The sequence below is a fragment of the Lactuca sativa genome, chromosome 5 (genome assembly GCF_002870075.4).
Source record: "Lactuca sativa cultivar Salinas chromosome 5, Lsat_Salinas_v11, whole genome shotgun sequence".
NCBI classification, from domain to species: domain Eukaryota; kingdom Viridiplantae; phylum Streptophyta; class Magnoliopsida; order Asterales; family Asteraceae; genus Lactuca; species Lactuca sativa.
This window is the reverse complement of record NC_056627.2, coordinates 295,148,908-295,220,996: the sequence shown is the minus strand read 5'-3', so window position 1 is coordinate 295,220,996 and position 72,089 is coordinate 295,148,908. Positions and strand designations below refer to the sequence as shown.

General features: G+C 37.4%; 3 protein-coding genes and 1 long non-coding RNA gene across 6 annotated transcripts; 2 read left to right on the top strand and 2 right to left on the bottom strand.

Moving 5' to 3' along the window:
- Positions 1–18,354: 18,354 nt before the first annotated feature.
- On the bottom strand, positions 18,355–23,100 carry LOC128134254 (uncharacterized). Of its 2 annotated transcripts, none has more exons than XR_008232574.1 (4): positions 22,921–23,100; positions 22,500–22,568; positions 21,682–21,747; positions 18,355–19,972 (listed from the first exon to the last, which is right to left on the bottom strand). It is a non-coding gene; the product is annotated as an uncharacterized LOC128134254 (long non-coding RNA). The 2 variants fall into 2 exon arrangements; XR_008232573.1 differs by having other exon boundaries at positions 22,925–23,100.
- Positions 23,101–24,189: 1,089 nt separating this feature from the next.
- Positions 24,190–28,208, bottom strand: LOC128126305 (uncharacterized). 2 transcript variants are annotated; one of them, XM_052764053.1, is made up of 3 exons: positions 28,029–28,208; positions 27,608–27,676; positions 24,190–26,855 (listed from the first exon to the last, which is right to left on the bottom strand). In XM_052764053.1, exon 3 carries the CDS (start codon positions 26,229–26,231, stop codon positions 25,005–25,007), a length of 1,227 nt encoding a protein of 408 aa, XP_052620013.1. In that variant the 5' UTR covers positions 26,232–26,855; positions 27,608–27,676; positions 28,029–28,208; the 3' UTR covers positions 24,190–25,004. The 2 variants fall into 2 exon arrangements, with proteins under 2 accessions (XP_052620013.1, XP_052620012.1); XM_052764052.1 differs by having other exon boundaries at positions 28,033–28,208.
- A 4,762-nt stretch (positions 28,209–32,970) lies between these two features.
- Positions 32,971–45,001, top strand: LOC111899125 (uncharacterized). The gene is made up of 2 exons (XM_023895004.1): positions 32,971–33,033; positions 44,678–45,001. Exons 1-2 carry the CDS (start codon positions 32,971–32,973, stop codon positions 44,999–45,001), a joined length of 387 nt encoding a protein of 128 aa, XP_023750772.1.
- Positions 45,002–54,070: 9,069 nt separating this feature from the next.
- LOC111899126 (clathrin heavy chain 1) lies at positions 54,071–55,305 on the top strand. Its single transcript, XM_052763752.1, has 6 exons — positions 54,071–54,092; positions 54,168–54,229; positions 54,477–54,527; positions 54,666–54,749; positions 54,837–54,971; positions 55,069–55,305. Exons 1-6 carry the CDS (start codon positions 54,071–54,073, stop codon positions 55,222–55,224), a joined length of 510 nt encoding a protein of 169 aa, XP_052619712.1. The 3' UTR covers positions 55,225–55,305.
- The last annotated feature ends 16,784 nt before the right edge of the window (positions 55,306–72,089 follow it).

The following is a 72,089-nucleotide window of genomic DNA, read 5'->3' as shown; positions in this document are numbered from 1 at the left end:
TGACCCCTGGCTATAGTATGGAAGACCATGATCTGGCCACCGAAACATGTACAAGTAAAGACCATGATTGGCCCATGGCATGGTGTAAGACTATGATTTGGCCCATAGCATCCTCTTTGGGTTAAAATAGACCCGCCATGTTATGTATGACGTGTAGTATTTTAGAGAACTCATTAAGAATTGTGCTTACAATTTTGTGGTTTAAATATTTCAGGTACTTTTGGTTTTAAGTGGAAGAGTCTGACAGGATTGCATAGCATCCATGGGAAACTTCATAATTATGATTTTGTTGTCACTGTGAAGTTATTAGAAGTACTTTTGATACTATCACTATTTTGAAAGCAATTAATGAATGTTTTGGTTGAATTAAAAACAAAAATTTTATCTAGTATTTTTGGACGTTTCACTAACTATCTTACAAATACAATTATATGCAACAAAAATTAACAGGCTTTCGACTAAAAGACCTTTCACTACAACAGTTGGACTCAAACAAGAGCTGTGTAATAGTCTAAATCAAGCATTCTAAAACTACTTAATCTTCATGGCACGCAACCTAACATATCCACCTAATAGTTATCTAATATCAATATAGGTTTCACATAGCACAAAGCAATAAACATGCGAGCAGCAAATCCAACAGGAAACAAGGCATCATAAAGATCAAGAAATTCTAATATGTATGTAACATCCCAATTTTCAAGACCAAAAATTTTGTTTTTAATTATGCTACTTATAAAAACCGTTTACTGAAAAAGAAAACATCATCAATATCATATAAAACCATAATCACATGTATCCAAATCATAATATCATAGTACAATCCCATGGATCTCAAAATGCAGAAATCATGTGTGTGCGATGCGATGCTACTATGCCAACTCCTTCCCCTTCGACGAAGAGGTACCTGAAACTAAAATTGTAAATTGTAAGCACAAAGCTTAGTGAGTTCCCCCCATCATACCACATATCATACAACAAACATACTGCCGGGAAATTCTTTGGTGCTCGACCTACCCTGTCAGGAAATTCTGGGGTGCCCGACCTACCCATGTCAAGCAGTTTTGGGGTGCTTGACCTACCCTGCCAGGCAATTCTGGGGTGCTTGACCTACCCTGCCAGGCAACTCGGGGACTACCTCCTACCACCTACTATCACATAACATCATGTTGGGTCGTGTTTTGTATTTAGTGTTGCGTCTATTGGGATCGTTAGCTAGTCCATTTTTTTTATCTCCGGTATGGGCCTGTCCATCTGTGAGTTTAGTAGGGTTGAATATAAATTAAGATGCTTGCATGCATATTATAAATAGAAAAAGAGAGAAACGATAGAATAGAACGATCAGTGCATTATTCAGAAGTTTATTTATTATCGTTCTTGTAACCCTAAATCCTCTACAGCGGAAGTTCTTAGTCGAGCTCTGCTGAGGATTGTTTGATCTAATCATTCGACATATTTTGATCCATACTTGTCTTATTTATTGTTTTATGTTCATCGTAATACCTGTTACAAAGATCTAATCGATCTTCAAGTTTGTTATATAACTTATCAATTAGTATCAGAGCAGGAGGCTGTGTAATTCATACACATATTTTCTGTGAAAAAGGTTGCGATTAGGGTTATTCCGCATTAACTAATATTTATTGAGCCGTCATCCCATAATTGACATAACTCAGCATTTATTCGTGTTGCCCTAATATAATATATTACAAGTCTGATCTTTTAAACATGTTATTTGATCAAGCATGGACGAGTCTCAGTCAAATCCAATTAACATCTCAAACAACATCGGATCAACGATGAAGATTCCCATCCTTTACACCCATGATTACGAAGTCTGGGCAAATCACTTTGAAGATTATGTCGTTGGATCTGAGGACAACGGATATCTTATTTGGAAAGCAATCATGTCTGGACCATTCGCTCATTTAGCAACATCAAGAATCATTAAAACTCAGAAAGAGTATAATGATCTGTTGAAAGACGTAAAAGATATTGCTCAAGACGAAAAAGATAAATTTCAGTGCAATATTAAAGCATTGAGACTTATCAGATTTGCTCTTCAATCTGACACTTTCAGGCTAGTGAGTTCGTGCAGCACTGCTAAAGAAATATGGGTTAGGCTGTGAGAGTTATATTCCATAGATGAAGATCTCGAGCATTCCATTCAAACCTTACTTTTGTCCGAGTTTGATGAATTCAGGAAGAGTCCTGAAGAAACTGTAACTCAAACGTTCGATCGATTCAATCATCTTCTTAGTAAGATGATTAAACATGATATTGAAAGGAAGTTGATTGAACAAAAGGTTACGTTTTTAAACGGTCTGAGATCCGAGTGGAGAGCGGTTGTGTCAACTGTTAAAGCACATGAGCAATTCAAATCATACTCTTTGGCAAAGTTGGTAGGGATTTTGAAATCCCAAGAAAAGATTGTATTGCAGGAGAAAAATGTGGTTTCAAGCTTGGGACCATTGGCCCTTCTGTCCAAAAGCAAAGCTATGATGGAAGATGAAGACCTTAACTTAGAGGATTATGACCTTACCTCTGAAGACTATGCAATGATGGTGTCAAACCCAAAGAGGTTCATCAAGAAAAGGTTCCCTACCAATAAGAACCGAAATTGGCAGGGAAGTTATAGTTCTGAAAAGGTCAGGGTAGAACCGAAAGTAGAAGAACCAAAAAAGGAACCGAAAGCTGAAGGAGATTCGGGTGTGAACTGCTACTATTGTGGAGGAAAGAACCACTATGCCAAAGATTGTGTCCTCAAGAAAATAGCAGAAAAGGATGAGGAGAAAGATGAAGAAGCTGTGTTAATGAAAAAGCTGGAAGAGATCAAGAAAAAGAAAGTTGTCACTAACCCTTCAATGAATGCTTTAATTGTGCAGGGTTTGGTAGCAGATGATGAGTTCGGTGGCGTGGAAGTCTTGTCAACCGACTCTGAGGATGATGAAGTGAGGAAGCCATCTCATGGAAAGGCTTATGTTGCGAAGGATGAAGGAAGTGGTGGAAAGTTCTTGATAGTGTCGGATGTATCTCAAATGAGGGGATACAACACAGACGGTGGGAATGAAGACACAAAGGAGCGAGAGGACTTGTGCTTCACAGCAAAACCTCTCAGCATGCAGTTTAACGAGCTTGATGAGTTAATAAAGAAGGTACAATCTATTTTTGTTTCATTCAAAGTCCCACAAAGCTCATATGAAAAAGAATTAAAAAATGTAAATTCAAGAATCTCGCACCTAGACAACAGTTTAACTCAAACACGGGTCACCAATTCTAACCTAACTGACCAATTAAGAAGGGCATCTTCAAAAAGTGAGGAACGGAGGATGTGGATCGAGCTGAAGGAGTCGGAGTTGATCAAATCCAAGGACGAAAACATTTATTTACAAAGAGACAATTTGAAACTTTTAAAACAGAGAAATGTTTTTTGTTTAATTGCTAAGCGTCTTTACACTAATATCACACAACTTCATTTAAACTGTGAAATAGGGTAGAAAATTCATCGCATGATTTTGCCCTTCCTTGAGTTTAAGGAGGATGAAATCGACGCTGAAGCATATAACTACGAGAGTGTAGTTTTGTCTGAGGATGTAAATCCGACTTATATGTATGGTCTAGACAAAATCGAATCTTTCATAAAGTCCAAGGACCATAAGGACATGCTGAAAAACCTTTTGGATGAAAATGATAAATTGAAACTAAGGACCGAAACCATACAAAAGTTTGACTCATTGAATGCCAACTTAAGCTCAGAAAATAAAATTGATGTTGAAAATGCATCTGAGCTTAATGAGGATGATGATATAAGTGAAATATCTGTAGAGGATGTAGTTGACTGTTCTGAGTTTGTCAAGAGCGAATCCGAAAACCACAAAAATTTTATTTCAGAAAATTTTGTGGAGTTTGCTCGTTTGTCCCAACAAAAGTTCCCGATCCTTGAAGAAAAGGTTGTTGTATACCAAAAGGTAAGGAGGAATCTAAATCAAGTGTATAAGGTCACAGGTGTAACCGAACATCAGACAGCTGAACTCACAGCCATTGTGAACGAAGACAATGCTGACGGTTGTGATGAGTTCTTCTGGTCTGCTCCTATCGACAATGCTGACGAAACTGTTGGACTGTCTGAACGGACGTCCTGGAAAACCAAAGGCAGATATGTACCAGAGCCTCTGAACAAGACTGATAACTTTGACATGCCAAGTACTAGTGGTACAAAAGATGCTCCTGAAGAAAAAGGAGATCGTGCAAAAGACGTCATTCCTTCAAGCGAAACTTCATCAGTTCAGAGTGAACCGGCTGACAAAAAGCAAAAGCAAAAAGAAAATATCCATCGACAGCCGAAGCAAGTGAAGAATCAGAAGCAACAAAGGAATCTGAGATACAAGAAGAATCTCTCAAAACGAAAACAGTTTTGGCAATCTCAAACGCCCATTTCTCTTATCATAACATAAATTCAAAGTCAGAGAAAAGTACTATTAGATCACAAGAAAGTAATTACAGCCGAAGGGAGAGGTTCGGTTCTGAGGGTCATAACAACCGAAAGGACACGTTCGGTTCTGAAAATTATGATAACCGAAGGCAAAGGTTCGATTCAGAAAACACAAGCTACCGAAAGCATAAGTTCGGATCTGAGAGCAAAAGCAACCAAAGTTCTAAGTTCGGTACCACTAATGATCAAAAACAAAAGGGTCACTTAGAACCTCAAGTCAAGAAAACATCTCAGTCTAAATACTCTCGTTCTACCTCTTCTAATCCTTCTAATTCCTCTCAACCTCATTTTAAATCCAATTCTGTTAATACTCAAAATCCAAAATCTTCAACAGATTTGAAAGGAAAATCGAAGGTCTCCTCAGTCAAAACCGATCGAAAGCATTCCAATGTCCGAATGCCCAAACCTGAATCCAAACCGACTGTAACAAATCCCAATAAAATTAAGGTTTTCACCATTAAAAAGAAAGATGAAACAACTTTAATAAAAAGAACATACCTTGTTGACATCTCTCTTACTATTCCTGTTCCTGTGAAAAGCTCACGTGGACCCAAGAAACTTTGGGTTCCTAAATCTGCCTAATTTTTGCAGGTTATCAGTGACGAGCAGTTTGACGAAGAATGGTACATTGACAGTGGCTGCTCGCGTCACATGACAGGAAGGAAGGAAGAGCTGAGGGAATTTCGGTCTCTTTCAAACGGTGGAAATGTCAAGTTCGGGAACAAGTCATTCGGCACAATAAAAGGCTATGGAATGATAACAAATGGTGATTTTACGATTAGGAAGGTCGCATACGTTGAAGGACTACAGCACAACCTTATCAGTGTATCTCAGCTTGTTAGAGGTACCGGTCTCAAGGTCTCATTCGATGATGAGGGTTCAGAAATAATTGAAAAGAAAACGAAAAGAGTAATTCTCAAATCGGAGCACAAAGGCGAAATGTTTCCCCTGAACCTCAAACCCATCAAAGGGAATCCAGCTATCTGCCTGTTATCCAAAGCACAATCTAACGAAAGCTGGCTGTGGCACCGAAGGCTCTCTCATCTCAACTTCAAGGATATAAACAAACTTGTCACAGGTGGTCATGTTCGAGGTCTTCCAATGCTCAAATTCGATCGAGAACATTTATGTGCTGCGTGTGAAATGGGGAAGAAGAGTCGTCAAAGTCACCCATCGATTGTAAACACTAAAGTTGTTGAACCATTAGAGTTAATTCATATTGACTTGTGTGGTCCATCATCTATCGAAAGCATCGGCGGTAGCAAGTATATTCTTGTCATCAGTGATGACTTCTCGCGTTTTACATGGGTGTTCTTTCTGAAGCACAAATCTGAAGCGACTCTCAAGCTGAAGATGTTTATCAAGCAGATTGAAGTACAGCTGAAGAAAGTCGTTCGAAACATCAGAAGCGATAATGGTCTGGAGTTCAAAAATAAAGAATTCGAAGAATTCTTAGCCGACAAAGGAACCAGTCACAACTTCTCAGCTCCCTACACCCCTCAACAAAACGGGATTGTTGAAAGACGAAACCGATCTTTGTGTGAGGCGGCCCGAAGCATGCTAAGTTTTGCTTCTTTACCTTTATATTTTTGGGCTGATGCTATTGCTGCAACTTGTTTTACGTAGAACAGGTCTTATCTCAATAAGCGATTCACTCTCACTCCTTATGAGATCATCAACAACAGGAAACCAAATGTCAAATTTTTCCATGTATTCGGCTCACGGTGCTTCATCTTCAATTCTAAAGAACATCGTAACAAGTTCGATGTCAAAGCCGATGAAGGGATATTTCTGGGCTATTCTCTCACTTCTAAAGCCTACAGGGTTTTAAACAAGCGCTCGAGGAAAATAGAAGAAACTTATTATGTGACTTTTGATGATAGCTATGTCAAAAAGCTGAAGGCCAACGAAGACACAGTTGGAGAAATCTTTTCTCACACAGGCCAAGTCACAGCCTCGATCGCAAACCTATTTGAGAAGTTCGTCGAGTTATTCGATGAACCAGAGAAGGCAACTCTCTCGAAAGCTAGTGCAGCAGACAACAAAGTAGATCATCTGAAGCAAGTCATCGAAGATACTGCAAAGAGAATGAATGAAGAAGGATCAAGTTCTAACGAACCTCCACAACACGATACTTCAATTAAGGGGGAGGACACAACTTCGTCATCACAGCCGAGCTCACATGTTGAGGGGGAGAACAGCTCTCAAGCTGCTCTCGAACACACAGCAGTAACCGAAAGTGCGACAACACCCGAAGGTATGTCAACACCTGAAAGCTCAACACCACCCGAAACCCATGTAGCTCCGGAAACTCAAGACACACCTGAAACCTTATTTGTTGAGGGGCAGAATGCCGATATGCTTTATGACGATGACAGTCAATCTGAACTAGAAGAGTTGGTAAACGCTGAATTGGATCCATCTTATGATCCAAATTACCATACTCTTGTCAAATGGACCAGAGATCATCCTGTTTCTCGGGTTGTCGGTAATGTCTCTGAAAAGGTCCTGACCCGATCACAACTAAAGGCAAAGCAAACTTCCTTATTTTCAAAAGTAGAATTCTGTATGTTTAACTCCTTCGTCTCAAAAGTTGAACCAAAGACAGTTAATACTGCTCTTGATCACTCCGATTGGGTTCAAGCTATGCAAGACGAACTGAATGAATTCGAAAGGAATAAAGTTTGGCGTCTCATTCCAACTCCTCAAGATGCCTCAGTTGTTGGTCTCAAATGGGTCTTCAGAAATAAGATGGACAAGGAAGGCAACGTGATACGAAACAAAGCCCGTCTGGTGGTGAAAGGATACTGTCAGGAGGAAGGAATCGACTATGAAGAAACTTTCGATCCTGTAGCTAGGCTAGAATCCGTTAGAATATTTCTTGCCTATGCTGCACACAAAAACTTTGAGGTCTACCAAATGGATGTCAAATGCGCATTTCTAAATGGAGAACTTGAAGAAACGGTGTATGTGGAGCAACCTCCTGGATTCGTCAATGAAAGGTGCCCCAATCACTGTTACATTTTGGACAAAGCCGTATATGGACTGAAACAAGCTCCGAGAGCCTGGTATGAAACGCTAACCAAATTTTTAAAGATGTCAAAATTCAAACAAGGTTCGGTTGACCCAACCTTCTTTCGTAAGAAGGAAGGTAACCACCTTATGATTGTTCAAATTTATGTCGATGATATCATCTTTGGCTCAACGAATCCTGGCTTAACAGCTGAATTCAGAAAGCTGATGGAGACTAAATTTGAAATGAGCTCAATGGGTCCAATTAACTTTTTCCTTGGTTTAAATATTAGACAGGGACACGAAGGCATCTTTATTAATCAGGAAGCCTACACAAAGACTCTTCTCACAAAATTTGGCATGATGGGAGATTCAAAGGTTAAAGTTCCAATGGCGTTCGGCACCAAGCTTACTCCATCATTGGATAAGCCAGCAGTTGATATTACGCTATATCGCTAGATGATCGGTTCTCTGATGTATTTTACTGCTAGTAGACCTGATATCATGTTCTCTGTTTGTTACTGTGCTAGATTTCAGGCGAATCCACGTGAACCTCATATGCTTGTAGTGAAGAACATACTCCGTTATCTCAAGCGAACTACCTCTTTAGGCCTATGGTATCCATCCAACTCAGGATTCTTCGTTCAAGCCTACTCAGATGCAGACCTTGGAGGTTGTGGACTAGACAGGAAAAGCACCACGGGAGGCTGCCAATTCCTAGACGGGAAGTTGGTTAGTTGGGAATCAAAGAAACAGACCTGTGTATCTCTGTCTACTGCTGAAGCAGAATACATCACAGCCGCCTGTTGTACTTCTCAAGTGATTTGGATCCAAAGTCAAATCCGGGATTATGGACTCAATATGAAAAAGATCCCACTATATTGCGACTCAGAAAGTGCAATTAGGATCTGTCATAACCCAGTGCAACACTCGAAGACTAAGCACATAGCACTGATGTATCACTTCATCAAGGATCATGTGGAAGATGGGAACGTCGAAATTCATTTTGTTCGAACTACTGATCAACTGGCTGACATCTTCACCAAAGCTCTTCCTGAAGCATCGTTCAACAAAATTCTACAAGGGCTAGGTATGATGGAATCGGAGTCAGTACCAAACATTACCTCTCAAACTCCAAAGTAAGAAGCGAAATAGACCGAACGTTCGGGTTCGGGTCTTGTACTAATGTACCGAAATGAACCGAACGCTCGGGTTCGGTTGATTAATCTGCTTTTCGCTCATCAATCAACGGTAGTTTCTTGGTTGTACATCTTGTGTATAATAGTTCCAAATGCATTTATCTTATTGTCAAAGTTATTCTCTTTTTAAAACCTATTTTCTTTGGCAACCGAAATATACCGAACGTTCGGGTTCGGTTCCAAAATATTTCTCACCCGAAATAAACCGAACGCTCGGGTTCGGTTCCAAAGTTTTTCACAACCAAAATAAACCGAACGCTCGGGTTCGGTTCCAACATTTTTTTGTATTATTTTTTTTATGTCTTATTCTCCTTTTTATCAAAAATTCCAAAAATATTTTTTTATTATTATTATTTTTATTTTTTTAATTCAAAAACTCCAAAAATATTTCGTTCTTCAATTTTTTTGTTTTTGGCTTTAGTTATTTTTTTTTGTTGAGTGTTCGTTTATGGGGAAATTGTTGAATTAGCTAAGTGTCCCTAGAAGCATGCTGCTGTATGTGTCCAAAGCCTCACCTGATTCTGAATAATAGGCCTTACTGACTTGGTATACACAAACCTTGTCTCCCCAATTAGGCTTTCTTATTTATTCTAATCATGAGCTACCTAACTCTCTTCTCACATGAGATATGAGTTTTCTGCTTGGTCCTAATCTTTATTGCAGAGGTACTTTCGTTTCTTTACACCATCTATGTTGCATTTCTCCATCACATTCGCTTCACAAACGTAACCCTTGAGACTCTCAGAAATTACCACTGAGGTTTATGGTTGCACAATTTCTATGTTCATGATCTTAGTTTCATGCCACTACGATCTAAGTGAAACCCAAAATTCAATACCCAATACGAATTGATGGTGAACAATTTATTTGCTCTAGTTTTCACTAATGCATTGACGGACGTACCTCCTTGAAATCTCAAAATTTTCTTTTTTGTGTGATTCCTATGAAATTGTTAACACCCATAACATTTCTTCCCTTGGGATCCAATTTTAAATTTTTGTTGAGATTTTATATCTATATTTCCTAGCCAAATTAAATTATCTCCAACCTACATGTTCAATAGACTTCATTGGTCTCACAAGTACTTCGTTCGCTTTCTATCTTATATCAAGATTAGGAAGTTTGAATCAAAGCGAAAGCCACCCTAATAAGCCTAGTTAAAAGAAGCCTTTCAACACTTCTTAATAAGTGTTTGATCGTTATTCAATGGGAAACCACACAAACACTTTAAGGTCTCTCTTGACTTTGAAGGAAGAGATTCGTGCCCGGGATCATTTGTTTCGTGTCTTTATGGACATCACATATTTTCCCAAAAATATTGCTTTATTTCTTTTCTTTTACACCCTAAGCATGAAAATCTTTGATTTTCCTAAATTCAGGTTCTATTAATTACAAGGCATTTTACTTGGATTGGCAGTTGATTAAAGGCTGTGGTTGATTTTAATCCACGTGGGGGCATTTTTCAAAAAGATGTCGTTTCAATTTAAAGGGATAAGATGAAGACATGCTGACTCAGGCGGGAGTCTAATCGATTTGATTTCAAACGGCGAAGCGTGCGAATCGGAACCGTTTAATCTCCAAGGCTCAGCAAGATTCCTTTGCTTCTGCAACCTCCGCCATCGATGCCTCAACAAAATCCTGTCAGGCTACGACCGAAAAAGTCGATAAACTATTTTCTGATGCCTCTTCCCTGTTAAAGTCTTTACAGGAGAGTGCAAATGCTGCCAAGACTACGTTGGAACCAATTGTTCAACAGCTAGCAACGTCAGTCTCCACTGAGTTGAAGTCCTTCGCTTCTTTTCGTCAAATGCTTTCAGACGATAACTCAGCCTTCCGCACAACCATTGACGAGCGTCTCTCGAAGCTACAAGAAGATTTGGCTGCCGAGAACTCTCTTATGGATGTTATTGCCAAGAAGACCACTGCTCTGAAGATCAAGAGTGTTCAACTCTCCCACTCTCAACAGGAGATTGACTCTCTTCGGTCCAAAAAGGAGGTGATAAAGACGTGTGTTTCGGATGTCCACTATGCCATCTCCAACATCCTCAAAGCACATGATCCTATCCTTAACTATTCTGTGAGGCGTACCCTTGCAGAGAAGCTCGCTCCCGCCCTTCCCCTGCTCAGCAAAATCGAAGGGCTCCTTGATTTCGTGTCCATTCCGAAACAAGGGGGAAAGAAGGAAACAATGTCTCAACCACCTCCTACTTCCAAAGCAACTCACACTACTAAACCTCCTCCAGTAGGCCAAGCCTCCGGTTCTGGTGTGAAAGATAAAGGCAAAAATATTACTGAGGAAGAAGAGGAAGAAGACAAAGAAACAATTGCCGACTTGTTGAAGCGTAGAAGTCGACGCAATGAGGCTGATGTCAGTGCTCGTGTGGCAAGAGAGGCTGAAGAAGCCGAGCGTAAACAGAAGGAAGCCCACGACCTTCTTGAGAGTAGGAAAACTCTTTTTCCTGCCTGGACTCTCGAGAGGATGATAAAAGAAGCCATTGACACACCGAGTATCTTGTGGCTGGAACCTGTATCTTGAGGATGATAAAGGAAGCCATTGACTCTCAGTTTGACATGCCACTGACCCGAAAGGCGTTCATTTTTCATGCCTTCTCCAACGTTGCAGAGTTCCCTCATCCTCATCCACAGGTTGATCGGGACTTAATCAATTTCTATCTGAAGGCTGCTCAACCTCAGTATCAGACTTGGAGCGCTCAGAAGATGATCAACGTTCGGGTCTTGAAGCCGTATAGTGAAGGGAACTTCATTAACGTTCGGTTCAAGGTACTTCGGGGATCTGCCAAAACCGAACATGCTATTTCCCTTGCAGATCTTCCAAACCTTAATCCCCATGATTGGATTATCTTGCACAACATCCTTCTCACCAACAAAGCTGAATATGGTCCGATCATCGACCATCTCAAGAGGATGCTAGTGTGCTACATCATGGAAGTTGCACTGATGGATCAGGAGATTGCAAGCATATTTAAGAAGAAACCAAAAATATCTCCTGTTGGCTCTGCCAGTGATCTAAACCAAATGCAGATGGGTAGAATTGACTCAAGAAGGAATTCAGTCATGTTCACCAGGAACGAAGGACAGAAATGTCTTTTCGCTTTGGCTGACAAACACCTCTACACCACTGCCTGCTTAGAGGATGTTTTGGGGATCATCCACAGATGCAAGCAAAACTCAGTGGATGATGTCAAGTACTTCGATGACATGATACAATGTGTGACATCCCCAAAATCTCGGCCAGAAAAGACCGATTTTCATTTATGCTTTTAAAATAATTTCATAGTAAATCCTTTTGATTTGAAAGAGTTGCGGAATTTGTTCCTAAAAACAAAACATGATAAAACAATGTTTACCAAAGCATTTCATAAAAGAAATGTATTTTCATTATATTATCAAAACTCGAGGTGTCATGTTCCGATACAGACCAATAAGCATAAACGATAACATTACAAGTCATTCAACAAATATATACATATACAGACTTGTAAACAAAACAACTTGATGGTTCATCCATCTTATGCCCTCGCGCCACTTCCTGTAATACAAATTAAAACTGAGTGGGTCAGGCTTGGGAGCCTGGTGAGCATATAGGGTTTTCAACCCACAATAAATAATCATATTTAATTTTTCACCAACCAACAATAACCCAATTACCCATTCCCGTTATTCTCACTTTATGTCCCTAAAACAATTAACATAAGGGACCTAGTCTAAGAATATTTCATCGGGGCGACAACACATGCTTCGGGGGTTCCTCAGCAGTATAAGTCAAATAAGGCAACCATGAAGGGGATGGAGTACAGCGAATGAACACCCAAGTTCATTAACACCTACAGGTGGCGAACCTGCTAATGTTTCCACAAGACTGTCTAGAATAGCCCGTGGTCATCATCTAAACTCCGCTAGATGACTAAATCAAACAACAACGAGGCCTCTCATCTGTTTATTACACACCAGCTATCTACCCATGTTCTACCCAACATATTAGTAGATAAAAATATACATTTTTATACATAGTTTAAAAAACCTGTATAGCATGCTTTAATTAATACATATTCCACATAACAGATGAGGCATACACACACATAACACATATTTCCTAGAGAAATAATCAGATCTATAAGATAGAAGAAAGTGAATATACATTCACACATATAAACCACAATATACTTAATACACTCAAACCATACTTGTATTATTATCATGTTTATGAAAGGTGGTATACACTCACTTGATCAGAAGATGATCGAACAGCACTACGACTTGCAGAAGTAGTAATCCTCAGCAGATCTGGAAGATCTTCACAAAAATCGAACTTCTCGCGGGCAGAGCTTCGGCTCGGGAACCGCACTTCTCGGGATCTTCGGGATCTCGGGACTTGCCTCGGGGCTCGAGTATGATATCGGGGCTTCGGGGTATTTCTGGCACGCAAAACGATGCAAAACGGGAGAGAGAAGAGAGTAAATGAACAAAAGAACCGGCTGCCCTCGCATCCTATTTATAGGAGGCTGGAGCCTCGGAGTACACGGGGCGTACGCCAGTACGCGGGGCGTACTGATCCGAAATCGTCATGGCGTTCGTCATCCGAAGCCACTTGCTGCGAGTGTCGACACTTCGGAGTACGCGGGGCGTACCTCGGATCAGACCGGTGACTCGTCCTCGGATAATGCTTCCGAATTAAAGATTTAATTTAAATACAAAATATTTAATAAACTTCGGAAATTTATATCTTCTTCATACGAACTCCGTTTTCGACGTTCTTTATATCTACGTGAAGGTGAGACTACGCTCTACAACTTTCGTTTAGACTCCGTCGGCTAATTTCGACTTTATTTTTATTATTTATTTTTAATAGGCCGCGACAGAAAAACTTCGTTATAAATTCATAACTTCTTCGTTTGACGTCCGTTCTCGCCTAACTTTTTATCACTTTGATACCAACAATGAGACCTTCGATCCTCGTTTAGATTTCTTCGGCTAAAAACCGCTCGATCTCAAATCGAGTATTTCAGGCTGCATACCGCTAAGCCGAAACTTCGATAAATCATAACTTCCTCATACGAAGTCAGATTTGGGCGTTCTATATATATTCGGAAACCTCGTTTCAACTACTACAACATTATTCAAAGATATTAAGTTTATTTTACACTTAAATTTTGACGCTTATTTTTATTCTTAATTAATCAAACCACATAATTAAGCAATTAAGCACATAACACATAATACTCAAATAATACAATCTTTATTATTTCAAAACGGGTTACAGAGGTTAACCTAGACTATTACATTGCTAAAAATGGCAAGCCCGGAAACACAGGCGTTACACAATGGTACATTCGATTCAGACAGACTATTCTCGCTCTTATCACACGTCTGTTTGATACTGTAAAGAAGACTCCCGCTGCTGGCCCGAAGAAGAAGTAGTCTCGCACCAATTTGACGCAAAGGGGGAGATTGTTGGGTCGTGTTTTGTATTTAGTGTTGCGTCTATTGGGCTCGTTAGCTAGTCCATTTTTGTATCTCCGGTATGGGCCTGTCCATCCGTGAGTTTAGTAGGGTTGAATATAAATTAAGATGCTTGCATGCATCTTATAAATAGAAAAAGAGAGAAACGATAGAATAGAACGATCAGTGCATTATTCAGAAGTTTATTTATTATCGTTCTTGTAACCCTAAATCCTCTACAGCGGAAGTTCTTAGTCGAGCTCTGCTGAGGATTGTTTGATCTAATCATTCGACATATTTTGATCCATACTTGTCTTATTTATTGTTTTATGTTCATCGTAATACCTGTTACAAAGATCTAATCGATCTTCAAGTTTGTTATATAACTTATCACATCATTTCCTGCTAACACATAAACATATCAGGTAGCAGCAACCTAGATGATTATCACAAAGACAAACATCTACCAAACAATTCTACTAGTGGACCGACATTGTGGCCTTAGACTCACTTCTACTGGAAGGTAACTCACCTCAATGCTGTGAAGTATCTGAACTGTCCTCACTCTCGGGATTAACTCCTCTTAATTCCTACATGTAACAACCTTCCTTAATTTTCCATTACATACTCTTAACCCTTACAAGGGTTACTCAAGTCAAAGCCAAAGTCAAGGTCAACACCTTGGTCAAAGTCAACTCTGGGTCAATGTCAACTTCTGGTTGACTCGACTCACCGAGTTGACCCAACAACTTGCCGAGTCCCCAAATCCTTAAAACACTAAGACCTCGATCCTACTCACCGAGTCTTGCACATACTCGTCGAGTTCTAGATTGGGACCTTCTTCAACCGACTCGCCGAGTTCATCCTTGAACTCGTCGAGTCCTTCTTCATGCAAGAAGGCACATTTAGCCCTAGACTCGCCAAGTTCCTCCTGAACTCGTCGAGTACATCCTCATGCAGTTGGGACGTGCCTTGAACTCGCCGAGTTCCATGATTTCCAGGTCCATATTCACATCTATCTTGTTAAGTCCTCTTCTAGACTCAACCAGTTCGATCGAAGCAGAAAAGGGTTGGGGAACCATACCTCGACTCGTTGAGTCCCATGAACTACTCGCCGATTTCCCCAAGGTCCATATCCATACAGTTGATTTCAGTCGGGTTTAACACATCCAAAACATAGATCTAGCCTCTTAGGGTCCATAATGCACATAAAGTTACAAACTTGACGTTCATGCATGGGGGTATTTGGTTGAAATGTGTGACAACCCGAAATTTCTATTCTATACAACCCTTCACTTCAATAGAAGTCAGAACAGTTTCTGCTAACTTTCAAGCTTTTTGGAATAAGTTTGAGTATTTTAGGATTAGCACTCTAGGAGAAATCAGGAGAGAGGATGCCCTAGGGCTTATTGTGCAACAATAAAGTTCCAAAAAACTCCAAGAGTTTGGAGTTTACGGCCCAAATGGCTTTTGGACCGTAAACCCCAAGAGTATATATATGGCACTTAGCCATTTAAATCACTTTTTCACTTTTCAAGATCCAAACTCAATTCTCTCTCAAGTAGCTTCGAATTTTCCTTCTAGATCTTCAACTTAGTAAGTGTTTCTAACCCTTTTAAGTTGGTATATCACTTAATCTAGTGTTTTAACACACTTCTATCCAAAAAATTTGTCCAAAAGGCTTAATCTTCAAGTTTCACCAAGAACACCAAGAACACACACTAGTGTTCTTGGACTTTTGGCTCATTTCAAGCTTCTATATTGTAAGTACTTCTATCCTAGATTATCATAGAGCTTATTATACTTCCATACATCAATAAAACAAAAAGCAACACCAAGATCAAAGGTGTTTACGGTCCAAGAACTCCTTGAACCGTAAACCCTTCTTAAGGGGCCAAAGTGGCCCTAGTCCCTTCCTTCCCTTTGGAAACTAGTCTAGACTCACTCCTTAATGCGTATAGGACTTGAAAACATCAAAATACCATGATCCATGAGGGTTTATGACCGTAAACCCAAATGGAAATGGTCTTAGGGCCATAAACTCCTCAAAGGAGGGAAATGGTGCCCTAACTTCTTCCTTAGGCTTATACATCAAGTAGAAATGCTTCTAGGGACTTATAAACCTTCATATCAACAAATAGTCAAAGGAGTATGAGTTTACGGCTGTAAACTCATGGGTTTACGACCGTAAACTCAATGAGTTGAGGTCACAAAACCGTAAACTCAAGAAAGGGGTCCTTTTGAACCCTAAACCCAATAGCTTTGTCCTACGACACATAGATGCAATCTTTGGGACTTATAACACTTATATAAGGTGTTTATCATGCCCTAGGATGTCTTAACTTTGTTATTTAGTTTCTTAAAGACTAATTGGTTGCATATATGTGATATTATATGTTAACTAGGATCATAGAGTGTGTACAAGTCTTCACTTGACACTTAGCATCCTATACAGTCCGTTCATCCCAACCACTTGCTATAGATGAGTTCATACCCCTTAATCAATGGTTTAAATGTTTTTAAATTCTTTTATGAGGGGGGGGGGGGAGATACAAGTTGAATCATGCTAGTTATTATATCAATCATGTGTGATTAATAAGTAGCATACAAATGGATTTACTACTCTTTTAGCTGTTTTACTAGACAGAATACTTCAAATGGCTTTCCAAAACGTTTTTACTTGTTTAAAACTCTTTATCAAATTGTCTTACATATTGAATGTTTCTTTTTAAACTCTGTTACAATTGTGTTTCAAAACAAAGGTTTCCTTATACTTTAAACTGTTCTCATCAAACAAACTGTTTTCAAATCGTTTTACAAACTGACTTCAAGTCATCTTTTTCCTAGTTATAAAACTTTTCAAAGGTTTTAAAAAACTTCTTTTATCTTTTATATTGTCAATTGCATGCCTATATATTTATAGTTATATAAGTAATGTTTAAAGGACTTAGGAAGGCTAGCTCGCTTTACCCCCTTTTCCTCGTTGGGATGTGGATTTAGGGCATCGGTTATCCGTCCGAAGGTCGTCTAAATATTAGTTGTATATTATGTATACATATATAGACATAAAATTTCTACCAGTTAATTCAATACCCTTGGGTAGCAGGGGTATACTTTCATGTTCATACGTACCAGTTATATTACTAGTAAACTACAATAGACGTAGTTTAGGAAGTTACTAATACTATTACTAGAGCGCAGAATCATACCATGAGTCAGTTCATTCATGAGTCTATACATGCTAGATAGAGAGAGAACACACATTACCGCTAGTACACACAGTACATTACTATACATGCTAGATAGAGAGAGAGAGAGAGAGAGAGAGAGCACATATTACAGCTAGTACACACAGTACATTACAATACTCTACAAAGAGAACATACAGGCTAGACATAGGGAGAGCATACAATACAGCTAGCATACATTACATATACATTACTACAGTTATGTGAGCCATTAAACGGGGCATGGCACTACCTGCCATGACCGTTTTTGTATCCATAATCTCCTTAATTGGGGAGCGTATGAGTTTGTGTATAGATCTATACTGGATTGACTATCCTACACCTTGCTACTCGCTACAGTGGGACTTACAAGTCTACGGGTGCCAAATGTCATTTTTCTCCGACATCTTACATTGTTGCGTACTATAGTCGGTAGCAGGATACATGCCGATCACATGGTACTTTAAATTCCAATAGATTTAAGGTAGTTAGTACGGTTGTAGTTATTTGATACTACACTATAGTTCTATTTCATTTTCCCATTACATTCACTTCGTGAACATTCACACGATGCACGGTAATGTAGAAACCATATTTTTGGTTAATGATAGTCAGATTTGGGAAAATACACACTCTTACAAGAGACACAGTCAGATACTAGATGCCTTGGTAGAAGGCTACTTTCAGTAGGAAGCATAGGGTTTTCTAGGATATTCAAAACTTTTATATACATTCTTACAAATACAGACACTAAAATACTTATGATCTCACCAGCTTTCAAGCTGATACTCTCTTTCAAAATAACTTGTATCCTTAGGTAGTCAGTAGACCGGTACCGATGCAAGGTTTAGAGAAGATAGAGCTCGTTCAAGACTCATCTTTCATTTTGATTTATACTTTAGTGTGTATTATAATTTGACAGAACACACTTGTATTAAAATTATATTATTAATGCAATGGATGATGTTGTTGCTTGTTTACTACTATTCATTGTTGTGATACTGTACATGACGTCCTCCGCCCCAGAACATTTCCACCGTTCATGGTTTTGGGGTGTGACAAAATGGCCCTAAAATGGAGTCTACAAGATGCATGGGGCTCTTGTGGCAATAAAGTTGACACCTTTATGCCATAGGAACCCTCAATGGTTCCAAATCTGAAGTCATACCCCTTGATAACCCCAAAATCCCGAATATGGCACTTTTAAAGTTAGAAAAGGTAGAAATGAACCCTAACTAGAGATCTAAAAGATAGATGGTCAAGGTTTCAACTTTATACATCAAATGAGTTGGAAATGCGCCAAAACTTATGGATCTTCTTGCTTCCTCTTGATCTCTCAAGCTTCCTTCTTCTTTTCTAACTTCATGAACACACAAAAGGCACCAAAAAGCTCAAGAACAATCAATAATTGATTAGGGTTTCAAATTAGGGCTTCTATGGACGAGGAGGGACGATGGAGGCTGGGTTGGGACAAGATAAGGTTTTTAAATAGGGTGCAAACCCTAAATATTAGGGTTTCATCCAGACAGTCCTACTCGCCGATTCGGCTCTCCGACTCGTCGAGTAGGTTACTTAAAAGCTGCGTCCAACAGTCTAGTCCACTCGACGAGTTGGGTCTCTAACTCGCCGAGTCCCGGTGTAAAAACATACAATTAATTAAGTTTAAATACGTACCAGGAATCGGGTGTTACAATGTAATTCTTGAAGATCCTTAGCGTACACACTATCATGCATCTCTAACAATTCACATATTAGACACAAAAATGCATCTCTCCTAAGTAGGCATTCTAGCATGTAACCCTGAGCAGATCCTTATTCTAACTTCTATCATGCATATCATACTATAACACATATAACATATCAACATGTATGGGTTATTCTGGAAATCACTTACTTGAGATTCGGGTTATTGAACGCATCACGTCCTTTTATTTTGTAAAAACTTTACAAAAAAATGTTTTTGTAAAAATAAATCCTTCGGTCCTCAGTTTGATTTCAAACACACTATAGAGTGCGTCTGAATCTCTAAAACTACGACTCTGATATCAACTTATAAGTCCCAAATTTTAAACCAAAATTTTCATATCTAAATCCAAGGAGACCATATAATTCATTCATAAAAGTCAATATTCAATTGTTTCGAAAACATAAACTAGAGTATTAATATTATAATGCGAAACATCTTCAAAATATAACAGCAGATGCGATGTAATCATGTTGTGCTCTTCTTGAACTGCCAAAAAGACCTATACCATTTAAACTTAAAATTGTAAGCATAAAACTTAGTGAGTTCCCTAAAATACCTGATACCATGCATAACAGTGGGCCCCACCCTAGGGGTATATTTCAACCCATATGAATGTTACGATCCACCCATAGTCTTACAATCACTTTCGTTGCTACGATCCCCCTACAATTTGTAACGCCCATGATTTCATAGAAGCACACCCCAAAAATTTCCTTACTCATTTAAAATTTTACAACATTCTTGGTGTACATTAGCACTATGAAATACAAGTAGTTATCACAAGGATCGTATTAGCCTCAAGTACGGGATGGAGCCGGGTGTCACAATAATATACCTACAAAATAAATCATCATAACTACATAAGTCACATGGCTTAGTGAATAACAACTACCAAAACATAATTAGATAAATCATATAAATTGCATAATAGCTCATTTTCTCACATATGTAGCAATTTATTTATATCAATTAGTGGTATTCTCATAACCAACCTCTCAGTAATAATTTATCACTCATTTATAACCTATCTCTCAATCAATTAATCTATCTCTGAATCAATAATATGATTGTCAATCGTGATCAATCTATCGATCCATCATGTGTGTGTGTGTGTATATATATATATATATATATATATATATATATATATATATATATATATATATATATATATATTATGATCCATCTCTTCTCCACAACCAATCTATCAATTAGACTCTATATCTCACTCAATAATCTATTAAAATATATCTCAAGAACGATCTATCTCATTAAGGATCTATCTTATTAATAATTAAATTCTCAATCTAGTCAAGTTCTCAATTATCAGATCTCTCTCTCTCTCAGTCATGATCTATTTCTTAGTAGTAATCGATTTCTTGGTTATAACCTATCTTAATAGGAATCTATTTCATTAGCAGTCTAACCTATTAATAATTTATCTATCAACTGTACTCTATCACTTAATTATAATCGATCTGTTAATCAAGCATCAACCTTCAATTATAATCAGTCCCTCTATAATTTGTTTCTCAATACTCATCAATATTTCAACAATAATCATTTATTTAGATCTGTATACAATTTACATATCCAATATCAAAAATATCAGAAATATCACATATATCACAAATCAAGTACAAGCAATTACTCAGAAACGATTTATCTTTAATGTGATCTATCTCTCGATTATAATCTATATCATCATGGATCTATCTCTCATTTATAAGTTATCTTTTAATTAATAATCCATTTCTCAATCATGATCAATCTTTCAATTAGATGTTAATCTCTCAAAATAATCAATCATTTAAATAATGTAATGTCTAGCATAGATAACACATCAATGGATGCTAGAGTAGAGTTACTCACATGCTTAGTTAGCAAACTAATTCCAGTTTTGGTTTCAATCCTTTGCTTCCTATCAGCTCGTTATATGGTAGCACCTAATCATTAAATAACAAGTTTCCTCAAAAAAAAATTCATTACTCATTACTGGCTACCCTCTAGGAACTCTTGTCACCAAACCAATCAAATCTTATAAAAAAATCATAATATGCTTAACCCGTAAGCATTAGCTAAATATCTCATAACGGGTACTTCTCAAATATTATGGTTTACAACCCTCACAGTGTCGACTAAATCTTTAATCGTAATATTTACTCAATAATCTTATCAACAGGTTCGTAACAACACCATATCACAAACACGCGTAATACACTCGAGTCTATTAAGTCTTAATAATAATCAAATATTCTAGTTACAATTTAATGGGTAAAAGATACCTCACTATATCCCTTAATTCGACCTCGTATCGTCCGTACAATGTGTGACATCCCCATTTTCACGGCCAGAAAAGACCGATGTTGTTTATGCTTTATAAAAATCAGAGTACTTCATTTTATAAAAATGTTGCGGAATTTGTTCCCAGAAAAACATGGTAAATACGTTATTAAAACATTTTCGAAGAAACGTATTTATTTCATTTTAAAACGTTTGGGATGTCATCGTTAATACAGAAACATAAGCATAAACAGAACTTACAATTATTTACACTAGTGATCTACATCTCTTTAAATCTCTCAGTGTAGTGTCACTTCATATCAACACCTGTGATATAAATAAACTGAGTGGGTCAGGTTGGGAAACCTGGTGAGTACATAGGGTTTTCAACCCACAATAATATAATTATTATGTTTAAACAATCAAATAATCAACCCAATTACCCATCCCCATTATCTTCTTTATTCTTAAGGATCTACCCTAAGAATCAGCTATTTCTCATTCATTCATTCCTAAGGATCATCCTAAGGAAACAACATGAAGTTTATTGTTGCCAATGACACTTTGGTCAAGCGCAGCTGCTAATCTTGTCACTTAGGCACAGCTGCCAGAATTGGGACATTTCCTATGAGGCGCTTCTGCCGGTATTGACCTTTTAACGCCACTGTCATGGTCATAAGGCTCCCTATTAGGCACAGCTGTTGATACTGTCCTTAGAGCGCAGCTGCTAGGACGTTTACCGTAGATCTAAAACATCTACGGGTTGAGGCGCAGCTGCCAGTGCTCATCTATAGGGTACTTGGTCCACTGCTGCCAATGTATTACCTATAGGGCACTAGGTCCGTACTACTAATGTTCCTCTATTTCAGCTTTTATCCCTCATCATTCATCTACCCATGTTTTACGCAACATATTTTGTAGATATAAAATACTTTATACAGTTTAAATCATTTAAAACATGTATAAAAATCTTTCACCAGCATAGACAGCAAGTATTAAGACAATATGCACACATAACACGTAATTTATATTAAAATACTTCATATCTATGTGTAAGATGAAAGGGACCATGCACTCACTTGAGAAGGTGGTGACTCGGTACTCGGACAGCGCTTCGTTTACTTTAAAATAATTTCCTTCGACGAAACCTAGTATTATTACCACCAGATTTTAGTCTAAGATTTACCGTGACTAATTATTAGTCTTATTATTATTATTATTATATAAGCGTTTAAACAATACTTTCCAACCACTATGTACAGACAGGGGCCAGACATAAAACACCGGAGGGCAGGACCATTTTGGCATATAGCACTTCTGAAATCCAACAACCCTATGCGGCCCTTTAAACCAGATTCCCCGTACCGCGAGTAGTTAAAAAGATATTATAACGACACTTATATAATTCATAATAATAGCTCAAATATTTATTATAAATTTATAATAACAATACTAATTTTAAATATAAACTATATTTAAAATAGGATAAGCATAACTTACTTACAAGGGGATTTTAGCTAGGAGTCGGGCTCTGTAGGGGCAGAACTTCGTCGCTAAATCTTTCTAAGAAAGATTCGTGCAGCGCTTCAGCGCTCACCTTACTATACTAAAACTACAGAAAGAGAAGTCGAATCACGAGGGACCGAAATGCTCGGGGGATAAGGAGAGAAAGACTCTTGAATCAAGAGAATGGTGCAAGAAATATGAGAGCCCAAGCCTCTTATTTATAGTAATTGAATTTACAAAAACTACCCTCCATAATTACTTAATGACCTTATAGTTATATAAACAACTAAACACCCCTTTATAATACTATTTTAAATAGATTTAATGATATTTGCACTAAACTAATGTCGAAAGAACTCAACATTAGTCTTATAATGACCGCATCGTCGATACCTTTCTAATGATATATACATATGTATATATATGTGTACGTATATATGATTTATACTTTATTTTAATACGTAAATATGCTATTATAATTTGTAACTCGTTCATACGAACTCCGTTTTTGACGTTATTTATATCCACGCGTAGGTGGAGACGTACTCTAGAACTTTCGTTTAGACTCCGTCGGCTAATTTTGACTTTATTTTTAAAGTTATATTTTTAACAGGTCGGGACAGGATTGGTCCGTTAAAATCTCATAACTTCTTCATCCGATGTCCATTTTCGTCTGTCTTTTTATTGTTACACTACTAATAATGAGATCTTCAATTCTCGTTTAGGTTGTGTCGGCTAAAAATCGCTCGATCTAATATTCGAATTTCGGACTGTACACTGCTAATCCGAAACTTCGAAAAATCGTAACTTCTTCATACGAAGTCAGATTTGGGCGTTCTTTTTATCGAAGTTCTTAGTTTAACATATTCTACGACTTTCGTTTAGAGCGCTAAATCTAAATCTCGCTCTATCATAAATTTACTATTTACGCTTCTCGGCGCCGTGCCGGTTCCGACGCGAAACTTCGACGGGTCATAACTTCTTCGTTATAACTCGGATTTCGGCGTTCTTTATATGTACGGAAACCCTGTGACATATTCTACAACTTGGTTAAGATTATTTATTCTAAATAATTTTTTTGTCGAAAAGTCGTTTTCGACCCCTATTGCCTCTAAATTGACTAGCCCGGATCTGCAGGCGTTACAATTATCTCCCCCTTTGGATGATTAAGTCCCGGAATCATCAACGAAACAGGGTCATATAATGACTCCATACGTCATCTCTTCATCCTAGGTAATAATTATAACTTCTACATTCCTTCAATTCTATCTCTTAAACTCATTGACTGTAAGAGTACTCGATCGTGCACCTGCTCTCTACCTCAGGTTAGACTCCAAATTATGACCTTCAAGTCACAATCTCGATCCTTGCTGGATACGGACTTGAGATAAGTTCTTTTATTACTACTATAGATCGATGTGTCATATTCTAATGACCTATCATCGTATGTTGCAACACTTAGACTTAGGTCTCTTAGAGTTAAATTCTAAAACAGACTATGCATTCCTTCATGTTCTAATGTGATATAATCACACTTTAACATTAGGCATTTCTAGCCACCAACTTCCTTAACAACGAGTGTGATACTTCTATTGATCGCTTTGATTTCAACCGTTTGGTTTAAGTCGGACGCTACATCAAACTTGGTTCTCTGAACCACACAACATACTCATCGTAGTCGGACTCAATTCGATACGACCACTAGGGTCGGAATATCAACAATCTTCTTAGTCATTACCGAAACGATGGTAACAACACACACGAAACCAATTACTAGCTTCTTGGTAACCTTGTGACTTTCCCTGATCCAAGTGTGAGTCCTGTGCTTCCGGTAGTATAGGCCTCTACTACCATTCACACCTACTCATACTCGTCTCAGGTATTGTCCCACAGTTTTCCAAGTCACCACACAAGAAAATCATATAACAGCTTAAGACATCAGATATCAAAACGAAGGTTTTTATTATTCCTTGAAACTATTACATAGGTGTTCAAGTTCACCCTAGAATATGCCTCTAACAGGCTACATCATACGATTCTATGGCTACCTCATAACTCGATCTTTGGATGTCAAGTTGTCACTCCTGAATCCTCGCATTGTTATCTGCTTCGTCAAGGATCATTTGAAATGCTCTCGCCTTTGGCTTTGGCGGCACATTTGGCTTTGTAGCCCCTTCTCTCTTTGGGCAATCTTGCTTGAAGTGTCCTTCCTCATTACATTCGTAACACACCCTTTTATTGAATTTACACTCGTTGGCATAATGCCCATGCTTCCCACACTTGAAACAAGTTACTTCCTCACTGCATTTTCCAGAGTGTTTCTTTTTGCACTTCTCGCACCATCTTTCTTCACTCCCTCCTCCTCTAAACTTCCTGGTACTTGATTTGCTTCTCTCATCGGGCTTCGCAGACCCCTCAAACTTCCTCTTTTCGCCAACCTCGGTCTTGTTGGCGGCTCTTCCCTTGATCATCTCCTCAACCGACTTGGCAGCCCAGATAGCTGCCTCCAAAGTAGGTGCCTGACGCACTGGCACTGCATATTCCCATGGAAGTCCCTTTGCGTACTTGTCAATTTTTGTCAGCTCATCCGGAACAAGACGTAAGGCGAACTCCATCTTCTCTGTGAAGTTGTTGGTGTATTCATCAATAGACATGCTTCCTTTCTTTAAGGTAAGGAATTGGTTTTCTAGCTCGAGCAGATTTTGGGCTGAGCAGTACCTACGTTTGAAATGCACCAAAAATTCTGCCCATGTCAGTTGCAGGGGCTCATTGGGGCTCAGCGTCTTTCCCAAGGTATTCCACCATCGTACAGCGCCTCCTCGAAACTGACGCACTGCAAACGTGGTCTGTTGTTTTCCCTTGCAACCACACGTCATGAAAGCTAATTCCATCTCCGAGATCCAATCCATGACCCCGATCGGATCCTCCTTTCCAGTGAAAGTCGATGGCTTGCAAGTCAGAAAATCCTTGTACTTGCATCCATTCCTCTCGACTTCGTCATCTTGGTTGTTTTGTCGAACTATTGGTGGGTTGACTTGACCAACAGTCCCACTGTAGTTTCCTTCCTCAGTCTGCCCTTCGTTCAACTTGGGCTGTTCGATCTGAATAGTCGCTTCCTCACGATTTTGCTGGAGCAAACGTCTGGTTTCCTCCATTTGACGATCCAACATTGCTTGGATCATCGCTTGCACTCCTGCCATCGTTATTGGCTCAGCAGCGGCTACCACAACCGGTATTTGATCAATCGCTGGGGGTTGATCTCGGTTCCCATTTGCATTCACGTTTCCGCTACGGGTTCTTGTCATCTTGATCTATACGCCGAATAAGGTGAATCTAGACCTTTACTTAGGATTGACGTTTAAATCATTCTTATCACTCCGAAACGTTTATATGCTAGTTCTAATATCGTAGTTAAACGCTTAGAATCCTAAACACATAAGGTTTCCAGATCCGGTCGGCAACAAACCATAGATCCGAACAAATAACAGCATATCAGGCACAAGCATTTAGCACATAAAAGCATTTTAGGCATAATTCCTAAAATAAGCTAGTGCTCACACCTCACGATCATCGCTTAGCATTCTAAGTTTAAGTCTAGAAATAAATCCATATTCCTAGTTCGCTTAAACTAATGCTCTGATACCAACTGTGACATCCCCATTTTCACGGCCAGAAAAGACCGATGTTGTTTATGCTTTATAAAAATCAGAGTACTTCATTTTATAAAAATGTTGCGGAATTTGTTCCCAGAAAAACATGGTAAATACGTTATTAAAACATTTTCGAAGAAACGTATTTATTTCATTTTAAAACGTTTGGGATGTCATCGTTAATACAAAAACATAAGCATAAACAGAACTTACAATTATTTACACTAGTGATCTACATCTCTTTAAATCTCTCAGTGTAGTGTCACTTCATATCAACACCTGTGATATAAATAAACTGAGTGGGTCAGGTTGGGAAACCTGGTGAGTACATAGGGTTTTCAACCCACAATAATATAATTATTATGTTTAAACAATCAAATAATCAACCCAATTACCCATCCCCATTATCTTCTTTATTCTTAAGGATCTACCCTAAGAATCAGCTATTTCTCATTCATTCATTCCTAAGGATCATCCTAAGGAAACAACATGAAGTCCATTGTTGCCAATGACACTTTGGTCAAGCGCAGCTGCTAATCTTGTCACTTAGGCACAGCTGCCAGAATTGGGACATTTCCTATGAGGCGCTTCTGCCGGTATTGACCTTTTAACGCCACTGTCATGGTCATAAGGCTCCCTATTAGGCACAGCTGTTGATACTGTCCTTAGAGCGCAGCTGCTAGGACGTTTACCGTAGATCTAAAACATCTACGGGTTGAGGCGCAGCTGCCAGTGCTCATCTATAGGGTACTTGGTCCACTGCTGCCAATGTATTACCTATAGGGCACTAGGTCCGTACTACTAATGTTCCTCTATTTCAGCTTTTATCCCTCATCATTCATCTACCCATGTTTTACGCAACATATTTTGTAGATATAAAATACTTTATACAGTTTAAATCATTTAAAACATGTATAAAAATCTTTCACCAGCATAGACAGCAAGTATTAAGACAATATGCACACATAACACGTAATTTATATTAAAATACTTCATATCTATGTGTAAGATGAAAGGGACCATGCACTCACTTGAGAAGGTGGTGACTCGGTACTCGGACAGCGCTTCGTTTACTTTAAAATAATTTCCTTCGACGAAACCTAGTATTATTACCACCAGATTTTAGTCTAAGATTTACCGTGACTAATTATTAGTCTTATTATTATTATTATTATATAAGCGTTTAAACAATACTTTCCAACCACTATGTACAGACAGGGGCCAGACATAAAACACCGGAGGGCAGGACCATTTTGGCATATAGCACTTCTGAAATCCAACAACCCTATGCGGCCCTTTAAACCAGATTCCCCGTACCGCGAGTAGTTAAAAAGATATTATAACGACACTTATATAATTCATAATAATAGCTCAAATATTTATTATAAATTTATAATAACAATACTAATTTTAAATATAAACTATATTTAAAATAGGATAAGCATAACTTACTTACAAGGGGATTTTAGCTAGGAGTCGGGCTCTGTAGGGGCAGAACTTCGTCGCTAAATCTTTCTAAGAAAGATTCGTGCAGCGCTTCAGCGCTCACCTTACTATACTAAAACTACAGAAAGAGAAGTCGAATCACGAGGGACCGAAATGCTCGGGGGATAAGGAGAGAAAGACTCTTGAATCAAGAGAATGGTGCAAGAAATATGAGAGCCCAAGCCTCTTATTTATAGTAATTGAATTTACAAAAACTACCCTCCATAATTACTTAATGACCTTATAGTTATATAAACAACTAAACACCCCTTTATAATACTATTTTAAATAGATTTAATGATATTTGCACTAAACTAATGTCGAAAGAACTCAACATTAGTCTTATAATGACCGCATCGTCGATACCTTTCTAATGATATATACATATGTATATATATGTGTACGTATATATGATTTATACTTTATTTTAATACGTAAATATGCTATTATAATTTGTAACTCGTTCATACGAACTCCGTTTTTGACGTTATTTATATCCACGCGTAGGTGGAGACGTACTCTACAACTTTTGTTTAGACTCCGTCGGCTAATTTTGACTTTATTTTTAAAGTTATATTTTTAACAGGTCGGGACAGGATTGGTCCGTTAAAATCTCATAACTTCTTCATCCGATGTCCATTTTCGTCTGTCTTTTTATTGTTACACTACTAATAATGAGATCTTCAATTCTCGTTTAGGTTGTGTCGGCTAAAAATCACTCGATCTAATATTCGAATTTCGGACTGTACACTGCTAATCCGAAACTTCGAAAAATCGTAACTTCTTCATACGAAGTTAGATTTGGGCGTTCTTTTTATCGAAGTTCTTAGTTTAACATATTCTACGACTTTCGTTTAGAGCGCTAAATCTAAATCTCGCTCTATCATAAATTTACTATTTACGTTTCTCGGCGCCGTGCCGGTTCCGACGCGAAACTTCGACGGGTCATAACTTCTTCGTTATAACTCGGATTTCGGCGTTCTTTATATGTACGGAAACCCTGTGACATATTCTACAACTTGGTTAAGATTATTTATTCTAAATAATCTTTTTGTCGAAAAGTCGTTTTCGACCCCTATTGCCTCTAAATTGACTAGCCCGGATCTGCAGGCGTTACACAATGGTATAGCTTCACTGTAGTAATCTCCCACAAATGACTCCCGAGCATCATCTCTGATCTCACGTGCCAAAATTCTCTCAAATGACTCGAGACTCATATATTTACATTGTGCATTGGTCACATTGTGACCATATAAGTGTCACATCGTGACAATCAAATGGATCATGATTCTGCCACGTGTTACACTCTCCCGTCAAGTGTCCCGGTGACTAGCCTCATTTCATGTCGTGACACATCTATTGTCACATCGTGGAGATTGAATAGACTCTGTCTCGCCACGTGTCGCTCTCCGGTTTACATGTGTAACAATGATTCACTCATTGTCATGTCGTGGGAAATATACCTTCACGTCATGAGGATCAAAAAGTTGACCACTGACTTTGGCTTTTGTTGACTTTCTGAAAATAGCAACGTACTTTCATCTAAACTTCAAACCGTCATAACTTTATCATACGACCTCCGTTTTTGACGATCTTTATATCCACGTGTTCCTATTTAAAAGATCTATCACTTTGTTAACTCCATTTAGCTAAACAAAAAATATTCATCTTAAAGTAACTCCAAGATTTATTTCACCTACCCGCCTCATATCATTTTATATATTCTGAAGTGATACCTGGTCACGAAAAACATGTATTACACTATTTTTCCTGCTATGGTCCCCTCATAGTCTTCATGTAATTGCTATAGTCCTCCATGGTATTTCATATAATTTTCATGGTCCCCCTATGGTCTTTCATACAGTTTTCATCGCCCTAATGCCTTTCATATAATTTTCATGGTCCCCCTATGGTCTTTCATGCAAGAGTCATAAAAACAATCTACCATCATACATAGTATAGTTAGAAAACTCACTTCAACTACTCAACAGAAGCTCAACAACAACCTAACAATAGAACAACTAACCCAAACTACCTAAAACCAAACCACGACAATTACTTAGTCAAATATTCAATTCTACTAAAGTTTGACCCAAAGTCAAATTGGTCAAAAAATCGACGGTCAACAGTTGACCGCCATGGCCAACCACATGACCGCGTAGTGCTCACAAAAGAACAAAATAAATGTCAGATATACAGTCTATCACACTGTGACCGACACACCATTGTGTCGTGGTAGATGTCCTCAACAACTTATTCGATTGAAGCCCAAAACCTTTATTCGATCAAATTACGATCCACTTACCCGACATCAGAAACATCCAAAAGCTTGATGTTACAATACCTGAGAAACAAACATTACATGTGACATATATCTTTCTCCAGCTTAATTGTCTTTGAATTTTTATACCCTGCTTCAATTATATTTTTTTATACCAAACGCATCCTAAGTTTTAAACTAAAAATCATTAACTTAAAAAAAACTAACTACACGTTTTCTTTTTAGAAAAGTAAGCTAATAACAAAAAAGGAAGAAATCACATTCATCCTTATAAATATGAAGTCTTTATTTTATTTTGAGATTAAAATTATAACAATCTTGAATTATAAGTTCTGATTTATTTAATAACTTATTATATATTTTAGAACGTCGACGCAACATATGTTATACTCGATTTATAAATTACATCACTGTTTCAAACAAAATTTGAAGCTCAACTGCTTAGACTGCAGAACACGGTATCAATACCAAATATTGTGAGTTATAAGCCTTTTGGTGGAAAAAGAATAGGAAGGTATGGAATACTATGGATGATATTGGGTATACTTTACCCATTAGCAATTGTTATTTTTGACTTTAGTTGCAAGAAAATTAACTTTTCTTCGTATTAAATGAAATTGAGAATGATATTTACTTTTAAATTTTGTTTTAGAGGAAAAGAATGTGAAGGTATGGATGTTATTGGTGGGTACAAATCAATAAATCATCGCCACTATTTTAGATGTTGATGCAAAGGCATAGGAGGTCCCATTGAACAAGCAATCGCAATTGAACCACAAATCCACCATCACCACCAACAGAGAGGAGTAAGCGGCGTTGATGGCTTATATGCGGCTCATTAAAATCCAAGCCCCACATCGAATCCTCACTAAAGTATTCCGATTACCCACATCACAATTATATTTTTTTTTCTTTTGTTTTATTTTTCCAACAAGGATTTGAACAGGCCACAAAAATTATTTTTATTTTTTATATAATTGTAAAAAATATATATCCATAAACTAATTATTATTTTAGTTTAAATATAATGATCTAACATGTTATAACTTTGGTTGATTTTCTAGTTTTAAGTGAGTTTAAACCTGATTCTTTTCAATTACGGCATTCAAACATCAATCTAGAGTAAATTGTAAAATTGGTTTATGTGATATTCTAGAAAATATAGTTTAAGTTTATTTTTTATTTGAATGGTCATTTAAAATTAAAACCAATACATATTTAGTCTCTTGATTTAACTGTCATCGAAAATAAGGGCTCAAATTGTATCTTTTGGGATATTACATAGACTAAATTTGCATGAAAATTTAATTTCGAACTAAGCATACAAATAAAAAGAAGAATAAATTACACGAATGGTTATGTGGTTTAGGGTAATTTGCGTGTTTGGTTCTTAACTTATTTTTTTTAACTCGGGAGGTCCATACTGTTTGTTTTTGTTACGCACTTGGTCATTGTCTTACCTAAAAAGACTATTTTACCATTGATTTTTAAATTTATTTAAATAAACATACCTCCAACCCTACCTTCTCACCTTACCATCATTTTTTCCTATTTAAATAATAGTTTTTATAGGTAAGATAAGGACCAAACACGTAACAAAAACAACTATTAGGGATCTTTCGAATTAAAAATATAAGTTAGGGATCAAACACACAAATTACTCCAAACCATTGGGACCATTCGTATAATTTACTCTAAAAAGAATAGACTCAAAATACATTTTTTGGAATACAATAAACACCAATTTTGCAATTTACTCTTTAACCTTCCTTCTTGATAGATTTATAATTGTTTCTTTCCGATCATGGCAAAAACTAATATAAAAGGCTTCAAATATAATATTTATTAACCACAACTAAAAATTCTGTAACATTTTTTACAAGGATCAATTTTTTACCAAGTCATTCCAAATCATCTTAGGCCTTGGTTTAGAAACAAAAAGTGCAAAGGGTTAATTTCTCCATGCAGCTAAACTCTCTCTCTCTCTCTCTCTCTCTCTCTCTCTCTCTATATATATATATATATATATATATATATATATATATATATATATATATATATATATATATATATATTCACACACACAATTCTAAGGTGTTGTTTAGTTCGCATAATGTTTCTGAATGAATTGCAATTGGAATTGGATAATGAATCTATTATGAATTTGAATCTATTTTCATATCTTGCTCGATTGGTAGGAAATGAAATTGGAATCAATTTCATATTCTGTTTGGTTCGCAGGAAATAGAAATATAATCCATGTAAAATGACATAATTACCTTTCTTGTTTGTTTTGCTTGATTTTACCTTATTTCTAACTTATATGTAAAGATATATTATGTAAATTAAAAAACACTAAGATTTCGACATTGGTGGCAATGATGGCGGTGGATGCACAGACTATGGTGGGTAGTGGTGATGGTGACATCGACGGTGGTGGTGATAGTAGCAGTGGTGGTGGTGGTAGTGGTGATTGGTAGCGATGACGATGGCGATGGCGGTGATCGCGACAACGGTGGAGGCGGTGGTGGATGATGGTAGTGGTGGTAATGGTGGTGGCAACAACGGTCGCGACGGTGGTGGTGGTGGTAGTGACGGCGACGGTGGCAGCGGTGGTGGCAATGACTGATGGTAGTGGTGGTGGTGGTGGTGGTGGTAACAACGGTGGCGACGGTGGTGGTGGTGGCAGTTGTCACACCCCAAAACCATGAACGGCGGAAACGTTCTGGGGTGGAGGACGTCATGTTCAGTATCACAACAATTGTAAAGTAGTAAACACGCAACAACATCATCCATTGCATTAATAATATAATTGCATACAAGTGTGTTCTGTCAAGTTATATAGACACCAAAAATACATATCAAAATAAAAGATGAGTCTTGAACGAACTCCATTTTCTAAAAACCTGGCACCGGTACCTGTCTTCTGATAACCTGAGAATACAAGTTATTTTGAAAAAGAGGATCAACTTTAAAGTTGGTGAGATCATAAGTATATTAGTGTCTGTATTTGTATGAAAGTATGTGTAAGATGTTTTGTAACATATTTTGTAAGATGTTTTGAGCTCTCCTAGAAAACCATAAGTTTCCTACTAATGTAGTCTTCTACCAAGACATCTAGTGTCTTTGTGTGTGTCTCTTGTAAGAGTGTGTATTTTCCAAATCTGACTATCATTTATCAAAAATATAGTTTTTACATTACCGTGCATCGTGTGAATGTTCACGAAGTGAATGCAACAAGGAAAATAATATAGTACTGTAGTATTGCAATAAGTAACTACCACTGTACTAACTACCTTAAACTAATCATAATTTAAAGTACCATGTGATCGGCCTGTATCCTGCTACCGACTATAGAACGCGGCAATGTCCAATGTCGGAGAAAAATGACATTTGGTACCCATAGACAATTAAGTCTCACTGTAGCTAGCAGCAATATGTAGGATAGTCAATCTAGTATATATATACACACAAACTCATACACTCCCCAATTAAGGAGATTCTGGATACATGAACGGCCATGGCAGGTAGTGCCATGTCCTGGAACGTGGCTCGCATAACTGCAAAATTGCATATGTAATGAATGTGCTAGCTGTAATGTATGTTCTCCTTCTGTCTAGCCTGTATTGTAATGTACTGTGCATGCTAGCTGTATTGTATGTTCTCTCTGTATCTAGCAAGTATTGAAATGTACGGTGTGTACTAGTTGTATTGTGTGTTCTCTCTATCTAGTAGGTATTGACTCCTGAATGAACTGACTCATTGTATGATTCTTTGTTCTAGTAATAGTATTAGTAACTTCCTAAACTACGCCTATCGTAGTTTACTAGTAATATGACTTGTACATATGAACATGAATGTATATCCTTTCTACCCAAGGGTATTGAATTGACTGATAATACTTTTATGTCTAAATATATATATATATATATATATATATATATATATATATATATATATATATATATATATACATAATATTTAACTAATATTTAGACGACCTTCGGACGATTAACCGATGCCCTAAAGCCACATCCCAACGATGAAAAGGAGCTAAAGCGAGCTAGTCTTCCTAAGTCCTTTAAGCATTACTTATATAACTATACATACATACACATGCATTTGACAATATAAAAGTATAAAAAGAGTTTAAGTAAAAGTATTTGACAAGAAGAAGAGTTTTTAAAATAGTTTGAAGCAAAACAGTTTGATAACACAGTTTGAAAAGTAAGAAAACCACTTGTTTGGTACTTATTAATCACATGTGATTGATATAATAACTATAATTGTTCAATTTGTATCCCCCCCATAAAAGCATTTAAAAACATTTAAAAGGTCAATTTAAGGGGTATGAACTCACCTGCAGCGGATCGGATGGAAGTGTCGGACAAGTGCTTGGTGTCAAGTGAAGACTTAGACTCACACAATGATCCTAATAACATATGAAGAGATATGTATATATATAATTAGTGATTATAACACTAATCAAACATGTATAAACATCTTAATGTGAGGAAAACACTTTGGTAAAAGTGTTAGGAGGCTATCGGGTTGCAACAAAGGTGTGCAAGGCCTTATACGGGTGTTTATGGTCAATGGACCATGTTTGTTGGAGTTTACGGCCCAGGGGAGTTTACTCCTGGCCGTAAACTCTCAATTGGGTCACCAAATGAGGCTTAAATCTATTATAACTTAAGTGGTTAAGTGTTCTAAGGATTTAAACAAGAGGTTGGGTGAGTTTAAGGTCCAAGAATGGCTTTGTATGGTGTTTACAGTCTGGGGACGACTTCCCCATGAGTTTATGGTCGTAAACTCATGGAAATAAGTACCATTTCGTGTATTGAAGTCCTTAGTTCAATGGTGTAAGGTTCTATGCTAATATCGAAGGCTTATTAAGGTGTTAGGGGCATCAAAACACCCTTTGGGAGTGTTTACGGTTTTGGGAGAATCCCAAACCGTAAACTCATGTTCATGGAGGGTTTTAGTGTTTTTCAAGTGCTAAACTCATCAAGGAAAGGATCTATGCTAGGTTCTAAGCATAAGGAAGGAGCTAGGGCACACTTTGGCACCCATTTTAGGGTTTACGACCTAAGAAGATCTTGGGTCGTAAACACATTGTTCTCGTGTTTCTTTGGTGATTTCCTTGATATATGGACTTGTAAAAAGCTTTAATATACTCTAGGATAGAAGTACTTACAATTGGGATGAAAGCTTGAAGATCCTTGGGAGAGAAATCGGTTTTTCTCTAGTTGAAATGGGAGAAATGAAGGAAAAATGGCTAAGTGCCATATATATAGTCCATGGAGTTTACGGTCCCAATGCCATTTGGGCCTTAAACTCCAAACTCTTGGAGTTTTTGGAACTTTATGTATGCACAATAAACTCTAGGGCATCCTCTCTCCTGATATCTCCTAAGGTGCTAATCCAAAAAGCTTGAAAATTCACAGAAACTGTTCTGACTTCTATTTAAGTGAAGGGTTGAACAGAATAGAAAATTTCGGGTTGTCACATCATCCCCCTGTTAGAGGGAATTTCATCCTGAAATTAGAATTTAAGCAAATAAGTAGTTGCAAATAACTAAGTAAAAAGAAGAGGATATTTCAGTTTCATCTGATCCTCTCGCTCCCAAGTGAATTCAGGTCCTCGCTTGGCATTCCAACAAACCTTCACTATCGGGATACGACTTTGCTTCGTTTGCTTGACCTCCCGGTCCATGATCTCTACTGGTTCTTCCACGAAGTTGAGGCTCTCGTTGATCTCGATCTCGTCGAGTGGGATAACAAGAGTCTCCTCGGACAGAATATACGTTACTGAGTTCGCGTGGTAGGTTAAGTTTGTAAGCTACTGGGCCGATTCTTGTGAGAATATCGAAAGGCCCTATGTACCTTGGATTTAGCTTTCCACGCTTTTCGAAGTGTATCAAGCCCTACCAGGGTGAGACCTTCAATAGAACGCGGTCGCCCACCTGGAATTCCAACGGTTTCCTTCACTTATCAGCGTAGCTTTTCTGTCGGTCTCTAGAGGCTTTCAATCGTTCACGAATCTGAACGATCTTCTCTGTCGTTTCCCGTATGATCTCCGGACCTATGAGAGTGCTTTCAGGAACTCGTCCTTTAGCTAACTGGGTATCACCCACCTCAGCCCAACACAGATGGGATCTGCACTTTCGGCCATAGAGGGCCTCGAATGGAGCAACCTTTATGCTCGTGTGATAACTGTTGTTGTAGGAAAATTCGACAAGGGATAAATGAGTATCCCATGCTTTCCCAAAGTCAATCACACAGGCTCGCAACATATCTTCCATGGTTTGGATAGTTCTCTCACTTTTTCCGTCGGTCTGTGGATGGTAGGCTGTACTCATGTCCAGCCTCGTTCCTAAGGAACTTTGTAACGACTGCCAGAACCTGAAAGTGAATCTACTATCTTTGTCCGAGATAATGGATATGGGAACACCGTGCAGTCGTACAATCTCCCGTATGTAAGTTCTTGTAAGTTTCTCCATCTTGTCTGTTTCCTAGATAGGCAGGAAGTGTGCAGACTTGATCAATCTATTGACGATGACCCATATGGTATCAAGTCCACCCGTTGTCTTGGGCAACTTGGTATGAAATCCATAGTGATCCGCTCCCACTTTCATTCCGGTATTTCCGGTTGTTGTAGTAAACCGGAGGGTTTCTGGTATTCGACCTTGACCTTTGCACAAGTAAGGCATTTACTCACAAAGGCAGCAATCTCTGCTTTCATGTTAGGCCACCAGTATAACTTTTTAAGATCCAGATACATCTTATCCGAACCCAGGTGCACGGAATAACGAGTGTTGTGCGCCTCGTTCATGACCAAGTCTCTAAAACCACCGAGTTTTGGGGCCCAGATCCGATCCATGAAATAATAAGCTCCGCCACCCTTAACCTCCAAGTTCTTATCCATCCCTCTCAAGGATTCACCCGCCACATTTTCAGGTTTCAAAGCGTCGAGCTGAGCCGCCTTAATTTGTGTGGACAAGGGTGAATTGATAGTCATAGCCAATGATTTGACTCTATGACCAGAATATTCTTTCCAACTGAGGGCGTCAGCTACTACATCGGCTTTACCCGGATGATAACGAATTTCACATTCGTAATCATTGAGTAGCTCGACCCACCGTCGTTGTCTCATGTTGAGCTCCTTCTGGTCGAATATGTGTTGTAAGCTTTTGTGGTCTGTAAAGATAGTGCTTTTCGTACCGTACTGGTAGTGTATCCAGATCTTCAGAGCAAACACAACTGCTCCCAGTTCAAGATCGTGGGTCGTGTAGTTGACCTCATGTGTCTTTAGCTGTCTCGAGGCATAGGCGATGATCTTACCTCACTGCATCAGAACAAATCCGAGCCCTTGATTTGAAGCATCGTAATAGACAACGAAGTCTTCTATCCCTTCGCGGAGGGATAGTATTGGTGCGGTACACAAGGCTCGTTTGAGCGTTTGGAACGCTCTTTCCTGCTTCTCTTCCCAGTCAAAGGCCACGCCCTTCTGGGTCAGTGTTGTAAGAGGTTTCGCAATGCGGGAGAAGTTCTGAATAAGCCTGCGATAGTAGCCATCGAGGCCTAGAAATTGATGAATTTCCATAGGCGTCTTCGATGCTGACCAGTTCTCAATGGCTTTGATTTTGGAAGGGTCCACGTGTATTCCCTCTTCGCTAACCACGTGCCCTAAGAATTCGACTCTTCGGATCTAAAATTCGCATTTCGAGAACTTCACGTAGAGCTTCTCCGAACGTAATGTTTCTAAGACCCGTCGCAGATGTTGACTATGCTCTTCCTTACTACGAGAGTAGATAAGTATGTCATCGATGAAGACGATGACAAACTGATCCAAGTAAGGACGACACACCCTATTCATTAAGTCCATGAATACTGCGGGCGCGTTTGATAATCCGAACGGCATCACTACCAATTCGTAGTGCCGATAACGAGTTTGGAAGGCTGTCTTCGGAACATCCTCCTCCAGCACTCGTAGTTGATGATATCCGGATCTCAAGTCGATTTTTGAAAAGAAGTTCGTCCCTTGAAGTTGGTCAAATAAATCGTCGATACGAGGCAACGGATAACAATTTTTGACGGTCAGTTTGTTGAGCTCCCTGTAGTCGATGCACATACGAAACGATCCGTCTTTCTTCTTGATGAACAAGACTGGAGCTCCCCAGGGTGAGAAACTTGGTCTTATAGAGTCCTTGCCGAGCAGTTCGTTAAGTTGACAGGACAGTTCTTGCATCTCTGCAGGTGCTAGACGATAGGGCAATTTGGCTACGGGGGTAGCCCCTGGAACTAAGTCGATTCGGAACTCGATTTGACGTTGCGGAGGTAATCCTGGTAGTTCTTCTAGAAAGACGTCGGGAAAGTCGCTTACTACTGGAATGTTCTGAATGTCGTTCGTTTCTTGGCTTACATCGACCACATGAGAAAGGAATGCACGACATTCCTTTCGCAAGAATTTCTGAGCTTGAATGCTCGAGATGATACGAAGGTTCGTGCCGAGCTTGTCTCCATAAACTACTAAGGTTTCGCCAGACAGGAGATTAAGGCGAACAACCTTTTCGTAACACATGATATCGGCACGATGTAAACTCAACCAATCCATGCCGATAATGACGTCGAAACTTTTAATTGAGACCAGCATGAGATCGAACGAAAATGAATGGCTATCTAAAGTTAGGGTACACCCTATGTATATATTTCTAGTGCTCTCTGTCTTTCCATTATCCATTTCTACAGTGAACGGTTCTTTAAGTGCTCGCGATTTTTGCTTAAGTAAATGAGCAAATTTTTGGTTCACGAAACTCCTCTCCACTCCACTATCAAAGAGAATGCATGAATAAGAGTTATCGAGGAGAAACGTAACCGTGACCATAGTGGGGTCGGCAACTGCTTCCTCATGACCTATGGCCAGAGCTCTTGCCACTCCACCGGCAGACCCTGCCTTCAGGCAGTTCCTTTTGAAGTGGCTTACCTCGTCACACCCATAGCAAGTTTGGCCCACTCCAAGACCGGGGATTTGGGTGATTAGTTTTGCTGGAGCATTGCAGAAACGGGCAGTGTACCCCTTCTCGCAGTTAGAGCACTGTATTTCACGACAGGCTCCTACGTGGTGGAAGTTGCACTGGTTTCACTTGGGCAAACTTCCGGAGTACTGCTTTATCGGAGCAGCAGCAGTAGCAGGTGCTATCGCAGCATGAACTGCCACGACCCGCTGCTTTTTGGCAGCCTTCTTCCTTTTCTTGTCGTCCCAGACCTTCCGCTTGGAATCAGCAGTTTGGGTGGGTTCTGAGATGGCTAGGGTTGTTGTTGCGGCCGGGGTACGAACCCCATGATCTATTAGCCGCTGTGCCAATCGCTTGGCACTATCAAATGTAGTCGGGTTTGAATCCAACACATTTCCATGGAATGGAGGCACCATCCCCCATATGTATCTTTCCATCTTCTTTCCCTCGGTATGAACCATGTTGGTACAGAGGGCCACCAGTTCACAGTATCTGGCGGTATAGGATACTATGTCGGAGCCCTTCATGGTTTGGCTCCATAATTCCTCCTCCATCTTTTGGATCTCGCCCCTCGGGCAGTACTCTTCAATCATTAAATCTCTCAGAGTCTCCCAACCCATAGCATTAGCCACTACGAGAGATAGTGACTTGACATGGCTATTCCACCATGTCAGGGCTTTGCCTTCAAATGTACAAGCGGCGAACTTGACCTTGCTTCCCTCTGGACAGGAGCAGATTTCGAAAACCGAATCGGTTTTCTCGAACCATTGCGAAAGGGAAATGACTCCGCCAATCCCTTTGAAGGATAGTGGCTTGCAGTTGGTGAAGTCCTTGTAGGAGCACTCTTTCAAGCGCACATGGATTTCACCATGAGTAGATAGGATAGGGGTTCCTCCTCCAATGGAACCTGATAAATGATATTGAGCCATGGATGTAGCCACAGCTGTAGCTACGGCAACATTTAGGGCTGTCGTGTCGAACTGAGGAGTGGGTTGTGTTGGTGCAGGAGGATTGCGTCTTGGTGATTTACGTGGAGGCATCTTTGAGCTACAAGTTTATGAAGATGAAGACATTGATAAGAATTTGATAGAAGAATTGATGAGAATGACTCATGGACTAACTCGCCATAGTCCAACTGTAAGATTGGATGTAGATCTAGAACTAAATGAATGATAACATTTGGATAATAATTCTCGTGAGATTAGGTACCTATCAATATTACTGGAATTACAGATGTAACAAGTTCGGAAAAAATGGCCAACAGAAGGAGGCCTTACATCAACCAAAATGGGAAAATTTTGATAGGACTACAACCTAACCAAGACCTAACAGGCCTAAGATTTACAAAGATAGGGAATTAGTCTAGAGTTTTCACACAAACTAAGTTATATCCAAAAGAGAAGTTGATGAGAATCTATCGGCTACGAGAACTACCAGAATGAGTTCTTGACCCCGACAGAAGACATTCTATGTCCCTCACGCGTCTATCTGATCTTGCTTGCTGAGCTCGAAGTTCCCTGACTTCAGCTTGGGTTTCAGTGAGTTCCCTTTGAAGAGCTGCATTGTGGACCAGAGTCCTTTCATGAGCAGACTCTAGCTGGAGAATGCGGACTGTGTTAACGCCAGAGTTGGCGTCAATCTCCACGACTCAGCCGATAGCTGCGCGACCCTGCTCTGTGTTACGAGCAATCCTACGAACTATGATGGGTAGGACTCTGTCAGCGGAACCTCCCTCAGTAAGGTTGTAGAAGCTTCTATCTCCGTTGTAAGGGATAGGTTGACCTTGTTCCTGACTCCATCTATTCAAGTTTGTGGCCCACAGGGGTGTGGGTCCTTGAAATGTTGGACGGGGGTTTGGGTTTTGACCAGCTGGGGGTAGGTTGTTGACTTCTAGCTCTAAGTCAGAACCATCAGAAAAGCCTTCAGCTTCATGATCATCCAAAGGAATTAGGTGATCATCTTCTGGTTCTTCTTCCAGCCATCCTGCATTGTCGTGGTTGGGGTAGTACGAGTCTCCGGGAAGATGGAATCCAGCGATTATATCTACATAAGAAAAGAGGTATAAGAATCTAGCACATAAGTAGTTTATAGTAACACAAAATACTCCTATAGTGTTTTAGTTTTAGGTTCTATTGTTCTCATTGTGGTATTGTAGGTAGGTTTTTAGACTTGTTGCAACCTCACAACCACACTTAGGCACATGCTAGTCAACCCCCAGATAATATAGTTGATCAGGCTATATCTTCCCAGTTTTGACTATATGTCTCTAAGTCTACTTGTGCTGCCCAAAAATCGTATTACTTTTGTATTGTCCTAGTGACACTGATTTTAGTATGAATGCAGGCACGTATACTTAATTAAATATTTTATTATTTAAAGTATAAACTCTTGGTCAGCGTATTTTAATTCCATTTTATTTATAGTCTGTATATCTTTTATGGGTTGATATACTTAATTCACTATAAACAATGCTTTGATACCAATCTGTCACACCCCAAAACTACGAACGGCGGAAACATTCTGGGGCGGAGGACGTCATGTTCAGTATCACAGCAATTGCAAAGTAGTAAACAAGCAACAACATCATCCATTGCATTAATAATACAATTGCATACACGTGTGTTCTGTCAAGTTATATAGACACCAAAAATACATATCAAAATAAAATATAAGTCTTGAACGAACCCCATCTTTTCAAAACCTGGCACCGGTACCTGTCTTCTGGTAACCTGAGAATACAAGTTATTTTGAAAGAGAGGATCAACTTTAAAGCTGGTGAGATCATAAGTATATTAGTGTCTGTATTTGTATGAAAGTATGTGTAAGATGTTTTGTAACATGTTTTGTAAGTTGTTTTGAACTCTCCTAGAAAACCATAAGTTTCCTACTAATGTAGTCTTCTACCAAGACATCTAGTGTCTTTGTGTGTGTCTCTTTTAAGAGTGTGTATTTTCCAAATGTGACTATCATTTATCAAAAATATAGTTTTTACATTACCTTCCATCGTGTGAAGGTTCACGAAGTGAATGTAACGGGGAAAATAATATAGTACTGTAGTATTGCAATAAATAACTACCACTGTACTAACTACCTTAAATTAATCATAATTTAAAGTACCATGTGATCGGCCTGTATCATGCTACCGACTATAGAACGCGACAATGTCCAATATCGGAGAAAAATGACATTTGGCACCTATAGACAATTAAGTCTCATTGTAGCTAGCAACAATATGTAGGATAGTCAATCCAGTATATATATATATATATATATATATATATATATATATATATATATATATATATATATATATATATATATATATATATATATATATATATACGCAAACTCATACGCTCCCCAATTAAGGAGATTCTGGATACATGAACGACCATGGCAGGTAGTGCCATGCCCCGGAATGTGGCTCACATAACTGCAAAACTACATATGTAATGAATGTGCTGGCTGTAACGTATGTTCTCCCTCTGTCTAGCCTGTATTGTAATGTACTGTGAGTGCTAGCTGTATTGTATGTTCTCTCTCTATCTAGCAAGTATTGAAATGTACTGTGTGTACTAGTTGTATTGTGTGTTATCTCTATGTAGCAGGTATTGACTCATAAATGAACTGACTCATTGTATGATTCTTTGTTCTAGTAATAGTATTAGTAACTTCCTAAACTACGCCTATCATAGTTTACTATTAATATGACTTGTACGTATGAACATGAATGTATACCCTTACTACCTAAGGGTATTGAATTGACTGATAAAACTTTTATGTCTATATATGTATACATAATATTTAACTAATATTTAGACGACCTTCAGACGATTAACCGATGCCCTAAAGCCACATCCCAACGAGGAAAAGGAGATAAAGCGAGCTAGTCTTCCTAAGTCCTTTAAGCATTACTTATATAACTATACATACATAGGCACGCATTTGACAATATAAAAGTATAAAAAGAGTTTAAGTAAAAGTATTTGACAAGTACAAGAGTCTGTAAAATAGTTTGTAGCAAAAAAGTTTGATAACACAGTTTGAAAAGTAAGAAAACCACTTGTTTGGTAGTTATTAATCACATGTGATTGATATAATAACTATAATTGTTCAACTTGTATTCCCCCCCATAAAACATTTAAAAACATTAAAAAGGTCAATTTAAGGGGTATGAACTCACCTACAGTGGGCAGATCGGATGGAAGTGTCGGACAAGTGCTTGGTGTCAAGTGTAGACTTAGACTCACACAATGATCCTAATAACATATGAAGAGATATGTATATATATAATTAGTGATTATAACACTAATTAAACATGTATAAACATCTTAATGTGAGGAAAACACTTTGGTAAAAGTGTTAGGAGGCTATCGGGTTGCAACAAAGGTGTGCAAGGCCTTATACGGGAGTTTATGGTCAATGGACCATGTTTGTTGGAGTTTACGGCCCAGAGGAGTTTACTCCTGGCCGTAAACTCTCAATTGGGTCACCAAATGAGGCTTAAAACTATTATAACTTAAGTGGTTAAGTGTTCCATTGCTTTAAACAAGAGGTTGGGTGAGTTGAAGGTCCAAGAATGGCCTTGTATGGTGTTTACGGTCTGGGGACCACTTTCCCATGAGTTTACGGCCGTAAACTCATGGTAAGAAGTACCATTTCGTGTATTGAAGTCCTTAGTTCAATGGTGTAAGGTTTTATGCTAATATCCAAGGCTTACTAAGCTGTTAGGGGCATCAAAACACCCTTTGGGGGTGTTTACGGTTTTAGGAGATTCCCAAACCGTAAACTCATGTTCATAAGGGGTTTTTGGTGTTTTTCAAGTGCTAAACTCATCAAGGAAAGGATCTATGCTAGGTTCTAAGCATAAGGAAGGAGCTAGGGCACACTTTGGCACCCATTTTAGGGTTTACGGCCTAAGAAGATCTTGGGCCGTAAACACCTTGTTCTTGTGTTTAGTGGGTGATTTCCTTAATATATGGACAAGTAACAGGCTTTAATATTCTCTAGGATAGAAGTACTTACAATTGGGACGAAAGCTTGAAGATCCTTGGGAGAGAAATCTGGTTTTCTCTATTTGAAATGGGAGAAATGAAGGAAAAGTGGTTAAGTGCCATATATATAGTCCATGCAGTTTATGGTCCCAATGCCATTTGGGCCGTAAACTCCAAACTCTTGGATATTTTGGAACTTTATTGATGCACAATAAACTCTAGGGCATCCTCTCTCCTGATATCTCCTAAGGTGCTAATCCAAAAAGCTTGAAAATTCACTGAAACTGTTCTGACTTCTATTTAAGTGAAGGGTTGAACATAATAGAAAATTTCGGGTTGTCACAGTAGTGGTGGTGGTGGTAGCGACAATGGTGGTGGTGGCAATGGAGGGATTGGTGGTGGTGGTGGTTGTAGTAGTGATGGTGGTGGTGCCGAGTGGTGTCAGCGATGGTGGGTGGTAGTGGCGGCAGCGGTGGTATTGGTGGAGATGGAGATGGTGGCTACAGTAATAACGGTGGTAGCAGTGGCGGTGGTCGTGGCTGGTAATGGTGGTGCTGGTGATGGTAGTATTGGCAATGACGGTGGCGGCGGAAGTGGTGGTAGTGGTGGTGGCGTTGATGACGATTGTGATGGTTCTGTATGCAAGTGATGGTGGTTATGACGGTGAAAGTGGTTGTATTGCCAGCGACGACGGTAGTGGTGATGGCGAAGATGGTAGCAATGATGGTGGTGGTGAATTGTGGTAGTGAATGAGTGTATGTGGAAGTTTTAAACTAATGAAGTGTTTGGGACTTTCCATCCTACCAAGGAATTAATTCCTTCACCATCTTGATGGAAACAACTTTCCTTCATTTGAATGATTTTTTTTTAATTTAGGAATCCTTTTCCTAATTTATTGTTGAACCAAACACATGAATTCGAGGTAATTGGAATCCTTTTCCCATGAATTTCATTCATTTTCTACCAACCAAACAACACCTAATTAATGGGATTCCATAATATTTAGCATGATATAAAGCCACACATACGACACTCTCCAAGCACCCTACCGGATCCAGAAAAACACCACCGAAAATCATCTTTTTTTCTAGAATTTTTTCTGCCATTGTCAGTCGTTTATCCTAATGCCGCCCACCGTCATTCTCTGCATGTTACTGAACACAGTAGACTGCCAATCAAACTTTGTGTCGCCGTTGTTCCTACTCCTTCAGTTGTCGTCACTACTTCCTTTGCGTTACCCTACTCGGTCTTTTGCTTGTCGTGATGCTTCTTCTACTTGTTCTCGTGCCTCCTACCTTTATTTAGGTTACGGTCCATTACAATCCTTCTTCCCGCGGTTAAGAATTTTACTTGTTATGTTATGCCCTTTATATTTTTATTTGTTCGATTTTCCCCGGCTTCGATGTCCGCATCGGCTTCCTCAAGCACCTGCATGGCTCTTATCGCTACCAAACTCGTGTTTGCACTTACAAATGTCTATTCATAATTCAATTTTAAACAATATGTTGATACGCACAAATATAAACTGTGGAAACGTATCTGTCAATACATGTGTAAGGATGCTAAAGTTCATGACCATATTACAGGAAAATCAAAACCTCAAGGTGAAGATGATGGCGAATGGGAAGCCATTGATTCCCTAATCAAGTATTTGTTTTATTCTACATGTGATGCTAACCTATTGCATATCATCTCTAGTGATGATTGTACTGCCTAAGACTTATGGTACAAACTGGAGGAATTTTTTCTCGACAACAAAATGTCTCGCATGCTTCAAATTCAGCAGCAATTTCGCAATACAAAGAACGGATCATCTTCTATTACCGAGTTTTGTCATGCCTTGAAGATTCTATCTGAGGCTCTTGCAGACTATGATTCCAAAATTGAAGAAATTTAACATGTCATGCAAATTATAAGTTAATTGTCGCCCTCTTACAATAGTATTGTGAATGTGATCACAAATACGAAGCCATTCCCATCTTTCCTTGAAGCAAAGAACATGTTCCTCATTCATGAATCTCGTGAAGAATCGATTGATCCTACCAATGATGCTGCCCTTACATCCTTCACTGCACTTCCTCATCCGCATCCTTCACTATAAAATTGAAAGATAAATTTAATAGATGCAAAAATAATGGGCGATTTGTTTTTGGGGGGAGGGGGGATTCTAATGTTTTCGATATCTCTAATTCTTTTGTAGGTTCTCAAAGTTGTCAAGGAAAAAAAATCAAACCTTTTTTGGTGGTGTTTCTGCCCTCGGTCCAACATTAGTTCACCAACTGAGCCTTTTCCTGCTGCCGGTGAATTTCAGCATCCCTCCGCTGCTACCTTCGGTCTCCATCAGCACCATCCCTTTGATGCTCCATTTTGTCTTTATCAGCAACTGTAGGGCAACCCCTATGGTTCTCAATAGCCCACTTAAGAACATCCACTTCTTCTACATTTGAGTCCCTTTCAACAACCGTTTCAACAACAGCTCGGTTAAACTCATCATCCTTATGCTTCCTCGCATCACTATACATCTTTTGGAGGTCATTATGGTCAGTAACTCCTTGTAATTCAAATTTCATTATGGCCAGTAATGGTGTTGTTGTTCCAGATAAATTTATTGGTCAAACTATCTTACCTTTTTTCTCAAGCTTTTCTTTTGTTTAAGAATGTTCTTGTTTCTAACAAGATTGATAAAAACTTTATCTATGTTCATCGCTTTACCATTGATAACTTTGTTTTGGTCGGTTTGATCTTTTTGGTTTCTCTGTGAAAGATTTTAAATAGGTGTTACTCTTCAGTGTTGTGACAGTCACCATCATGATCTTTACCTTGTTATATCATCGTTTGCTCGATCCTCTACTGCGTCTACTCATGTTGATGTTTCCTTTGATACCTGACACCATCATCTTGGCGATCCGAGTCCTTTAGTTTTTCAGTTTCTTAAGTCCCAAACTGTATTTCGTGTTCTAGTTAGAATTCTTCATTTTGTCATGCTTGCCAATTAGGGAAACGTTGTCGGTTGCCTTTTTCTTTGTCTAGCACTAAAACTTCTTCGGATTTTGAATTAATACATTCCGATCTCAGTACTTCACTTGTTTCTAATTTGAGTGGTTTTAAATATTATGTTCTTTTTCTAGATAATTTTTCTCACTTCTTATGGGTATTTCCGTTACATGGAAAATCTGATGTTTTTTGGTTTTTAAAATTTTCGTGCTTATGTAAAAAATCAATTCAAAATAGACATACAAACTTTTGAATGTGACAATGGTCGTGAATTTAACAACCAAAATCTCCTTGATTTTTTTTTAAATCCATGGTGTTAAAATTTGGTTCTCATGCCCTTACATCTCTCAACAAAATGGGACGGTCGAATGTCTTATTCGTACCATCAATATCATCTTACGCACTTCTCTCCTTCAAGCTTATCTTCCACCAAAATTTTGGGTCGAGGCCCTTCTTTCTGATACTCACACCTATAACCTGCTTCCCATAACTATCCTTTAAGATAAAACTCCATTTGAAATGTTGTTTGGGTTCTCTCCTACATATGATCACCTTTGTGTCTTTGGTTGCTTGTGTTAACTTAACGCTTCCTCCACTACCTTTCACAATCTGGCTCCTCATTCCTCTGTGTGTGTATATCTCGACCCAAGCCCCGATCATCATGGATATCGTTGTTTAGAACTTATTACTCAAAATATCATTATCTCTCGTCATGTCATTTTTTATGAATCTCACTTCCCATATTCTGGCTTTCAACATACTCCTACTTCTGAGGACTATAACTTTCTCGTCATTTATGATTATATTCCTATTATACATCGTCCTCATGACATTTTATCCCCTAATACTTCCACTACCACTACTACTCTCTCCACCTCCTCAGTCCTCCCTTACTCCCATGAGTAATACATGTATTGATGCCTCCACCACTCAGTTTAGCATCCCCATCTCATCTTCCTCCCACTATTACCTATCTGATGGTTGATCTCGAACTGGTTCATTAAGGCCAAAACAGATCTTTAATCTCCCTGCCTCAAATGATATCTCCCATATTCCCACCTCTACTGCTCAATCCTTGTGCAATCCTCACTGGTGTTCAGTAATGGAATCTGAAATTTCAGCTCTCAACTCTAATCACACATAGGATTGGTTCTTAAGCACCATAATGCCAACATAGTTGGTTGTCGTTGGTTCTACTTACACAAATTTGATATCAAAAGCCACCTTGAGCACTATAAGGTTCGCCTTTTTGATCAAGGATTCTACCAGCAACTTGGTCTTGAATTTGATGACACGTCTAATCCTGTTGTCGAACCAGTTACTATTCATATTGTTCTTAGTATCTCCATTTCTCGTCGTTGGCCCATTCACCTGGTTGATGTTAAGAATGCTTTCCTTCATGGCGATCATGTTAGGACTGCATATATGTATGAACCTGCTGAGTATGCCAATGCCAATTACCTTGACCATGTCTACCGTCAATGCAAGGCTTTGTATGGCCTTAAACAAGCCCCTCGTGTGTGGTATCTATAACACCTGTTTTACATAACAGGTATTGTTGCGAGAGATGTAAATTGATATGAGACAAGTAAATAAAATAAAGCATGGTGTTTCTTTAAATTGGGAAATGTTATATAGAAAAATATAGTGGAGTAAAGTTTTAGATCTTTTAGAGATGATTTCGTGGATATAAAAATCGTCGAAAACGGAGTTTGTATAAGAAATATATGACCGCTTAAAGTTGAGATGAAAGTACGTTGCAATTTTTAGAAAGTCAATGGAAGTTAAAGTCAAAACGGTCATATTACGGCTACTGCAACGAAACATAATGTCCACTAGGGCACAGAACGGAGACACTGGCAACCAGCCACGACATTTGGCGACGTCAGAGACCAATTGATCACCATAGCATAGCAGCGTAACCATCACGACACGGTGGTGAAACCCTATAAATGCATCTGTGTCATTTGGATGGATTTTGGCACATGCGATCGGAGATGCTTCTCGGGGAACGTTCTCAGGAGATTATAACAGAAAAGATATATCGTTGTATAGGAGATACAGGGTCAAGTATGAGATTCATTGATGTATATTTTAGCCCATTAATTTGTAATTACGATATGTGATTATTATTGAGATTTGATAAACCAGAGTATATTATGGGTATCAGTGTTATGGTGTTGTTACGAACCCATTGGTAAGATTGTGAGTAAATCTTATGATTAAAGATATAGTCGAGACTGAGAGGGTTACAAACCCTAATGATCGGGAAATTACCCTTTATGATAGATTTAGGCACCAGCTTATAGGTTAATCCTGTTGTGATTATATTATGAGATTTGATTATTAATGTGACAAGAGGTCACAGATGGTAGGTAGTAATGAGTTGTGATAGATTATGAGGAACTTGTTATATGATGATTAGATGCTACCATATGATAAGCTGATATACAACGAGGGATTGAAATTGGATCTGGAATTAGTATGCCAACTAGCCAAGTGAGTAACACTACTCTAACATCCATTGTTGTGATATTTTTGATATACACTATATGATTTATATGCTTGATTATTATTGAGAAATCAATTATTAATTGAGAGATAGATCTTGATCAAGATAGTGATTTTTGATGCGACAGATCATGATTGTTAGATCGAGTTAATTGAGAAACTGATCACGATCTAAATATTATTTATTGATGAAACGAATCTTCACGAGATAGATTTTTGATAAGATAGATTCTAATTAAGATAGATTATAACCGAGATATTGATCATTATTGAGACATAGATCATGGTTGAGAGATTAATTAGGATCTAGAAAAAGAGAAAGATCATCACGAGAGATAAATCACATTGAGCGATAGATCATTTCTAAGAAACTTATTATATTAGATATGTGATACATATGTGATCTATATGATTTATGTTACAATAACTGTTACTCACTATTCCATGAGGCTTAAGTTTTTGTGATGATTATTTTGCAGGTAGATTATTATGACGCCCGACTCGATCCTGTACTGGATGTCAGTACGATCCTTGTGATAACTACTTGTATTCCATAGTGACAGTGTACACAAAGATTATTTCTATAAATTTCAAATGAAAAAATAGAATTTTTGGGGTGTACCTGGTATGAAAACGTGGGCATTACAAGTTGGTATTAGAGCTGTGGTTTAAGTGAATTAGGTTATTGTAGTAGATTCCTAATCTTAAACCATAGAGTAGAGATGATAATTAATCTGATCTGATGATTTTGAGTTAGATAAATTATTTGATATTTAAGGAAATCTTAGATAAATGAATATATGTATATTAATTCCCTATAAATAATGTCGTGGAGCATTGCGAAGATATTTGTGATGTATGATTGCGGGATCCACAAAAAAAATACAAAATGCAGTGACTAGCGATACACAGCGTAATGATTAAAGATGCATGATGAAGTTAGATCGATAAATAGCAATGTAAATTGTTAACCACGATGCGGTCATCAAGTAGAGTGTTATAGCTGATCTGTAGAGAACATGACATGGAGAGAGTGAGACCACGACATGAATTGACCAAAGTGTGGCGAGGAGCATACCTTGAGGCAGTTACGAAGAACAAGTAAATGAGGTAACATACTTAGAGCTACCATGATGCAACAAAGTTTTCCATGATACAACGAGAAGATTACCACATTGAAGTGCTTATTGGAAAATGGGTTAGAGTACGTGTAGATGTAAATTGAGATGCATTAAGGTAATAAATACCAAGAGTATATCGAGTATGAGAGTATGAATTGAGTTAATGATATAACTCCTAAAGTTGAGATCATATGAGAAATCATAATGAGAACTTTTAGTTAAGATAATAGATGATTAGATTAGAGATGTGAAATTGAAAAGGGATGAGAGAGTACAAGATGAGATAGAGTACAAGAGTATGAGTAAGAGTGATGATACCACTTGTAAGTCGAAATGACGTGATCGAGATTGATCTAAATAAAAAGATTCAAATGATTATGATCAAGAGAGAGAGAGAGAGATAAAGAAAGAAAGATGTAAATATAAAGAGATTGTGTAACGAGAAACATTTATCATTCATCTTTCCACATGTGTTAGACCCTTGTAGAAACACTAATACAACATATAATCTATGATTTTGTGTTGTGGGCACCAAACGAACAAAATTTTGAAGCACTCCCAGTATGTGTGTAAAGTCTCTCATTTTCCTTGATTGATAGCAAGGATCTCTTTACGAAGGCTCAAAACTCACGCTTCAAGAAAATATTTCTCTAGGAATAGTTTCGCGAGTTCATTCTATGTGGTTATGGAGTCGGAAGGAAGATTGTAGAGCCACTCTTTTGCCGAGTCTTGAAATGAAAAAAGGAATTCCCTTAGCTTTATATGGTCCTCAATGATAACGTGTGGCTACATTCCATAACATACCACCTGAAATTCCTTAAGGAATTTATGTGGGTGTTCATTTTCAAGTCTTCGAAATGTGGGGAGAAGATGTGTCAGCCCAGATTTGAGTTCAAAAAATTAGGCCTCAGGAAAGGTAATGAACAGAGGTTGTTGTGTAACCTCTTGAATGGCACATTCTCCAAGAGTTTTTTATTCGTGTTCTTCGCCACTCACAGCTGATTTGTTGGAATCAAATTCAGACGGGTGTGTGGTTTTAGTTTTTTCATAGGGTGATGGCGAGAATCACTACTAGAAAAATAGCCTTTTATGACGTGCAAATTACGACACTCATTAATATATGTTACGCATACGAGAGTGACATTAAAAAAGTGTCATCTCTTCAAAAAATTTAAGGATTTAGGTCACGCATTATTGCGTGCCTTTAAATTAGTGTCAAAAGAAAAAAAATTAAAAACACGGAGGGTGCTGTACCTTAAATACGCGCCCTCTATATGTGTCGCTTTATAATTTTAATGAACGCGCGTTCCTTAGTTACAAGCGGGAAAAGAAAAGCCAAAAAATTAGAAAAGCCCGCTACCCTCCCTGCCCTAAGCATTTTCACGCATCTTTCATTCTCCTCACATTGTTGTGCAACTTCTCAATCAAAGATCGAAGGTTACGATTTCATCTCCATCTCTCGACTTCATCATCTCAATCAAGAAAAAGGGCTTCTGATTTCCATTCATCTACTTCATCGTTGCTGTAATTTCACCTTCTTCATCTCTCTGCTGTTATTGAGAATACTCGCCAATAGTTTTCTTATTCCCCACTCGATGTTGACATTTTCAGAAAAAGCCCTAATTAAGTATTATACTCTCAAGTCTCAATATTAGAATCCAAATATTGATTCTCGTTTGTTTCTTATTCCCCACGGATAAATCAAAAAGGGGGAATTAGAATGACGAAGGTAGCGGGAGTTTTGGTCCGGTGGTCGTGGTTCATCTATCGAGAAAGGAAGATGGGAACGCAAGCAGCCATGGTGGCTCGATGATGGAAATCAATCGAGAAAGGGGAAGCACCTCTGGTTCGGGATCGATTTGACAAAAGGAGAAGGGAGAAGCAACGACACTTCTCTTGTCTGCCACAACTTGGGGGGGGGGGGGGGGGAGGTGCTCCGGCGGTCTCCTTGGCTGTTCTTCCTTGTCGCCAGCAGATTACATGTAGGGAGGGGACTCAACTAGTCCGATGGAGTAGGGCAAGTAACGACTGGTAGATCAGGATGATCGATCTATTCATGAGGAGGAGGAGGAAATTATTGGTTCCCCGTGAGCCTTCCTTGGCTTCTTAGACTCCGTCATCAGTAGAAATCGGAGGACCTTTGGGGTTTGGACAGATCGAAGGAAGAAGAATGAAGAAGTGGTGGTCTTTGGTGATTGAAGGTAAACGGATGGGGTTTTCTTGAACCTCACAGGTCGTATTCTTTCTTAGATTTAATGCTTTCCATGAATCTTTTTTGGTGATTCCAACACACACATAAATCAGCATTCTCTCAAATTTCTTTGAAAATCCAATTGTTTACTTGAACTTCCTTCTAATTAAAGCCATTGGTAGAAGCCTTTCATCAACTCGAATCTTAGTATCTTTCCATCCATAGTCTGTAATACTAATACAAACGCGAACAAAACACTCCTTTCTGTGTTTCCAATTTCCACAATGGTTTCTTCTCAATTAACTGCTTTAATTGAAAACAAGCCATTCAAATCCTCTAAGAACTATTTCCAATTCCCAAAAAACCCTCCCAATGAAACATCAGATACTCTTGAATTGGACTGTTCTGATACATTTGGTCCTCTCCCACTGCTAGCTGGCAATTCTGAAATTCCAAGCGATGACCCTGTGGTCATTTACAGCCGTTCACATTCTTTAGTGGGTCCTACGCCATGTGTAAGCCACTTGCTAAATCTAAGGAAGTTAACCATATGTGAAACGGATGAATCATTGGAGGATTTTAGTGATGTGATAGATAAAGAGATTGAAGAAGAAGATTCTGAAAATGGTTGTAAGGTGAAAACCATAGGGCTTGAAGATTTTGAAGTCATGAAAGTTGTAGTGAGGAACTTGGAGACCTTGTGAAGGTATGAAGTGCACAAGTTTACAAGGTTTTGTGTTTTTACTAATTTTGACATTTGTGTTATCTTCTTTGAATTGTAGACAGTGGACAATGATCTTGCATTAAAAATTTACATAAAAGCTAGAGCCACCCCCAAAGTTGTTGCAGCTTTTGTTGAAAGAAGGGAGTTTGATAAAATTCTGATTTACTCCAAGCAGGTATGCTGCATATCTTTAACTGCAGTAATTTACTAATTTCTCTACATTTAGTCTTCATCTTGCTTTAGATCCATATAAAATTGTCTTTAATTCACGCAGGTTGGGTATATACATTTGATTATCTCTTCTTTCTGCAAACAATTCTTCGATCAGATCCTCAGGTATTAAACATCCATAAGAGTTTTTTTTTTTTTTAAATTAATAAACTGAAATTGGTAGGACCCATAAATAAGCTCAGTGATTTACTATAATAGAAATATGTTGAGGTTTTTGGGCTGTTGAGTTGGCGCTGATGTGGCACAAAATATAGTGAAAAAGTTTTACTATTATAAATCCTCTATTCTCAATTTGGATGACATAAATATAGGTGCATGGAAGTTAGATCATTAACATAATTGTTTTTTGCAGGGTGTTGTAAATTTTGCTTTAATGATGTCCCAAATGGAAGGAGGTTGTCCTGTTGATTACAACACCATTACAGATCTTTTCCTTCAGGAATGTTAACAATCCTTATAACATTTCATAAACAGTTTTAAATATTTAAATAAATTACTTCTTAGTTAAACTAATTTTAAACTTTTTCTTCCATATCCTCAGAGGAACTTGATACGAGAGGCAACAGCTTTCCTCTTGGATGTTCTTAAACCCAATTTACCCGAACATGCTCACCTCCAAACCAAGGTTACATATATGATATATCCTCACACACAATTTATAATCACCTTTTCATTAAACCAACTTTAAATTCATTCTTCTTATTTTCCACAGGTCCTTGAAATCAACCTTGTAACATTCCCTAATGTTGTTGATGCCATATTAGCTAATGGGATGTTCAGTCACTATGATCGCCCTCGAATTGCTCAACTTTGTGAGAAAGCAGGTCTTTATGTCCGGGCCCTTCAGGTTGGTTAATGTCCAGAATTTACTTGTTTTTTTTTATATTTTTTTTTACCTTAAAACCTCTATCACTTGTTTGGTTTATTTATTTATTTATTTGCAGCATTACAGCGAGTTGCCAGATATCAAACGTGTCATTGTGAATACCCATGCAATAGAGCCACAGTCTCTTGTGGATTTTTTTGGGACTTTATCACGGGAATGGGCTCTGGAGTGCATGAAGGATCTTTTATTGGTCAATTTAAGAGGAAACCTTTAGATCATCGTCCAGGTAACAATGGATCTGATTTTTCTATGTTAATGGTTATTATTTGAACATCAGAGTTGAACCTATTTGGTACTGATACTATTGTTTGGAATGTAGGTTGCCAAGGAGTATTGTGAGTAGCTGGGTGTTGAATCATGCATTAAAATTTTCGAACAATTTAAATCATATGAAGGCCTTTACTTCTTCTTGGGGTCGTATTTGAGCTCAAGGTAATCTCTTTCTCTTCAGATAACTTGGATTTTGTCTTTCGTGCTTGCATACTTCCAATTGTACCAACACCAATCATTATCACAGTGAGGATCCTGACATACACTTCAAGTACATCGAGGCAGCTGCAAAGACATAGAAAATCAAGGAGGTTGAACGAGCAACACGGGAATCAAATTTCTATGATGCTGAAAAGACCAAGAATTTCCTAATGGAAGCCAAGCTTCCTGATGCAAGGCCATTAATCAACGTGTGTGATCGCTTTGGCTTTGTTCCAGATCTCACTCACTACCTTTATACCAACAACATGCTTTGGTATATCGAAGGTTATGTTCAGAAGGTATAAAATATTAAAATATCACCACTCATTCAATTCCATCCAACAAAATCTCAGGTATATCTAAAGACTTATCTGTTATCTTTATAGGTCAACCCAGGGAATGCTCCCCTAGTTGTCGGACAACTCCTAGACGATGAATGCCCCGAGGATTTCATCAAAGGTTTAATCCTATCCGTTCGATCTCTTCTTCCAATCGAGCCTCTTGTGGATGAGTGTGAAAAAAGGTTTGTTTTTTTCTTCTCTTACTTGTATTTATCCTCATACTGTTATTAACATATCAATTTGTTTTAAATCCTACAGGAACCGACTTCGTTTACTAACTCAATTTCTAGAACACCTAATAAGTGAAGGAAGCCAAGACGTCCACGTCCACAACGATTATATAAGTTTTTAATGAGTCTCTATTTAATTGAAACTGATTTTAATTTTTACATTCTTTGGTTGATTTTTGGATTACCAGTTTATTATAGGGGATGGAACAAACATGTATGATTTCACATATGTTGAGAATGTTGCACATGCTCATGTATGTGCTAAAAGAGCTCTAGCTTCAGATGGATCTGCCTCAAAGAGAGCTGTAGGAGAGTTAATTTAAATAAACATTTTCAATTTTACTTGAGACAATATAATATATGGAGTTTTTATTATTTTTTAAATTTCCAGGCTTACTTTATAACGAATATGGAACCAATAAAATTTTGGGAGTTCATGTCACTTATTCTTGTTGGGCTTGGGTTTGAATGGTATATTCTTGATTTTTGTTTTGTTTTCAAGGTAAGATTAAAGCTCCACTTTGTCTTTATTTCTGATTTTATGTAGTTTGCAGGCCAAGAATCAAGATTCCTGCATCTATTGCAATAATCTTTATTTATTTTTATTTTTTAATGTGTTTGGAATTGGATTAGTTATGATGCTTTGACCTAACTCTAACTTATATATTGTTTTGTTAAGCTCTAGATTCCAAAAATGAAAGCTGTCAGTGACACTAAAGACCTTAAAGAAGACCTTAATTATCAAGAAACGTAGGATGATATGACAATCAATGTATGTGTTATAATTCATATGGATAGCGATTTTACTTTTCATGTCATTAATTGTTATTTATTTCTTTTTTTGTTTGCAGTTTCCTGCAAAAACTTTGGATGTTGTTCAAGACATTGATTGGGTCATTTCTCTTGGAAATGCTTTTGCAAAGCAGTATGAGCTTTATACATATGATGATGAGCATTCTGCACTACTTCACAGGTATGAACTCATTATCATTATCATTACATTTTTTTAATTAAATTATCTTATTGAGAGTATTCTTCTCCTACAAATGTCTTGGTATACTTCTTCAGAAAGTTGATAACATAACTTATGTTCGTGATAAAATCGTCTGGATGTACAAACAAGCAAATAATCTAGATTTCAAGTATTCCAGCACCTTGATAATTATTACATTGCTATGTTTCACATTTAACCCTGTTTTCTAATATTGTTTTGGTTGAACATGTTATTCCTCAAATTTTAACAGATTCTTGAATTGTGACTCACCCCTGCAGCTTTCTGAATGCAAGCTTATTTTGGTGCTGGATTAAGTGGAGTTCTGGCTTGGTGTGTGCGAGTGGGAAAGAACCAACCCAATGCCCCCGGAGTTCTGACACCTTCCATCTTTACTTCCTATGTATCCAGGTTAATCTAATCGTATTAATTCATGTCTCAAAGTGTGTATTCCAATATCAGGTATCATGATTTGTGTATTTATAAAATTTTGAAATAGGGTCTTGTTCAATGCTTTAGCTGTGTTTGCTCTAAGGAAGATCAACTTATCAAAAGTAAGTTACTTTTTCACCCTTTTATTTAATATTTTTGTGATTGAATGAAAGTCTTAATGAAAGTAATTGACAACCCTTTCTTTATAAATGATGTTGTGATTGTGGGAGAGGTGTTGTGTTTTTCTCTGTTGCTAGGTAACCTTCTCAACAACAACATTCTACTTAAGCAGGTGAGTAATCAAGATTAAGGGAGACTTGTAATCATGTTTGACATTCCTTTCCAGTAACAAACAGAGTTGTATGATTATTTGTTACTTTTATAGGAATGTATAACCCATGTAAGCAATGTATTATTTTTGTTTAACATTTGAATGATTCTTTGTATGACATTATAATTTGTGCAATTTATTTTATTTTTTTAGTATGAAATTTTATTTTATATTATGCAATGGATTGTATTTTTTGTATATGGTATTTTATTTCTATTATGAGAAATTAAATGCAAATTTAGTTTAAAAATTAATAAATATATGAATTAATTTTTTTTAAACATTTAAATTTACGATACGCAAAAATGTGTGTCGTCTTCATTTATGACATGGCCTTTCTTGACATGGGCTTTCTTGATACGCATTGCGTGTCATTAACACGCGCGTTGTAAGGTTACGACACGCGAATGCGTGTCGTCTTCCTTTATGACAGGGCCTTCCTTGATACGCATTGCGTGTCGTAAACGCGCGTCGTAATTGCGCGTCGTAAATGAGCGTCGTAAATGCGCGTCGTCTCTCTTTATGACAGGGCCTTCCTTGACACGCATTTGCGCGTCGTCTGAGCCTTTTACGACGCGCAATGAGCGTCGTAAAAGGCTGTTTTTCTAGTAGTGAATGTTTTAAATGGTCTTTAGGAAGGTGAAATGGACGTGCTTTTGGGAAGGACGAAAAAATGATTTCTGGTTCGTTCCACAATGGACTACCTTGTGGTGTGGTGATTTCTGGTGGTAAGGAGGATGATGTAACTAAGGACCCCGTATTTTGCTTCTGAAATTGTGTTTGCTTTTTCAGCTTCCTTGCGGTCTTCTCAATTTCTGGATCAAAGACAAAATTACCTATACATAACGATCTGAGCATACAAACTATTAACAATATCGTGTCCTAGACAACGACACAAATTTTTTCGGACACTGTTGCAGAATTCTTAAACAAATAATATTTTCATCATTTGGTTGCACTAATGGGTAGTACATGGAAGAAGGGTCGAATCCTCAAGAACACAGACTAAAAGTCAATGCCTTTTTGCGTAAGGCACACACTAGTCATAAAACGGAAAATATAAAAAGGGGGTTTAGTTTATAATTAATAATTAAAATAACATTGAAATAAACTTATGAAAATTCAATAATTAAAAGCAAATTCAGTTCTGCTGCGATTTTCATAATCATGCAATCAACCCATACCTGGTCATTTAAGATGCGTTATATCTAATCTGGTACTGAAAAATATTAACAAGATCTAGTAAGTTCTCTTGTACCTAGTTAATTAACCAAAACAAGCTCTTTAGTTAATCCTATCCTTTTACTAATTTAATTAAACAAACTCTTAATTAAATCAAAAAAACAGAATTATAATTTGTGTAAAATTCCCAACAATATTCAATACCTCTCACAAGCTTAGAAGCATCAAAATTATGAAATTTTTGTTTATATCAAATTAAATCCCAACATGGAACCAATCTGATACTTGTTACTTATTACCGGTTTATCGAAACAAATACGGATTTCAACTATTGATTAACAAGAATGATTAATTCTTAAATTACGTGATTAGACTAAAATGAACTAAAACTAAATATTCATTAAGATCAAAACTGAAATATCTAGATAGAATCACATAATAAAAACCAGATATAATGAATAACTACATAAAAAGTACTAGTCTTGCAGAACTGAAATCTAGGGTTTAGCCAAACATGGCAAAAAAACGAGTATAGAACAATAAAAATAGACATTAAATAGCTAAATCATACTAAACTAAATAAAAGTGATGATCCACAGCCTTCAGATCTACAAAAAGTGATGAAAAAGTGCAGAAATCACCATCAAAAGTTGTTTTTCGTCGTCTGGGAATGTCTAGGGTTTAAACTAACAAGACGGGGAAGTATTTATATGCAAGCCAACATCATATGCGAAAGATAGAAAAACATGATCATGTTTTTTTTATAAACACGATCGTGTATGTTATTCGAGGATTTCCAAGTGGAAAAATGTCACGTACGAGAAGAATTATAAAAAAACACGATCGTGTTTTTGCCCAAAAGCCCCAAAATGCATAAATTCATCTAGAAAATTCTTTGAACCTTTTACATAGTCGTGTTTATGAGAAACATGATCGTGTTTTCGTTTTTTGTGTGAATTGGTCGTAATTCTTTGTTTACGGCAGACAATTTTTTCATTCCTCAACATCAATCATCAATTTCCAGCTCCATTATGCTCTTATAATGCACCCAAGTTACTCCCAAAAGCTTCTAGAATACTACTCCCTCAAATTATCTAAAATTGACATAAAAACATGACCTGAACGTTAATTGAACTAATGGATATGAAAAAAAAAGCATAAAATATGATGCAAAACACTAATAAAAACCACCATAAAAGATATATAAAATGACATTTATCAATAGATTAACCACACTACGAGTTCCAAAGAGGTTAATGTGATTGAGATTGATTTGCATGATTCGTGAACTCCTGAAATTATTGAGAGGATAATATTCAAAACATGAATTATAATGGACTGACCTGTTGAGTGTCTAGTCGTGATAATTTATTTTATTTCCTTACTTTTATTAGTTTATTTTAGTATTTTTTTTAGTTTTTTTATTAGTATTTCATTGTATATTCTTTATTTTCTTTATCATGGATTACGTCGGGTACTTTCTATTTTGCATGAGATATTTTGCATGGTGTTCGAGCACATTGCGGTTGCGGTTTGACTGGAGTTGGATTTAGTGGGATTTTCGATGCATTATTGGGCTTCACGGATCCATCAAATGAGATTTGGGCTTAAAAAGTTGAAGATTTGGATGAAGTGGGCTTGTGAATATGGGTCATGGATTCTAATTTTGGGCATGGACTATCCATATTTAAAGCGTGAAGGTGATTGGCCAAATTTGAATCATGTGAAGCATGGAGGGGACCAAGGTAATCTTGGGTAGTGGAGTTGTGTAGTGGATAAGAATGGACCAATAGCATTCCAGCAACACTTGCGAGGGTGGAGTCTCAGTCGCGCAACACTTGTGCGGGTACCAGCGCGACTGCACACTTTTGAGCATTTTGGTCATTTTGTTCACCATTTACCTTGGGGGTTGGATCTTTCAGCAAACACTTCAATTCTCCACCATTAGATACCATTAGAGGCGCTTTTTGGAGCTTGATACTCATTCTTCTCATCTTTCTAAGTAATTGGTAGTTTCTTGATGCTATTATACTTTTGTGATTGTTATTTTGTTGCCATGAGTGGCTAATTTCTCTATTTTGGTTAACTTTGGCTAAAACCCTTGGATAGTTGTGGGTTTTTGAGGGATTCATGCTTAATTGTCATTTATCTTATGTTTATGATTCTAGTTTATATTTCTTATGCTTGTTTAATACTTTGATCATGAGCTTGGTACTTGAATGAGCAATTATTGGTTTATTTCTTTGGTTTAGCATTGAATCATTGAATTTACTTAGAACAAGGGCTTTATGATGGTAGAAATCATCTCTAGCTTATGATTCATGACTCCTTTATGGATTTGTAAGCATTGACATCCTCTAGGAATTGGGGATTCTTTCATTCTTAAGGATAATCAACTTCTTGGGTTCAATTGCTTCAATTGAATCCTTGATTTTGATTAAGAAGGTGTGTTGTGGGCTTCCCCAACCTCCATACTACCTATGAGGAATCTTTTCATATCATGCTTCATGATTGCTATAACCAATTTGGGATGAATGATAAGCTTCATATTGAATCCTAATGATAAACACACAAATGTTCATTATGTTGAATTGCCTTGGTTAACCAATTCTCTCCAATATTTAAGCATTTCACCATCTTCCTTAATTGCAAGTTTTTTAGTTATTCAAGTCTTTTAATTTTCAAGCAATCACAACAGCCCCCCCCCCCCCCCCCTTTAGTTTAATTGTAGTTAGTTAGTTTGTTTACACTAGTTCTATTGGATTGCACTGGTGATTGAATACAACCATTTCCCCGAGGATCAATACCCCTTTTTACCATTATATTACGTTTTATTTGCAGAAAAATGGTGTAACTTTCTTGGTGGACTTGACATCCCACCAAGTTGATATCCATTATAAGAGAGACTTACTAAAATTTAGTCTATATTGATGATAATGATGATGATGAGGATTTTTCTAAGTACTTACATTCATGACTTGAGGATGATTCGTAAGTCAAATGCCAAATGATACATAAGAAAGGCTAAGAGAAACGGTCGACTTAAGCTATAATAGTGAGTTGTGATAAAGTGTAAAAGTATAAAGCGCTTATACTGAGGATAAGATAATGAGTTGAGATGAGTATGAGATGCGGTAAGGTGTTTCATATAAGATAGAGAGAGAAAGAGTATCAGGTAGGGTGAGTTATATGATAACCCTCCTTAAGAATAATAGATGAGATTTATAGTATGTGAAGAGTTAGCATATATTGCATTAGTTACACGACATTTCAAGAGATTCCAAGGACATAATCTTTTGAAGGAGGGAAGATTTGTAACACTTGTTTTTTGTAATAGATACGGTTGCAAGAGATGTAAATTGATATGAGACGAGTATATAAAATAAAGCATGGAGTTGATTTAGATTGAGAAATGTTATTTAGCAAAATATTGTTGAGGAAAGTTATAGATCTTTCACAGTCGATTCTGTGGATTTAAAAATCGTCGAAAACAGAGTTCGTTTAAGAAAGATATAAGCGATTAAAGTTGACTTGGAAGTATGTTGCTATTTTAAGAAAGTCAATGAAATTCAAAGTCAAAACGGTCAAATTGTAGCTACCACGGCATGGAGCAGTGTTCACCACAATGCAAAATGGAGACGAGTCATGGAGACACATGTCAGAATGTCGAGACATATGGAAACCAACCATGACATGTGGCGACGTCGGAGACCGACTAATCACCGTGGCACGACTGCGTAACCACCACGACGCGGTGGCGCAACCCTATGAATAGTTAAATTTGTGTCATTTTGAGGTATTTTGGCACACACGGTTGGATATGCTAATTGGGAAGCCTTCTCGGGAGATTATAACAAAAGAGATATACCGTTGTATGGGAGATACATGGTCTAGTAGAAGATTTTTTGAGGTATCGTTTACCCCGTTAATTTTTAATTATGATATGTGTTTATTATTGAGATTTAATAGACTCGGGTAAACTACGAGTATTCATGATATGTTGTTATTACGAACCCATTAGTAAGATTGTGAGTAAACCTTATGATTAAAGATTTAGTCAATATTATGAGGGCTATAAACCCTAATGATTGGGAAATTACTCGTTATAAGAGATTTATTCACCGTTTATGGGTTAAGCATGTTATGATTATATAATGAGATATTATTATTATTGTGACAAGAGGTCACAGAGGGTAGTTATTAATGAGTTGTGACAGGTTCTGAGGAACTTGTTATTTAATGATTATGTGTTACTATATGATAAGCTGACAAGTAGCGAATGATTAAAATCGAAGCTAATATTAGTTTGCCGACTAACTAGGTGAGTAATACTACTCTAACATCTGTTGTTGTGATATTTTTGATATACAATATATGATTTATATGATTGATTATTATTGAGAAATCAATTATTGATCGAGAGATAGATCCTAATCGAGATAGTGATATTTGATTAGACAAATCATGATTGTTAAATCGAGTATAAAAGAGAAATGATCACGATCGAGAGATTGATTATTGACGAGGCAGATCTTGATGAGATAGATTCTGATTGAGATAGATCATAACTGAGTGATTAATCATTACTGACAAATAGATCATGATTGAGAGATTATCACTGAAAGATAGATCACATTAAGAGATAAATAATTTTTGAGAAACTGGTTATATTAGATATATGATAGATATGCGATATATATGATTATGTAATTTATGTGATCTATGTGATTTATGTTACAATATTTTTTATTCACTAACCCATGAGGTTTACGTTTTTATGATGATTATTTTTGCAGGTACAATCCTTGTGATAACTACTTGTATTCCAGAGTGTCAGTGTACACCACGATTATTTATGTAAATTTTAAATGAGAAAAGAGAATTTTTGGGTGTACCCGGTATGAAAACATGGGTGTTACAAGTATCAACAGTTTGTTATTTGCCTCTCCTCCTTTGGGTTTCTTAGTAGCTAATCTGATAGCTCTTTATTCACTATTCACCGCGGTTCTGATACCATCTACTTACTTTTATATGTAGATGATATCATTCTCACTGCCTCCTCCCCTATTCTCTTATCCTAAGTCATCTCTTAACTTTCGTTTGAATTGCCCTTGTCTGATCTTGGTCCATTGTCCTTTTTCCTTTGTATAGTTGCCTCTTGTAGTTCCTTGATTCTATTTCTCTCTCAAACTGCTTTTGATCAAGAGACTCTCTCATGCTGATATGTCCACGTGTAATCCCTATAGCATGCTAACTGATTCCAAAACCAAAATCGCTGCTGATGGCAAGCCGGTTTCTTATCCTACTCCATATTGAAGCCTTGCTGGAGCTTTGCAATTCTTGACCTTCACTCGTCCTGATGTTACCTTTGTCGTTCAATAGTTTTGTGTATTTATGCATGACCAACATGTTTTGCATTTCATTTCTTTTAACACATATCATGCAGTCTCTTCAAGGTACTCTTATGCATGATCTTCGTATTTGTGCGTCGGCTACCGATCACTTGGTTGCTGATTCTGTTGTTGATTGAGTTTGGTGTCCTACTACTCGTCGGTCCACATCTGGGTTTTGTGTTTATCTTGGTGATAATCTCGTTTCATAATCCTCCAAACTCCATCACGTCGTCTCTCGCTCTAATCCGAAGTCGAGTAGCGGGGTGTAGCCAATATGGCTACTGAAACTGCTTGGCTTCAAAACCTTTTTCTCAAGTTATCATGTTCGCTCTTACATTCTACAGTTGTCTTTTGTGATAATTCCAGTGCCATGTATTTAGCATCTAACCTAGTTCAACACCAAAGAATCAAACATATGGGAAATTGATTTACATTTTTTAGGAAACATGTTGCGATTGGTCATGTGTGTGTTTTACATGTCCTATCATCTTATCAATATGCAAATATTTTTACAAAGGGTCTTTCTACTCAATTGTCCCTTGATTTCAGAAATAGTTTGAACATTAAGGTTCCCCCTAATCAAACTACGGGAGTGTTTTAAATAGTTATATATTTTGTTCATTTATTTCTCTTTTGTTTAGTATAAAGTCCATTTGTGTAACTTGTATCTATATATATTGATAGTAATATATACAATCATAATTAGCGGGTTTCGATAACATTGAGCATATAATTTTATTGAGTAATACATTTCTAGTAGACACGTCTATACTTTCCAATCAAGTCTTTAGAGCATATGGTATGGGCTGTTAAGCTCCCGTTATGGTTGAGGTGGTGCCAAAAACGACGTTATAACACTTGTAACATCACCCCCTCTTCTCGTTAAGGGATGTTATGGAATATTTCGTTGTGACGAAGACGGTGTGAAACACCTACTTTGATTGGCGGTTGCCTTCATCAACCAATCTCTCTCTCTCTCTCTCTCTCTCTCTCTCTCTCTCTCTCTCTCTCTCTCTCTCAATATGTTATAATAATAATATATGAATACCACCTTCACTTCTAGTTACTGTTGTCTTAGCATGTGATGTGACAGTTTTAGGTGTTATAACATTGGACCAATATCCCTCGCTCTTAAAGATGGGCCAAATTGTCTTTTAACAAAGATATTTAGTTAAATGTTGAAATTGGGTGATGCATATCTCATTTATATACCAGAAAATGGATGGATATTTTGTAAAAGGTTAGCACTGTGTTCTTAATATTTTTAACTTGTTAACAAATTGATTTTATGGCCGGTTCCTATAATGTAATGGATGGTGTGTACAAGGTTGGGAACGATGTTGACCTAATAGCGTAAGTCATATTATTTTGGTTAATAAGATCATAAAAAGATAACATTTTTTGTGTGATTTCCATCTGCTAAGGTATAATCGGGTTTTTTTCGCTTGTATATTTTTGTCTTGTTTTTAAATTTTGTTATATAATGTCTTTCGTTTACAAATTCGTTCCAAATTTATTATTTTACAAATTTAAATTAAAAAAAAATATTGAGACCTTTTGTACAACTTTTTCTACATTTTTTACAACTGTTTTAAGACATTTATAAAAAAAAATGTAACTTTTATACACTTTTTTACAACATTTTAAAACTATTACAACGTTTTCAAACTTATTTCACATTTTCTACACTTTCATATATTTTTTTATAGATCAAGACTCATAGAACCAACTTTGTTAGGAATATGAAAAACGACACTCATAGCACCAACAAACACAATTACACAAATTGAAGAGAAATTATAAATTGATAATCCAAAATTTATATTGAATAATAAAAAAAAATGTAAAAAAAGTATAAAAATGTTGTAAAAAGTTATAAAAAAAGGTTTTAAAATATTGTAAAAATCAGTTATGAAAATTGTAAAGACAAATAGTTTGGATAATATTCATAACAAAACTAAAAGTTTGACGACATTCGTAGTAAAATTTATATCAACTAACCAAAAATATAAAAATGAAAAATAACATGATATAGTGGTGGAGCGAAATGAAAAATGTTTATTAAATTAATATGTAATAAAATCGGTTCGTGTCACGTTAAGAACATCTAAAACTAGCTTTTATTTTTTTAAATAATGTTAACTATTCTTAACGAAAATGCTTATCGTTGAATTAAATTGTAAGGTCCTACAAACCAAACATGTTGTGTGTCAAATATATTGACTATCAGTTCACTTGGTAGCATGTTTGTTGATTTTACTTTATATAATTTTGACAATATAACTCATTCTTATATTTAAAACCGTTTAATTTTAAGATTTTACAATACATATTTTATGCTTGTTTCAAAATATGTTTAACTTTAGCCTGTCTTGCCTCTTATTACATATTATTTGGAAAGTATTTATCTATTTGATTTGGATATTCATTCACAGGTCTTTTTGTTTGTGTTGTCAATCACACGTGTTTTTGACAAAAAAAAAAATTCTATAGTTCAACTCTAGGATGAACCAGCTATTCCAATGTGCATGTCGGTGTAACAGTAAAAAAAAATTGTCATTTCTTATAATTTTGTATTTAACATCTATATTTATATATCTATATCTATATCTTATCTATTTATATCTATCTATATCTATATATCTAAATCTCTCTCTCTCTCTCTCTCTCTCTCTCTCTCTCTCTCTCTCTCTCTCTCTCTCTATATATATATATATATATATATATATATATATATATATATATATATATATATATATATATATATATATATATATATATATATATATATATATATATATATATATATATATATATAAAATATTTTTTCGTTCACCACATTTATTTGAAACTTCCATGCATTTTTCATTTTACCTCGTTCATTTGAAACTCGCATGACTTTTCAATTTCTGTCTAATAATAATTATAAGTTGTTTAATAAGGTTAACTAAATATCATACCTAAAGTGTAATCATATATATAAACTAAATTTCAATATTAAAATAATATTTTTACTTCTACTTATAACATTATGTTTGTTAACTTCTAACATATTATACTTAATTTATTAATTTTAATATATTATTGGATGTAAACCATTATCATTTTAAAGATACAATTTTGGAACAATTAATATAAAATACTTAAATTAGTAATTTAAGCATAACGTTACAGGGTCAACTTATATATAAAGATTAACTTAAACAACCCAAAAAATATTTTGAAATAGTTAAAAGTGATAAATTGTAGTGTATTTCTAATAATGATTATAAGTTGGTTAATAAGATTGTAACGCCCCGTTCCTAAGAGTACTTAATTGTGAGTCCCCGGGATTTAAGAGGAAGGGTATTTTGGTCATCTTGTGGGAAAAGTGGAAAAAGAGGGCCAAATATGAAATTCGGGAACACGCCGAGTACGCCTAGCGTAAGCTGGGATTACGCCCAACGTAAGGGCGTAAGTGGACGCGGGTGCAAGATTGAGTACGCCCAGCGTACTAGAGGTACGCCCAGCGTACTCTCAGAGTTCTAAAACCCTAAAATTAGGGTCAGCCACTATATAAGGAACATGTTGGTTCATACCCTAGCCTCCATAAGCTCTCTCTTAACCTCAGAAACCCTATATAGCAGTTCCACCTCCATTGTTGGGTGTGTTTGGCCTTGAAAAGCTTATTTTGGCAAAAGAGAGGCTAGAAGAAGAAAGTGGAAGTTGTTAAAGAAGGAGTGGAGTGGCTGGAGCTTGTAGATCTGGAAAGATATCATCCTTTGGAGCCTATCTGAGGTATAAAGCTTCTTGCTTGTCATTTATATTGCATAGATCTAAGTGTTGTGAAGTTTTGACATCATTCTTGTCCCAAAAGTCCTCATCTTGATGCATGCTTTGAGTTGGCCGAGATTATCCGTCCGTTCAGACCTTTGGAGAGGTCTTGAATGAGAAAAATGAGGTCCCAAGGGTTGTGGTTGTTCCATGTGTGAGATATGTAGGTCTTAATGGATTAAGACCTTAGATTAAGAGCTTTATGGACGTCCCAAGTGATAAAGTTTGAGACTTTATGAATCTTAGGCATATTTGGCCTAAGGATCTGAAGTTTGGGCTTAAGAGCTTAAGCCATTAAGAAATTATGAGGACTTAACGAGCAGCGAAGTTACGCCCCGCGTAGCGGGTCAGTGCCCCGATCCCCAGTTGCGAATCAGTGTGTACGCCCAGCGTACCAGGGAGGGTACGCCCAGCGTCTCCCTCTGTTGGGTTTTTCATTTGGGGCCTTAAGGATTGGGCTGTTATTGGGCTGATGGATTTTGGGCCGTGACTGGATGGAGTATTGTGGACCCATTAATTATTATAGACCATGGGTCTAGGCCCATTTGGTGTGGTGGGCCTAATTTAGTAAATTGGGCCAATAGTGGGCTTTGCTTCGGACTTTTGGACTTTGGGCCATTAGTGGGCTTGAGAGCTTATCCAGTGTTGGGCAGAAATGAGTTAAGGGTAAATTGGTCAATTTACCCTTGGAAGGGTATTGTGCTTAGCCTAATGATTATTTGTGCTATGATGGCTAGTTCGAGATTTTCGGTGAGGCGGTGATTCGGGAATCTGCTTCTTCAGTTCAGAGTTTTAGCAGTGCGAGGTGAGTTATCCTCACTATATCAACAGGGTCTAAGGCACCAAGGCTAGCCGTTTATCGGATTGAGATCCGGGTATTGGTTGTTATGTTATTGCTTTGATATGTTTGCATCCTGGTAGCTAGGATGGTATATGTTAGAGACCTGGTTAAGGTCGGAATCCTGTTATGTAGGATGATGCTATGCTAGTGATTGGTTAGGTCGGTATCCTGGTTAGGATGATGATATGTTATGTGATCTGCTAGATTGGCTTGTTGACTGTGAATTGTTATATGATTGTATGTTTATGTGCACATGGTTGTTGGACTAGAGTTGGGTTGAGGCGGGTCCTGCTTTGTGCTGTAGGCCAAGATACCCAGGGCGGACCGGTTGTCCCGAAGGCCCAGCGAGCGGTCCGGATAGGCTGTAGGCCCCAAGAGGGCCGACTAGACGTGCTGAGGGCCGAGAATGGACCAGGCCGACTGAAGGCCCGGTGCGGGCGGACCAGTCATACTGTAGACTCAGAGAGTGGACCAGGTGGATTGAAGGCCCGGTGCGGGCAGACCAATCACACTGCAGAATCGATGTATATGACTAGACTCGGAGGGTGGACTAGGTGGACTGTTGGCCGGTGCGGCGGACCAGTCACACAGTAGACCCGAAGTGCATGGTTGTTCTGTGATCGGATAGGATATGGCATGTTATGTGTGTATGGTATATGTGGTTGGTATTTTGGGGATATCTCACTAAGCTTTCGGGCTTACAGTTGTGGTTTAATGTTTTTTTTCAGGTTCTTCAGGAGACCGTGGCAAGTAGAGGTGGCAAAAATTGACACGACACGAAACCCGACACGAACCCGACACGAAATAAACGGGTTTGGGTAAGATATTTCAACCCGTTTAAATAAACGGGTTGACACGACACGACACGAAAATTAAATGGGTAAGGTTAGGGTTGAGAATTTCAACTCGAAAATGACCCGTTTATTCATATGCAAGTATTTTGAATTATTTAAATAAACTAGAAAGATACAAAATCAAAACCATAAGTAAAAGATAGCCTTCGAATTGAATTGTTTTATAATGTTGAAATGACTTAGCCGTTTATATCAAGACTTCATTTCAATTTTTCCATTCTCTCCTAAACTACCCAGTCTCTTTCACCACTATCGCATCCTCATGACCTTTGTCATCCGCCTCCCCAACTCTCACTCTTTTAATTTTGTCATCTGAACTTCCTATGACTTCATCTATTCTGCCTCCAAACTATTAGTTTTTCCTTTCCGCCTACCCAACTCCTACTCTTCCAACATGCTCAATCTTTTAACCTCACATGACACGACATATTTCGAGGTATAGCCCTAAACCGAAACCCGACACGAACTCGACACGAAAATAAACGGGTTGACACGACACGACACGTTAATTAAATGGGTCGGGTTAGGGTCAAACACTTTCAACCCGTTTAGTGTTTCGACACGACACGAACCCGACACGACACGACACGATTGCCACCTCTAGTGGCAAGGCAAAGGCGTGATCGTACCGCTCCTCATGTTTATGTTGTGATGTGATTCTGGGAATACTCTAAATTAATTGTATTGAAAACCTTTTTGTAATAATTTAATGAAATCGAGTTGTTTTTGAAAAGTTTAAATTGGTTGGAATTTTCTGGTCGTTACAAAGGTTAAATAAATATCAAACCAAAGGTGTAATCATAAATAAAATAAATTTCAATTTTAAAATAATATCTTTACTTCTACTTATAAAGTTATGTATTTAACTTTTAACATATTATACTTAATTTATTAGATTAAAAAGATTGTTGTATGTAAACCATTATCAGTTTAAAGTTACAACTTTTGAACAGTTTGGACAAAATAATTAAATTATTAATTTAAATATAACATTATAGTGTCAACTTAAATATAAATTTAAGTTCCACTTAAAAAACCAAAGAATATTTTGTACATAGTAAAAACTATAAATCCTTGTGATAAATGCAAAAACTAAATTATAATATCAAATTAACTAAAATATTTCCTAAATATATTTTCATAATCGTTAAAAATTTTCAAATAAGTAGCTTAAAATAACTTACAATAATAATTCTTAAAAATAACTCTACATAAATGATTATAATATTACCTTTAAAAAAACAATGTTTAATGTTTTAAATATTTATAATGATAGAAATTAAAACATTATGTCACACCCCAAAACCACGAACGGTGGAAACGTTCAGGGGTGGAGGACGTCATGTACAGTATCATAACAGTGTAATATAATAAACAAGCAACAACATCATCCATTGCATTATAAGTAAAGTTTAATACATGTGTGTTCTTTCATTGTAATAAGACACCAAAAATATACAATCAAAATAAAAGACGAGACTTGTCTGCTCCGTCTTCTCAAAACCTGGCCTCCGTACCTGTCTACTGATGACCTGAGAATACAAGTTATTTTGAAAGCGAGTATCAGCTTTAAAGCTGGTGAATTCATAAGTATATAAGTGTCATTGCTTTGTTTGTGGAAATCTGTTTTGAAAGCCATGTAAACCTTTAAATGAAAATGTTGAGGTAAGTATGAAATCCCTAGAAAAACCCTTATTTTCTATAAGTATGAAATGTAGTCTTCTACCAAGACCTGAATGTTCTGTACGTATGAAGTGTAGTCTTCTACCAAGACCCGAATGTTTTCTAAGTATGAAGCGTAGTCTTCTACCAAGACCCGAATGTTTTGTAAGTATGAAGTGTAGTCTTCTACCAAGACCCGAATGTTTTGTAAGTATGAAGTGTAGTCTTCTACCAAGACCTGAATGTTCTGTTATGACTATGTAGTCTTCTACCAAGACCCGAATGTTCTGTTATGACTATGTAGTCTTCTACCAAGACCCGAATGTTCTGTTATGACTATGTAGTCTTCTACCAAGACCCGAATGTTTTGTAAGTAAAATGATAGTTTTTCCTTTCTATTGACTAGTACTAAAAGTGCTTAGTCTAACTCATCGTTTATGTGAATATATCACAAAATAAAGTAAAGTAGGAAAATATAATCATGCAAGTGTTATCCCTGAGTAACCAGAATTAACACAACATCGCCGAAGCGAAAGAT

What these genes read in the sequence shown, in the direction of transcription:
- LOC128126305 (XM_052764053.1), bottom strand. Translation starts at nt 26,231, where the DNA reads ATGACAAGAACCCGTAGCGGAAACGTGAATGCAAATGGGAACCGAGAT.
- LOC111899125 (XM_023895004.1), top strand. Translation starts at nt 32,971, where the DNA reads ATGGTAGTGGTGGTGGTGGTGGTGGTGGTAACAACGGTGGCGACGGTG. An exon ending in CGGTGGTGGTGGTGGCAGTT is followed by an intron (nt 33,034 to 44,677) that starts GTCACACCCCAA and finishes TGAACATAATAG; the next exon opens with AAAATTTCGGGTTGTCACAG.
- LOC111899126 (XM_052763752.1), top strand. Translation starts at nt 54,071, where the DNA reads ATGCTGCATATCTTTAACTGCA. An exon ending in GCTGCATATCTTTAACTGCA is followed by an intron (nt 54,093 to 54,167) that starts GTAATTTACTAA and finishes TAATTCACGCAG; the next exon opens with GTTGGGTATATACATTTGAT. An exon ending in AAATGGAAGGAGGTTGTCCT is followed by an intron (nt 54,528 to 54,665) that starts GTTGATTACAAC and finishes CCATATCCTCAG; the next exon opens with AGGAACTTGATACGAGAGGC.